The 72,089-nt window shown below is 44.0% G+C and overlaps 1 protein-coding gene and 4 long non-coding RNA genes across 7 annotated transcripts; 3 read left to right on the forward strand and 2 right to left on the reverse strand.

Annotated features, from left to right (window-relative positions):
- Positions 1–3,519: 3,519 nt before the first annotated feature.
- LOC133712778 (uncharacterized) lies at positions 3,520–5,835 on the reverse strand. The gene is made up of 4 exons (XR_009847606.1): positions 5,545–5,835; positions 5,406–5,457; positions 4,879–4,939; positions 3,520–3,777 (listed from the first exon to the last, which is right to left on the reverse strand). It is a non-coding gene; the product is annotated as an uncharacterized LOC133712778 (long non-coding RNA).
- Positions 5,836–8,503: 2,668 nt separating this feature from the next.
- Positions 8,504–10,257, forward strand: LOC133711287 (cytochrome P450 736A117-like). Its single transcript, XM_062137433.1, has 2 exons — positions 8,504–9,436; positions 9,631–10,257. The coding sequence occupies exons 1-2, from the start codon at positions 8,504–8,506 to the stop codon at positions 10,255–10,257; spliced, it is 1,560 nt and encodes a 519-aa protein (XP_061993417.1).
- An 11,094-nt stretch (positions 10,258–21,351) lies between these two features.
- On the reverse strand, positions 21,352–48,164 carry LOC133708035 (uncharacterized). The gene is made up of 3 exons (XR_009845527.1): positions 47,777–48,164; positions 22,875–22,973; positions 21,352–21,735 (listed from the first exon to the last, which is right to left on the reverse strand). It is a non-coding gene; the product is annotated as an uncharacterized LOC133708035 (long non-coding RNA).
- Positions 48,165–50,466: 2,302 nt separating this feature from the next.
- LOC133710878 (uncharacterized) lies at positions 50,467–53,185 on the forward strand. Of its 3 annotated transcripts, none has more exons than XR_009846945.1 (8): positions 50,467–50,584; positions 51,040–51,156; positions 51,450–51,515; positions 51,906–51,954; positions 52,087–52,189; positions 52,343–52,464; positions 52,554–52,622; positions 52,919–53,185. It is a non-coding gene; the product is annotated as an uncharacterized LOC133710878 (long non-coding RNA). The 3 variants fall into 3 exon arrangements; XR_009846943.1 differs by having other exon boundaries at positions 50,493–50,847; XR_009846944.1 differs by having other exon boundaries at positions 50,494–50,847; positions 52,343–52,387.
- Positions 53,186–57,424: 4,239 nt separating this feature from the next.
- On the forward strand, positions 57,425–59,508 carry LOC133710769 (uncharacterized). The gene is made up of 2 exons (XR_009846854.1): positions 57,425–57,763; positions 59,273–59,508. It is a non-coding gene; the product is annotated as an uncharacterized LOC133710769 (long non-coding RNA).
- Positions 59,509–72,089: the final 12,581 nt, after the last annotated feature.

Here is a 72,089-nt window from a genome sequence, read left to right on the forward strand (position 1 = left end):
GAGATATTTAAAATTATATGCCTCTTGAGAATGTGTTAAAAAACACTCATAGAATAAGACAACCTACCTCATAGCCATGAACATCACTAAATATCATACCCTTGGAATAGGTAACCAATTTAACTCATAGCATAATAAAATAAAATAACCGGTAGACATTAAATTTATAGAACGTGAAAGTCACGCATACTACCTTATAGTCATGACATTAAATAACATACCTCTAGAATAGGTGATCAATAAATCACATAGAAATGTGGTATCTAAAACTAAATACCTATTGACAATGTATAGGAAAAAACTCATAGCTTAAAAGAACTAACTCATAACCATGAGCATCATTGAATATCATACCTTTGGAATAGGTAACCAATGAAACTCATAGCATAAAAAAATAAATAAAAGGATTATATACTTGTTACTCCCTGTACTTTGCCCCATAAAACAGTTCAGTCCAAAATTTTAAAATTAAACAGGTTAGTCCTTATTCTATCTAATTCTCACACAATAGGTCTAAAATGACAGTTTTCCCCTCAATCCTCTTTTTTTTTTTTTTTTTTTTTTTTTTTAATTTTTCTCTTTTTTTTTTTTTTTCCTGCCTCTCTCTCTCTCTCTCTCTAAGATCGATTCTTGTTCTCTGCTCTTGCTAATCTTCAGAAGATCCATTTGTATGAGAAGCTTGCTAGGGAGGAGAAAAAAGGTCTCTGATCGATTCAAGCTTTTTTTCCAGATCGCCACAAAGCTCAATTAGAATTTCAATCTCTGCCTGCTTTTCAATGGTGGCCTCGTTGGACTTCGTCGTCGCCGCATTTGGCTGGGCTAGGTTTTCGCTCACTGATGCCGATGCTTCCTCCGCATGGCTGGTATTCGAAACAATCAAAAACCCTTTTTTCTTCTCCCCAACAGGCTTTCCCAGAGCGGAGCCTGGGCTAGTGCCTCTCGGCGGTGGGGTGAAGTCGCATAAGGAGGAGGAACCGACGACTGCGCCGAAGACGAAGACGACGTCATTGAAGGGGTAGAAGCTGATGTTATGGCTAGGTCCGATCAACGATCTACGTTGACCAAAAAATAGGTCACCGTCTGTGCTGTGGATAAACTCGAGGTCGGACACGAACTTGGGGGGGGGGGAGGGAGGGAGGGAGGGAGAGAGAGAGAGAGAGAGAGAGAGAGGTATGTTTAATTTTGGAGAGAAAAAAGAGAAAAAAAAAGTAAAAAAAATAAAAATAAAGTGAAGGGTAAAATAGTCACTTTGGACCTATTGTGTGAGAATTTAAAAGAATAAGGGCTAAATTGTTTAATTTAAAAGGCAAGAGACTGAATTGTTTTATGGGGCAAAGTACAGGGAGTAACAAGTATTTAATCCTAAATAAAATAAAAAGCCAGTAGGCTTTAAATTTTTAGAACTTCAAAGTCACACCTACTACCTTACAACCAACATTAAACATACATTATAGCCATGATATTAAATAACAAACCTCTAGAATAGGTTAAACTCTCTATTTTGGAGAGCATGCATGTTTATCTTTATTTACATATTAGCTGACTCTTAAGTGACTCTCTATTTTAAATTGTAGCTATCTCGCTTCTAAATATAGAGTGAGATAGGTGAAGCCTAAGACTTAGGAAAATAAAGCTACGATCAAAAGCCAAAGCCAGCCGCTCGTGCAAGCCTTGAAAGAACCCTAACCCTATCACGCTCTTTGTGCGTGCTTTTCTGATGAGTTCCAACGATGACGTCGTGGCCATTTCGTTACCTCCTTGGCGCTGGATGATAGGGCTGGACATTTTAGCCCGAAAGCCTGATCCGGCCCGTACGGTCCGGGCCCGGGCCGAGATATATAAAAAACGGTTCGGGCCCGGGCCTAGTAATTTCAGAAAAGAAAAGCCCGTCAGGCCCGAATATATCACAAATGACATGTGTCTCCATTTAGTTGGTTTAAAAATCAAGTCCAATATTATTTTGTGCACTCCACTCCACTCCATCTAATAATCCCTTCCACAGCACCCAAGACTTCTACTCCTCAGATTTCTATTCTTCTTCTAAAAAGAAAACTTCTATTCTTCTTCTATTTCTCTAGAACTAGTTCAGACGGACCCAGACCCATTTTTTTTTTTCCCTTTCTTTCTTCCTCTTCCTCCTCCCTTTCTTCTGCAACCTATTTGTTTCTCTTCTTTTTCTCCTTATCCTGTCTTCAGACCCAATTTTGTTTTCCCTTTTCTTTTTCCTTTTCCTTCCTTTCTTTTGCAAACCTCATTCTCACCCAAACCTAGAAGAAAGCCCATCCTTCGAATCCGCCTCTTACTGATCGTCTAGAACTGCAAAGACTTCGACCTCTCCATCTCCTCCGATCCCAATTTCCCGCTAGCCCAGTTCGTAAGCCTTTCGCGGCGAAGATGACATCTTTTCTCTGACCTGAGATTTATGTTGATTCAAAGACAAGGGCTTCTTTCTAACCTTGAGAAATCTAGCCCCATATCATAGATCTGTGGATTTAACTTTTGGAGTATGCTTTTGTTGACAGAGGGTTGTTCTCTTTGGGGAAAGGTATGAACAAGTTCAGGCGGCTGTGATTTCTCAGCGGTGGTTTTTTTTGTTTTTGTTTTCTAAGTCTGTTTGGGCCCGAAAGCCCGGAAACCCAGCCTGAAAAATTTCGGTCCGGGCCCAGTTCGGTCCCAGCCTAAGAATAACACGTTTTGGGCCCGACCTAGCAAATTGATATACGGGCTAGGCCCGTGCCCAACCCTACTGGATGATGGTGCTGGCTTGATTGACATTAGCCATCTGGCAAGAGGCGCGGCCAAGCACTCTTCGCTTGCTTATCTGCTTAGGAAGGTGCTCACGCATAAGGAGGTGGATCTCAGGGACTTGCGCAACCATCTCTGGCGTATCTGGGTACTGGAGAAGAATTTCCTGGTGCAGAAGAAGCCTTATAACACTGTTCTTATCATTTGATGATTGCACGCAAGGTACTCTGTGGTGGTCCTTGGAATTATTTTCAGAGTTCCAATGATTTTGTTAGATTATGATGGTGCAGCTCTTATCAATAAGATCTCTTTTAACTCTCTGAATTATTAGGTTTGGATTAGTAATATTTCTCCACTCTATTTGAAAAAAGCAGCAATCAATCTATCTGAATTTGAAACAAGAGTATTTAGCAGTATTAATAACAACATTGATGCTCGAGATTACAAAACCTGCGGTTAAAAAAGTAATGCAAAGTGCTATAATTATGGGATTACATAATGCTACTTTTTTGTCAAGATCGAGGTAGATTGGCGTGGGTTGATAATTTTTCTCTAGTGGCAATTTTTGTAATTTTGAGAGAAAATTATTATCTTACATGTCAAGTTTTTTTCTTAGAAAGAAATGTGGATTTCATTAAAACGCATGCCAAGATGGCCATTACATGACAGGACCCACCCCGGATTTCACCCTGAAATCCGAAGTGGCCCTGCGGGGCCCACCTTAGAAGAAATTCGACCAAAAATTTGGCGGAACTTCCCCTAAAATGGGCTACCCAAAACCTGTAGGAAAACATTTACACTTCTAAATCATCCATCCTTAATCTTCTGGAGCCATCTGCTCCCCAAATCACAACTCCAATTTCACAAATATCAGTCTCAACCCAAAAACAATATTAATCCCATAGGTTATCAGAGCAATACTAATCCACTAGGTAACAAAGAAAACAGAAATAGAATGAGTACGCGGAAGCAATGCTGTTGGGTATGCCTCGACTCCATGTACGCCCGACCTCAACTAATTTCGCCTGCAAACTGGGCATTTGAAACCGAAGGGCCCAGGGGAAAAGTATTGAAAAACACGTTAGCGTGAGTGGACAAAAATAAACAAATTAAAACCAAATGTATTTCATACTTTCCCACATTTATTTCTTTAAAAAATCCCGATGCATGCAACAATTTAAAGAAACACAACTTTAGTTCAGCTCAAGAAAACCGACTAGCCCCGCTAGCCACAACCAAGCAAAGAGGAAAGAACTCTGATACTCAAGAAAATAAGACCAGCCCCGCTGGTTAAGGGAATCGGACTAGACCCCGCTAGCCCAGCAATAATATAATGAGTAGGGGAAGATGATAGCCATACGAATAAGCCACTCAGGCTTGGGTGATAGCCTCCCAGGCTAAAGAACTCCCATAACTCCCGTAATATACCCTTACGCCACTAAGTGTAGCGATAGGATACTGGGCTACAGAATTACTGTCACAGAGACAGTAACCTGCGCCACAAAGGCGGAAGGGCTACGGTGATCCCATCACCGCGCCACAAAGGCGGAAAATCAATGCTAGCATGATAAAATCACCCCTCAGTATGGCACAGGGAAACATAACCGAAAACCAAGTAAATCCATAAATACATAAGGCTTCCCCAACTCTCGCAAATGAATTTCCAACGACGTGTCCCACACGCCAAGAGTATCATCATGATTCGAAACAAAACCAATTCCAAAATCATCATCGAGGCATTCCCAATGCCAAAACCGAAAGTCGATAAACAACCAATAAATAATTCCATCGAAATCTCATTTCGAAAATCTTTCAGAGATCTCAAATCGGTGAATGAAAAATAAATATGAAATTCCGGAAATCACCTCGGAAAAGAATTCATTGAAAATCACAATATCAGAATTTCAAATAATAATTATAATCAATTTCTGAAAATCAATTCATATTCTCAAAAACAACTCATAAATCCAAATCCAAGCATAATAAGTTCATATCCGAAACTCATGAAAAATCAATGTCAAATTATAATCCAAGACAAAATATCATGCTCGATAAATAAAACGATAATTAAATAAACCAATAATTTCAAAATAAATGCATGCATCATTTACTTAAAAACAAAAGTCCACTCACAGTACTATTGGGCGACCACGCAAACGAGTTCCTTCATTTAACCATAGCTCGCGGCATTGCCCTGTACACAATTATATTTCCGTAAACGACAATCCGATAAAATAATTACGAACCTAAACGAAACCCGAAAATCCCTATCTCCATTACTTCTCAAATTCAACCCAAATCTCTTCCACAACACCAATTCCTCAATTTATATATCCCACAACGAAAACGAAGGAAATCCGACGGCCGGATTTCCCACAATTCAATCACAAAACTTCAAACTTCGGAAATTCACAAATAATTTCAAACCCCTCCAAAATTCACCAAACTTCACATACAAGCTCTACAACAATTCTACAATTTAATGGGCTAAAAACTGAAATTAAAACACTTCCCTACACGCCTCCACGCGCCACCAACAGTGGAAGCGCGTGGGCCCCACGCGCCGGCGGCAACCACCTCCGATGGCCACCAAAATTTGGCAGCACCATCTACTCAACAAACCCAACCTCTTTCTCAACTACAACAAGTTCCAATTTTACCTGGAAGAGCTCCAATTTGGCCGGTGAAAATTTTCCAGAAATTCCAAGAACCCTAGAAATTGAAATTGTTAATTCGACCTCTACACTACAAATTGAAATGAAAGATGTTAGGGGAAATGATCTATGTCAAAAACCGAACCTTCGACGCCAATTTGGTGGCCGGAGACTGCCGGAATCGGAAAATATCGGCGTTGACTCAAAACTGCTACAGTGACCGTCCTCTTCTTCTCGTTGCTGCACCTTCCACAGTTCATATTAAGCTACGAAACGAACCCAGAAATGAAGAGAAGGAAGAGAGCTTTCCAACGACATCTTACACGTCAAAATCCGTCGCCGGATGGAGGAGTTATGGCCGGAAGAAGGTGAAGAGGTCGGAGAGGAAGAGAGAATCGGGGAGAGGCTCGGTAAGTTTCCGAAAATGGAAACTTACCACAGTAACTCGGCTATTTATAGAAACTTACTATGAACAGTAACTTTAGTATTTTGGCCATAACTTTCGTATACGAACTCCGATTTTTACATACCACATATGCACGCGCTCGGTTTAACGTCCTCTACAACTTCCATGAAGAACATTTTCTCAAATTTTGACCCGAACAAAAAGTCATATTTTATGGCCCCCTAAAAGTACTGAAACGACAGTAAAAGTGATAGTAAATGTCGTTTACCGTCCTAATGATTAGTAAACCGGTAAATTAAGATACGGGATGTTACATTACATATCCTTCTGCTGCCTTCGACTAGACATATCAAGAAGTTGTAATAGATGAACTACTGTGATACATAGAAGATAGACCATTTATATTCAAACTAATCGCTCACTTATTGAGGTGAGCCTATAAACTATGGAGAATTGTAAGACATAGTATATAGGTCCCTACCACACCTAGCTACCTATATTTTTTCCTTGCCCTTCAAGCTAGGGCTAGGAGGTTTACCTGAGTACAGCACGCTCAAGACTTCATCAGCAGATACTTTCTTCGATGGATTAAATACTGTTTACTCCCTATACTTATAGGGTTTCATCGTTTCAGTCCCTGACCTTCGAATTTCACCTAAGAAGTCCCTGAACTCTCAATTTCCTCCCAATTGATCCCTGCCGTCAAAATTTTCTGTTAAAGTTGCCGAAAATGTCTATTATGCCTCACTTACTTTATTTTTTTTAATTTATTTTTTCTCTCTCTTTTATTTCTTTTTTTCATTTCACCTCTTGAAGGTCTGTGGATTGGAACCATTCAACCATCTTGATGAAGAGATATATGAACAGAAGGAGGCGAGAGAGCCGGAAGAAGAAGAAGAGGTAAAAACAAAAAAAAATAAAAAAATAAAAAAAGAGATGAAGAGAAATATATATAAATATATATTTTAAGTAAATGAGGGTATAATAGACTTTTTAGGGGAAGATAACAGAGTTTTTGACAGATTCTTGACGGCAGGGACCAATTGGGAGGAAATTGGGAGTTCAGGGACTTTTTAGGTGAAATTCGAAGGTCAGAGACTGAAACGATGAAACCCTATAAGTATAGGGAGTAAGCAGTATTTAACCCTTCTTGGATTTAGGTTTTTGGTTTTTGGACCCCAAAGGCCGGCCTCTTTTCTTCTTTGCAACTAGCAGCTCAACCTGTACAGGCTTTGGCATCATCACCTCTAAAGGCACCAACATGCCTCCTGGTGTTTCCACGAGTCTGAGAGATTTGGCACTGAATTTAATGGGGAATTCCGGCAGTTTTACATTTTTTATGGGAGCAACTGGACTTGTTCTTCCTTCCGACAAGTCTGACATAAGACATTTCAGTTTCTTTGGGGAGGTAAAGGGTCGTTCCCGCTTTGATTGATTCTCAGTCTCTGCAGGTACTACAGCAAGCGACTCATCATCACTAGCTGGTCTTGTATCTGCACTGCGAATGACCACAACTCTACAGGTCTTGCTTGAGTCAACTCCACCAAATAAGGATCTGCCCACTGGCTGCAGAAAAGGAGTAGTGATACAGTGGAACCAAAAAGTTCCATCCTTGAACGGATTTCCTTATAAACCCAGCAAAGGGCCAGTAAGTTCCAATCTTAGAGCCACAGACTTTTCTGCCGCGATCTCTGCTGGTGTTACAGGAGCAAGGTTGTAGGCACCTGTATCATGGTATACCCGATTGCATGTTTTGCATTTGCCAACCAAGTTTTCAAAGAAGAAGTGGACTTCCTGCTCAACTCCTTTAGCAAACTTTATGGTTTTTTTTCTTCATAAAAAATGGTTTTGAAATGGAATGGGTAACCCTAACCCTAATTTCTTCAGTTGCATAAAAAAGCTAATGATCAAGATCAAGATACCTTCTTGCTACAAAAGCAACATCAGCAATGGTTTTCTTTTGCTCATACGTTGGCGGCATATTGGCCGGTGATGCAGACCCAAAAGAACAAGTCCTGCATCTCCACAGATTGCAGAGGGGAAACTCCATTGTATGGTTGTAGCACCACCAAGGCTCGATTGAAGCTCCATGGACCACCCATTGAGACCTTGTTGCTGTCTCCTTGGAAAACAGAAAGCGATCTGGAGTACGCTGTTGAACATTGAAGCCCTTGTTCAAAAACTAAATTCGACGAAAATGCCGCTTCAGGTCCGTTGCTGTTGTTGGCTTTGATGTCAGAGGCCATGCTAGGAGATAAGATGAGAGTTGCGCTACGCTCCCCCTTCTGACATGTATGAGATGTCCACAACCTTGCTGCTAGCAATAACGAGTGAGGTAGCAAAACTTTTGGTGATTGAATCGATATTTGACATGCTAGAAGGTTGGAGAGAAGATCTATGAATAGACAGATCGAAATGGATGCAGCGGATGACACCAGAGGTGGGGTTTGGTGCGGCTAGAGATTAAGACATATTTTTGCCTTTTGAAGCTTTGTATTACATGACAATTCATTGGTGTAAGTTGAAAAAAAAAATAGTTAATGACTTTTACCCAATATGTTTCATTTAAAAGTTAGACCTATATTTAATTGCCTCTTGATCACAGCATATACAACGACCACTATATAAACAACAACATGCATAATTTCTCAATAAACTTTCCCTTATATATCACAATCCTTTAGGAGAAGGAGAAATAATGGCGGAACTGATCACCAATGTAACCTTTTCACTTGTGCTCGTTGCCGTTTTCCTCATTCTCTTATATAAATGGTCTTTTACTACTTCCAGTAGTACAAAAAACTCACCACCTTCTCCACCTAAACTTCCCATCATCGGAAACCTTCACCAACTAGGCTCTCCATGGACTCCACCACATCGCTCACTTCAAGCCTTATCTCAGATCTATGGTCCTCTAATGCTCCTTCGCTTCGGAAACGTCCCCGTCCTTGTTGTCTCGTCGGCCGAGGCTGCCCGAGAGATCATGAAAACCCATGACCTCGCATTCGCCAGCAGACCTAAGTCCATCGTCTTAGAGAAGCTTGCCTACAACTACAAAGACGTGGCCACGGCGCCTTACGGTGAATACTGGAGGCAGATGAAGAGCATTTGTGTGCTGAACCTGTTAAGTAACAAGAAGGTTCGATCCTTTCATGGTGTGAGAGAAGAAGAGACCAGATCTATGATCAACAAGATAAAGGAAATTTCTCAACGGGGAGGTGTTCTGAACGTGAGGAAGATGCTTATGACGCTTACGAACGACGTCATCTCGATTACGGCTCTAGGGAGGAAGTACTACGATAATGAGGATTTTAAGGAGCTTTTAGTGGAGTTTACGGAATTGGCGGGAAGTCTTCATGTTGGGGACTATATTCCATGGCTTGGTTGGTTGAGTCGTCTTGGTGGTTTGGATGCTAAATTAGAAAGCCTCTTTAAACGATACGATGAATTTATAGATACAGTAGTTCAAGAGCATATCGATAAAAGTCCAAACACTAGTAACAGAAATTATCATGGCCTTCAGGATCAGAACAAGGACCGCAAGGATTTTGTGGATGTTTTACTTGAAATTCAGCGAGAAAGCTTGCTCCATTCTCCTCTTGATAGAGTTAGCATAAAGGCTCTCATCTTGGTAACTCTCTCTCTCTCTCTCTCTCTCTCTCTCTCTCTCTCTCTCTCTCTCTCTCTCTCTCTCTCTCTCTCTCCCCACCATTTGCCAAAGAAAATGTTATCAATGTCAAACAAGTGCCAAAAGTCATATTTATGCAATAATAAGTCATGCACTAACAAGCTATATATAGCTCTGATAATAATGACAATATGTAGGATATGTTCCTTGCTGGGACTGATACCACATCTACACTTTTAGAGTGGGCAATGGCAGAGATTTTGAAGCACCCAAGGGTTATGATCAAATTGCAGAAAGAAGTGAGGGGTGTAAAAAAGGGAGAAGAAGAAATATTAACAGAGGATGATTTGGTTGATATGCACTACTTGAAGGCAGTGATTAAGGAGACTCTTCGCTTACATCCTCCATTAACCCTACTAGTTCCAAAGATGTCGACCCAAGATGTGAAAATAAATGGTTATGACATTAAGGCCAACACACAGGTCTTAGTGAATGCTTGGCAGATCGGGAGAGATCCTAAATCATTCAATTACAAACCAGAAGAGTTTGAGCCTGAGAGGTTTTTAGAGGTTAATAGTGGTTTGAGTTATAAAGGGACTGACTTCCAGCTTATTCCATTCGGAGCTGGCAGGAGGGTCTGTCCTGGGATTCAGTTTGCTACGTCTGTCAATGAGATTGCTCTAGCAAATTTGCTGCAAAAGTTTGATTGGACATTGCCCAATGGAGTAAGAAATGATGATTTAGACATGATGGAATCATTTGGTTTAACAATTCATAAGAAATACCCTCTTAAAGCCATGGCTATTCCATACTCATCAGCTTAACCAGTGGTTACAATAACAAGAATAGCTAGCTATTTATAGCTTGTTTAGCTTGTTCTTTCCATATTTTTCAGAGTGTGAGTATTGAATTGCATTAGTTATGCTGTTTTGTTTTGGAATTGGATTCCTGAAGTTTGTATTTATTGATGCATGGAATAAGAAGTTGTTGAATTCACCCTAAGGTTGTTGTGAAATTTTAATTAAAACTCGCAAGCGCACGAATCATCGTTAGTATAGTGTGCAAGTACGAGGTCGTTCTAACTGAGGATTGATAATCAATTTAAATCCTAACCTAATTAATCCAAACGCAAAAACACATAAACAATCAAACTAAAGAAGATATGGTTTTAAGGTTTTCGACTAAACAAATAATGTCAAAATTAAAGAAAGAAAGAAACAAACAAACAAATAATGATAAAACCTAGGGTTTCGGAATCAACCACTAACAATCCTATTTATGTTTCAATGCAATTAATAGATTCTTTTGTTTCTTTTGATGATAATTCCCTTATCTAAGTCCTTCTCAGGTACTCTAGACCATAGTTTTCCTTAAGTGCATGATGCTCTCCCTCTCGGGTAAAGATCGTATATCCTAACTATGCAGTTTATCCTTCTCAGGTATAAATTTAACATGCAAGACTCATTACGCTTTAGAAAACAAGGGAATCAAGCAAACCATTAGTCTTTCTCAAGTAATAATGTAATTTACCACACTTAATCACAAGAAGCTAATCAAATTATATTGCATCTCTGCTTCAAATTTGTCTTCCAATTACTATATGCAAAGCCCTAAGGTGATCAATCAAAGAACTTAAACATAAAGCATCAATTCAAATAGTGATTAAGCATTCATCATAAAGAAACTACAAATCCATCAATAAATCATCAAAGTACATAAACAATCATGATAAGGCATCATCCTAACCCTAGAAAAGGTTTAACAAAAGATAACTAAATAAAACATAGGAAAAACATGAAAAGAATGGAAAGGGAAAAGAAGGTGAAGATGGGTGAGTCGTCTCCGCTCCTTAGGCGTATTCAATGTGCTCCGAGACTCTCTCTCATGTAAATTCGTGCTCCCTTAAATAGGGAAGATTTCTGCTCATCTTTGGCTTCATGTTTCCTTGTAAAACTTGGATTTAGATTCTGTTAATGCTTTGATCCGTTGGGGATCTAATTAACGATAAGTAAAGAGAGAGAGAGAGAGATTGACACAAGATGTATAGTGGTTCGCCTCCGCCTGAGCGGGAGACTACGTCCACTTGAAAGCTACACTAGTGTGTCGAGCCTTGCGGCCTAACAAGATTACAAAGTATGTAATGGGATGTCTTGAGTTGTGGGAGGGGGCATTCCTCTTATAGATGAAGGAATGCCCTTCCTATACTTATTCTTCGATGTGGGATAAGTTTTCACATAATTCTAGTATAGAAAGCCTAGAAGCATGTAGAAAGCTATTTTGTGGTGACATCTTGGCAAGGGCGGGAAGGTGGCTTCCCGGTGGCGGATTTGTGACTTCCGGATACCGCCGCGTAGCCTGAACATAGGGCTACATGATGCATGTCTCGGTTGGGCCTTGCCATGCCTTGTGGATGTCCCAAAGTGGTGTTACTTATGCTTGGTGATGTAGTAAATACTCCATATTGTTGGAGGTATGTACAAGTCCCCGAAGTCCCCAAGTAAGAGGAGCTTCTTGGTTGGGGAGTTCAAATCATGAAGTCATCAAGCATAAGTAACCGGGCGGTACGGAGCCCCTACAAGTCCCCGAACTCCGTAAGCAAGAAGGGAGTCGTTAACCTGTACAATCAAAGACAAGAAGACAGGCATACGTAGAATGCGCGTTGCATGGAGCAACAAATGTGAATTGTATGGATATGCGTTGGCATATATAAACGTATGAGGTGCGTGATACATGTTGATGTATACACGCGAATGGCGTCGAGGACGATCGATTATGACGTACAAGCCCGAGAGCGCGTATGGTCGTGTGAGCATATGGATTGCATATGATAAATGCACGTTGTATGAGCGCTGCGAAGGTAAGCGTTTGTTTGGTTGTCGCTTTGTATTAATGGAACGCGAAAAGAATTCAATTTGTCGGGAGCGACAAATGGTAGAAGAATTCCATGTTCCATTAATGTGTGGTGTGTCGAGGAGACATGAATGTGAAGATTAGGAATGTCGGGAAGGCGTGAGCGGGAAGCTCGAGGATTGAGAGGATTGCCGGGAAGGCATGAGCGGGAAGCTCGAGGGGGATGAGCGGAAGCTCAATGGGTTGCCGGGAAGGCATGAGCAGGAAGCTCGTGAGCGGAAGCTCAATGGGGCGCCGGGAAGGCATGAGCGGGAAGCTCGTGAGCGGAAGCTCAATGGGGCGCCGGGAAGGCATGAGCGGGAAGCTCGTGAGCGGAAGCTCAATGGGGCGCCGGGAAGGCATGAGCGGGAAGCTCGTGAGCGGAAGCTCAATGGGGCGCCGGGAAGGCATGAGCGGAAAGCTCGTGAGCGGAAGCTCAATGGGGCGCCGGGAAGGCATGAGCGGGAAGCTCGTGAGCGGAAGCTCAATGGGGCGGGCCCCTGCTAGGCCCCGCTAGAGAGTCCCCGACTCCCCAGCCATGTTTGTTGAGGGGGAGCTGCACGGAGCAGAGGGTGTTGGGAAGCGATCCCAATCTTTGGTACCCAAGCGTCGGGGTTAACTGCCGGATCAATGGCTGCTGTAGGCTGTGTTAACTAGTCCCTTGCTTGCCGGATCAATGGCTATTATGAGGCGTTGCCTGACCGCTTGGCGGTTTTGGTCGTAGACCGTGGATGTGTACAGTATGTATTTGCATGAAAAAAAATGACAAACACATAGAGCAAGTATGGACAAGTAGTAAAGTGGCCAAGAACATGTCGTAGACATGCGTAAGGGTCATGGAGGCATGTATAGACACGGCATCGGCGGTAGCTCAAATTGCAAGAGCGTAAGAGATAAGAGGAATGCACTTATCTTATGCCGATTTGGAGGTTAGCGGAGTTGGCCGAGCACAGCGGTCTATTGCTTGTGGCGGAAAAAAGTACTCCGATAATGCACGTCAACTCGTAGTAGAGGTTGAATGCCCCATAGAAATAGAAATTTTCCTCGAAAGAAGACAGGTGATTAGTACATGAGTATGTAAAAGCACTAGTAATAGTTTGCATATGTGCTGTGACAAACTTGTGAGCAAAGTGTATAAGCAATCGAAGATGAGTTGCTATTTGGCCATGAATTTTGTTGATATATACATGTGTATACATGTATCATGTGTATGATTGGAATTTCATATGTTTGAATAGACCAAGTGCATATACTAAGTGTACGTCAAGTATGCTATGTACCATGCAGCATGTGCGCATAAATTGTTACGTGCAGAACAGAGGAAGCATGCAGCACAAATAAAGAGTGTGTTGACTTCATTTAGAGATAAATGAGAGCAAGGTCACAATTAAATGTATGTGTAATTGCATGGCAAGTGTATAATTGCATGTAATTGCATCAGAGGCATTATGAGGCGTTGATATGTGGCAGTAAAATAGCCATGCTGTCTCACAAATAAGCACGTGGTCTGCTTGTGAGTAAGGATCAGGCGATTAGAATAGCAGAGAAGTATGAGTTGTTAAGCAGTGGACTTATCTTGGGTGGTCTTTGGCTCGAGCAAAGTGAGTGATTCGATGAAGGCATGAGCGATGGAGCTTAGCGGAAAAACCACCGCTGATGGATATTAGGGGAGCGGAGGCCGGCCAGCAGAGATGGGCAGCGGTGGTGCCTGGCGGTCTGTGCGGCTCGAAGGCAGTGGGTGTGCAGCCGAGCATTGCCGTCCGAGATGTCTAGCGGAGAGGAGCCGTTGGCTAAGTTCGGCGGAGGTGTGCCGCTGATGATTCCCAGCGGGGGAGTTGCCGCTGGTAGCTGTGGCCGGTGAGTTGGGCGGATGACTGCCGGCGGTGGAACTCGTTGGTGAAGACCAGCGGAGGAGGTCTGGCGGAACGGAGGGTCCGAGCCGACGACCGGACTTAAGGTGATGTCAGCGGAGGTAGCTGCAGTGCAGTCCCCGACTTGGCAGGTGGGCGGAGGAATCTGGCGGAGGATCCGAGTTCGGCGGTGCTCAGTGGTGCACTGAGGAACTGGCGGAACTGGGGTGCAGCCCGGCGGCTCGTGTTGGCAGCAGAGCTTGCTAGCGAGCGATGGCCTGATGCAACGAAGGAGGGTGGGCTCGGCCTGGCGGTGCAACATCAGCAGAGGTGCTGACGGAGTTCGGCGGAAGAACTGTGGTGCTGCTGCCGACATAGCTGGGCGGAGGAAGGTTAGGCCAGCGGTGAAGCTATCCGGCAAAGCTGTGGCGGACCTGGCGCTGGGCAGAGCCTTGGCAGTTGGCTCGCTGGGTAGTTCGGCGGGGGATGGAAGTTGGGCGGGAGAAGCTAGCGCTGAAGACTTTGAAAATGGTTCTGGGTGCCCAGAGAGATTTTCTGGGTGTCCAGAGAAGTTTGCCGCCCAACAATTTTTTTTTTTTTTTTGAAGGTTCAGCGTTGACTTTTCATGGGTTGGGCGTTGACCAACCTTGACTGGTGCTGACCGAAAGTGTGACCAAGCCTGATGGGCGTTGACCAACCCCGCCGGGCGTTGACCAAGCTTTGACCGGGTGTTTCTGCAAGTTTTGACCACTCTATGGGCGTTGACTAACTCCGCCGGGCGTTGACCACGTGTTGACCAAGCTTCAAGTGCAAATTTCTGCACATTCTGCTCTAGTGGCCGCCAAGAAACATTAATTCAAACATAAACTCAAAGAAGGAAGAAATTTCTTCAAGCTCCGCCAAGCAGACTTAGCTCATGGAAGGTGACGAAGCCAATTGTTGGCTTCCCACAGACGGCGCCAATGTTAATGCTTTGATCCGTTGGGGATCTAATTAACGATAAGTAAAGAAAGAGAGAGAGAGATTGACACAAGATGTATAGTGGTTCGCCTCCGCCTGAGCGGGAGACTACGTCCACTTGAAAGCTACACTAGTGTGTCGAGCCTTGCGGCCTAACAAGATTACAAAGTATGTAATGGGATGTCTTGAGTTGTGGGAGGGGGCATTCCTCTTATAGATGAAGGAATTCCCTTCCTATACTTATTCTTCGATGTGGGATAAGTTTTCACATAATTCTAGTATAGAAAGCCTAGAAGCATGTAGAAAGCTATTTTGTGGTGACATCTTGGCAAGGGCGGGAAGGTGGCTTCCCGGTGGCGGATTTGTGACTTCCGGATACCGCCGCGTAGCCTGAACATAGGGCTACATGATGCATGTCTCGGTTGGGCCTTGCCATGCCTTGTGGATGTCCCAAAGTGGGTGTTACTTATGCTTGGTGATGTAGTAAATACTCCATATTGTTGGAGGTATGTACAGATTCCTTTCTTCATTTGGAATGGGAAAACCTTGAAATATCTCTTGTAGAAGTAGGAATAAGTTCATCATTGAATCCTCATCTGAATTAACTTCCTTGAAACATTAGGATTGATGATCTTGTGCTGCAAAACTTGAGTTCTCCACGAATGGTTGTAAATTCCCGAGCAGATTTCCTGTCCGACCTATCTTCACTCAAATAATCATAACTTGCTCTAGAAGAATCGAAATCGAGATCCGTAAAATTCTACAGAAATTTGACATCCGTAGCTTTCCAATGATATAAGGCTCATTGTCTGATTCGATCTGAGTAACTCCCAGTAATTCGAGGAAGTTGGATGTTCTGCACAGACAGATTCTGGGACCTGGGCGTCTTTTAATCCTAGTTAGCTCATTTTAACTTCTTTTCTTCTCTTTATGAGACAAACCTACAAAAACACTATAACAACATAAATGACTCGAAATAAGGAGGACTAAGCATAAATACTAAGATTAAGAGGCAAAGAAATATAGGAAAATATGAGCACATCAAATACCCCCACACTTAGACTTTGCTTGTCCTCGAGCAAAACAACAAAAACTAAGAACACACAAACACAAAACAAAACAAACAAAAACACACTAAGCCTTTCAACGTTAGTCTAAAAAAATCTCATACTTTCATGGCATCAAGATTAACACAACAACTAAGAATCAATCCAACATTTATTCGAGAGTCAACAAAAACATATAACTTAACATATAAACATGTAAGACATGGGAGCAATATTGGTGATATTAATCTCAGCATGCTTCAAACAAGTTATGACTCAAATCCTCACCGGTTTACTCTCTTTCTTCTCTCAGATTCATTGGCTCATGCATAAGCATATATTCACTCAAGTTATATGTGAGAGAGACAATATATAAGACAAACAAATAGCTCACATATAATAGAAAGAAAAAGCTTTTTCTGAAAATATTTTTTTCATGTATGATCTCATGAAGGATACCAACTACTTGCACAAATGGACCCAAGCCATAGGTTCAACTCTTATAACTCATCTCCACAGATCAAATGCTGCTCTTTTCAAGGATCAAAGAGGTCTTATAATTAAGGTTGTAATGGGGCCAAAGCTTAGGGTTTATAGAAATAAAGGGATAGGAAAATCACAAAGTATGCTAAAAACCTAGTAGAGCTCTTGTTGATGTAGAGAGACAATCTTGAAATTCCACCAAATAGAAACGTCATAGACTCTTTCAAAGTCTTTATAAAGGGCCAAATGTCATCATTGTTGTGCTTCATTCTAAACATCCTTTGAACACTTTGTGAATTGGACAAAGACCAAACTTTTCTTGAATAGGCCTTCACTTCAAAGCAAACTCCAAATCCACAATGAGGGGACTAAACTCCATAAACAATTATCATATTTTTTCTTTTGCCGTCACATATAATTTTTTTCACTTTTTTTTTTTTCTTTTTCACGGCACATACATATATTTTTTCTATGGACAAGTCTTACCCCCACACTTGAACTTTCTTCTCTTCTCCATATTCTTTCTTGACGCCAAAAACCTCTTGTATGTCTCAAAATTAGCTCTACTAAGTCTTTAGAACATGGGTAAGGATAAAACTATACTAAGGTTTATGGTTTAAGGATTATAAGGGTGATGAAAGAAAAGACTTAATGTAGGCTCAAAGGGGTTTATCTAGGGAGGTTGCACATCTTGTGCACACAAATAGGGACACATGGCAATTTGGCAATGGTGGTAATTTCCTAGGGTGCCTTTATCCTTTCCAAGGTCCAAGCATATATTGATAAAAGTTTCAACAAGTATAAGAGTGAATTCTAGCATTCTATAGTCCATTAAACTTAATCTATGGCAAGTAATCAATCAAGATGAAAGAATAATGAGATCAACAAAATCATCGCCAAGAAAATAAGATGACATATATTTTTTTTTCATTCAACGCTCAACAAAGAAAAGGCATATGGGCTCAAATATCTCACATAGGTTATGTATGAATCAAAAACTTATCCTAACATGCTCTTTTCTGTACCATATGTAAGCAAAACCACATCCACTACACATACATATGACAATCATACATCCTTGTTAACCAAAAAAATAAAGTCAAACATCATCTCAATTTTATGATCCTCTTAAGCCATGATTTCTGAAATATATACTCATCATAGTTGTTGAAAGGCCTAAGACTCAAGAAAACAAAAACAAAAAAACAAAGACGCAAAAAGAATAAAGAAAACAAATTTATTTTTTTTTTCATTTTTTTTTTTATAAACCCACAAAACTAACAACCTAATAGAAACAAAAATCAAAATCCCTTCCCCCACATTTAAATGTAACATTGTCCTCAATGTTGAAAGAATTAAAGCATGCAATGCACATAAAAGTATGGAGAAGACATAAGTGAAAAAAATAAGAAAGTAAAGAGAAGAGTTTAGAGCTCCCTGGGATTTATTGAAGAATAGCACAAAGCCGATGTTGAAGTCAAAAAGATAGCAGAAGTCATCAGGAAAAAATTTCCGCGCAGATTGAGCACTGTTCGGTATTTCTCAAATATCTCTTAGCTCACAGCTCCGAATGATGATCTGCTTGGTGCGTTGGAAACTAGACTCGTGTAGCTTTCTGGTGATATGCAATAAGCCTATTAAAACTTCCAATAAGATGTCCAGAATCTACATCACAAAGAAAGTACAGAACCTGAAACACAAAAAGATAAATATTAGCAAACTTAAAACTAAAAATTATAGAAACTAAATTTAAAAAAATATAAAATCAAGATTGGTAATCAAGTTAGAATCAAAATCAATCAACGAGTCCCCGGCAACGGCGCCAAAAACTTGTTGTGAAATTTTAATTAAAACTCGCAAGCGCACGAATCATCGTTAGTATAGTGTGCAAGTACGAGGTCGTTCCAACTGAGGATTGATAATCAATTTAAATCCTAGCCTAATTAATCCAAACGCAAAAACACATAAACAATCAAACTAAAGAAGATATGGTTTTAAGGTTTTCGACTAAACAAATAATGTCAAAATTAAAGAAAGAAAGAAACAAACAAACAAATAATGATAAAACCTAGGGTTTCGGAATCAACCACTAACAATCCTATTTATGTTTCAATGCAATTAATAGATTCTTTTGTTTCTTTTGATGATAATTCCCGTATCCAAGTCCTTCTCAGGTACTCTAGACCATAGTTTTCCTTAAGTGCATGATGCTCTCCCTCTCGGGTAAAGATCGTATATCCTAACTATGCAGTTTATCCTTCTCAGGTATAAATTTAACATGCAAGACTCATTACGCTTTAGAAAACAAGGGAATCAAGCAAACCATTAGTCTTTCTCAAGTAATAATGTAATTTACCACACTTAATCACAAGAAGCTAATCAAATTATATTGCATCTCTGCTTCAAATTTGTCTTCCAATTACTATATGCAAAGCCCTAAGGTGATCAATCAAAGAACTTAAACATAAAGCATCAATTCAAATAGTGATTAAGCATTCATCATAAAGAAACTACAAATCCATCAATAAATCATCAAAGTACATAAACAATCATGATAAGGCATCATCCTAACCCTAGAAAAGGTTTAACAAAAGATAACTAAATAAAACATAGGAAAAACATGAAAAGAATGGAAAGGGAAAAGAAGGTGAAGATGGGTGAGTCGTCTCATCTCCTTAGGCGTATTCAATGTGCTCCGAGACTCTCTCTCATGTAAATTCGTGCTCCCTTAAATAGGGAAGATTTCTGCTCATCTTTGGCTTCATGTTTCCTTGTAAAACTTGGATTTAGATTCCTTTCTTCATTTGGAATGGGAAAACCTTGAAATATCTCTTGTAGAAGTAGGAATAAGTTCATCATTGAATCCTCATCTGAATTAACTTCCTTGAAACATTAGGATTGATGATCTTGTGCTGCAAAACTTGAGTTCTCCACGAATGGTTGTAAATTCCCGAGCAGATTTCCTGTCCGACCTATCTTCACTCAAATAATCATAACTTGCTCTAGAAGAATCGAAATCGAGATCCGTAAAATTCTACAGAAATTTGACATCCGTAGCTTTCCAATGATATAAGGCTCATTGTCTGATTCGATCTGAGTAACTCCCAGTAATTCGAGGAAGTTGGATGTTCTGCACAGACAGATTCTGGGACCTGGGCGTCTTTTAATCCTAGTTAGCTCATTTTAACTTCTTTTCTTCTCTTTATGAGACAAACCTACAAAAACACTATAACAACATAAATGACTCGAAATAAGGAGGACTAAGCATAAATACTAAGATTAAGAGGCAAAGAAATATAGGAAAATATGAGCACATCAAAGGTCACATTTTCTGGTTGAAATGTGAATGATAAGTGGAAATGTCCTAATGATAAGGGATAGATTACAAGCACAACAAATTAAGTTAATATTTCTCACTGTGAAATTTTGGTAAGTATTACCTATAATGGCTCTTGGTTAATTAAACTCTCATAGGTTATTTTAGGAATTTAGTCATTCGTGTGGGCCGAGTCACTAAAGACATACCAACCTATTAAAGCAATGTTATCAATTGATGGCCAATTTGGATGGAGCAGGGTTAATCGGACACTATTCATTAAAATTAAGAGTGTAGGGGTGTACTAATGAAATTAAAACATTAAAGACTAACATGATTTTCGACCTAAAGTTGGAGTAGCTAAATTGGATTTAGTTCAAACATTAAAAATGGCTCAGATTCAATAGAAAAATACTTTTTGCATTCAAAACTGTTGTATTTACATAAGCATTTGCTCAAGCATAATTAGCTACAATGGACCATGTCTATGCTGCCGCAAGAGGCACCAGCACCATCAAGGGTGTTACCCCCGGGAACACCATCAGAAGGGCTGTCACCTGAGCTCAGCAAAACACAGGGATATTATTCAGCAGAAAAATGATTTTCAGCACTATAATGGCTTTTAGCGAAATGTTGGGCCTTTATAGCATGGTAAATTTTCACAACAATCTCAAGGTTTATCTCAACTTCTTATCTGTCTATAGATGGCTACGGAAGGATATGTAATGGTCATTCTGGCTTGAGTATCAATGACAAGTCGTTTTAGACTTTATTCAAAAAAAAAGAAAAAAATTCCATTAGTTAAGAGTAACTTAATTAATAGAATATCCTAAGTTTTCTCTATGCAAGAAATCCAAGTGCCTCTGCACAAATCTTAAGCGCATCCTAAATTTAATTAAGGACTAAATTCAGTTTGCCCCTCCAACTTTAGGGCAAACATCAGTTTGGTCCCTGATCTTTTTTTTTTAATCATGATGATCCTTACTGTTTCAGTGGTAGAAACGGGGTTGTGGTGAAAGCTTCCACTTCCGAGATCCGTACTTGCCAACCATGAACAGAGGTTAGAGGGAAGATCGGGCTAGCCGGCCTTCGACCCTCCGATGCCTAAGTCAGATACATGTAAGAATGTAGACTAGGTAGGAGTAAATGGAGAGTGGTGGCTTACCTTGAATGAGTGGAGAGACATGTATTTATAGTGTGGGGATGGGCTTGTCTCCCCTTTGTTTCCAATGCGGGACTACCTATAGCCTACCCGATACCACAAGTGTGTGGTATCGGCATCGTCTTTGGGTGTTATCGACATCGCTTTAAGTGGCTAATGAGCCTTGTGCTTCCAATACTTGTGCATGAGAGGTATCTATACCAACACTTACACTTCCATTTTCCATCACACGTGTCCAAAATTCAAATTTGGCTCGAAACGTAACGTCAGATGCTGACTTGGCACCGACAAAAGGGCCCACTTTTTAGATTTTGACCCTCAATTTGGATGAAATGTCCAAACTGCCCCCTTAAATATTCTTCTTCTTCCGCTGCACAATTCTTCATATTCTTCCTCTTGTTCATCCTTTCAGCAACAAAAACAGCAAAAAAAAATCACAGTTCATTCATCAAATTTTGATAGACAAATCATCTTCTTCATCATCGTTTTCTTTTCTGACCCATCCATCTTCATCTTCTCTCTTACCTCTTCTATTCGCATCAAGAGCTTCTCTCACTCCCACTCTCGATCCGAACCACCGCTATTACCACCACCCACTGCATAAAAACAAAAATCAAGCTAAATTATGCTATGTAGTTCTAATTAAAACCGTCCTTCAGAAGACCAAAAATTTGGATAATGGTATAACAACCATCAGGGACATGTGATAGTTACAGAACACCTTCAAATATATAGCACAATTCCAGATTTACAGAAAGGCAAAAAAGAAAGAAACGAAAGATCCTCGGCAAATGACACTTAATAGTAAGGTAGCAGTAATTCATATATAACTCAAATATATACTGTACATACTGATAGATATTTCATCACCACAAGGTTTTGGCACTATCAGGTGGGGCCCATAGGAGCACCCAAGTGTCATACCATGGGTCGGGTTCACAACCCACCATGATGGTGCTCATCAGGGGTGACACCTCGGGCACCAAGGGCCTCGGACCTGGCTAACACAGCCCATCTAATTACACACCAGAAGCTGATATAACTATAAAGGGACAAGCTGCGTCCCACATCGAAGAAATGGGAAACTCCTTTCCCATGCTCAAGTATAAAAGATCAACACAACCACCGACAAGGGGGTAATAACTTCTTTCCTTTACTATTATTCTGTCAAAATATATAGAACCTTACTTAGGCATCGGAGAGGCCTAAACCTTCCGGTATGGTTTATTCCTCTAACGTTGTGTATTCTATCCATACAGGGACTCGGAGGTTATATTGATACCCAGCCGTGGTATAGCATTCTGCGTGATGTACCCGGAGAAATCCACCAGAAACATATACCACCAAATATGTTGAAGAATGAACAGTATGAAAGGAACTTACTATGACTTCATCAAGCAACTCATAGACAAGCACAAAATTCTTCCTGATAGAATCCTCATTGAGAACTCTAACGTAATCTTTAATGACAGGGGCAATTCTTTGTAGAAGTTCCAAGACAATTGATGGCAACAAACAAGAGTCCATCGACCTTCACATGAAAGTAGTTGATGCCATCTACGTTCTATTGATTGAGAAACGAAAAATTTCGAAGACACGAGTCAGCATAACAAACCAGATTGGCATACACAATCACATAACATAAATCACACACACAGCACACAAATTTCTAAAGTTTTTTTACTCAAAAAAAACGTAGAGACAGTGCAAATTACATTCTTCAGTTAGATAATACCTACAAAGACAGGTGGTGCTTCCTCTTGGCCATCTTCTTTCCAGAACTTCACTTTCCTGAAAAATATCTATGCACTGCCTTTCGGCACTTAGTGGCGATCTGCAGTACCAAAGTCATGCATCAACAAACATCCTCCATTCCGAAACAAAATCAGAGCATAAGAACAACAAGAATGTGCGTCCAAGCCGATCAAACAACACTATTAGATTTCCAGTGTTTATGTTTCTCTATTTCTCACTGTACTTACATAGGCATTTGCAAGCATAATTAGCTATAATGAGCCACGCTCATGCTACCGCCAACGGTACCAACTCTCGCCAAAGGAGTAACCTACAGGAACACAGCCAGGCAAGCTACCGCCTAAGCCCCGGCTTACCCCCAGATCACCGCTGACGCGTCGCCACGCGCCGCCCCAAGACAGCATCAGAAGCTCCAGAAGCTGGGGACTGAAGCACATCAGTCCCACATCGAAAACATGAAGAAGATCAGCTCATTCATCACCTATAAAAGGTTCTCTCTTCTCTCCTCATTAATTACGCATTTTATTACTTCCCTACTGTTACTTTGTCAACATAAATATATTGAGTAACTTAGGCATCAAAGAAGAGAAGACCGCCCAACGCGGTCTCCCTCTGACGCCCTCTGTATTTTACTTGACAGGTAGTGGAGGCTCCAGTAATATCACAAGTAGCGATCCGCCCATCGGATCAGCGTTAACCAAAGCTCAACTACCGCTGAACTTTAGACATTAACATTGGCGCCGTCTGTGGGAATCCTTGAACAAAAGGTCATCCCACCACATCTACCATGACTAACGGTAGCGGGGGAAACGCTGAAGAGCAGGCCGATCAATCCGCCAACCCACATCCCAACAACCCAACGACCGACGTTAATCCAGCGGTTAACGTTAACCGTGCACTATTCAACACGTCGGTCAACCCCAGCGGGGAACCCCAGGCTACTCCCCAGGTCCCGCTAACCCAGGAAACAGCGGAGGCTCTGCCGAGTGGCAGCCGCCCGCCGGTGCAGGACCTTGCGGCTATGTATGAGCTGGCACTGGCAGACCTTCACAAAGCAAATAGAGAGCGTGAGCAAGAGCGCCGAGAGAAGGCGGAAGCCCAAAAGCAGGTCGCCACGCTAATGTCAAAATTTGACGAACTGAAGAAGGCGCTGGAAGCAAACGCTAACCCAGCGCAGAGCGAGCAATTGCGGAGCACCAGGCGCAGTCGGCACAATACCGGCGGATTGGTACCCGTACCAATCATACAAATGCAAGTACCGCTGAACCCACCAGAGCTATTGGAGATGGGCCCACCTCCCCTGCCCAGACTAATGTTAGAGCAGGAGGCGGAGTCACAACCACACACCAACCGTTCGGCGATCAGGGCTAGAACTAAAGGAAATCCACCTGCCCCCAGGTGGGAACTAGCCCAGAGGGACCTCCAGGCGGGGCCCGCTGGTGACACAACCGCCCTAATCCTGGAAAGGATGCAACAACTGGAGCAAAGGCTAGTCCGAGCGGAGGCAGGCTCCCCAGCGCCAGTGCCAAATCCACTCTTTGCGTCCAAGCCAGGACCATTCACTGCCAGGATCCTGCATACCATCCGTCCGGTGCACGCAAAGACGCCAAAGATGTCACATTACGGCGGCATGACTGACCCCTTCGTCCATATGGACACCTTCAAAAAAGTCACCAATAACAAGGGGTTCGATGACGCCACCCTCTGCCACTTGTTCAGCGAAACGCTGGATAGTGAGGCGATGAGTTGGTTCTTTGAGTGCCCGCCGGGGTCCATTGACTCATTCCATGCACTGTCAAATGCTTTCCTCTCTCGGTTCATCCTATTGGCTGCCGGACACCACAACACAACGCAGCTATTCACCCTCAGGCAGGGGGCGGAGGAAACATTGAAGGCATTCGTCACCAGGTGGCGAGCGGCAACGTCCCAGTGCCGCGATCTTGATAAGACAATGGCGCTGGCAGCTTTCAAGCAAGGACTCCTCAAGGGGCCATTTCTCTATCATCTCAATTACAACCATCCAAACGCCGCGTATGATCATGCCATGAGCGAGGTTGTGATCCATGCACAGGCAGAGTTCATCACATACGGAGAAACCCCACCACCTCTGCCGACACCGACAAAGTCCACTCAGCCTTCATCCAGTCATTAGGAAACCGCTAACAAAGCCCCTGCTACACCGCCAACTGATAAAAAGAGAGAGTGGCAACAGGGCAACTACCTGAGCAAGCGACAGAGGGACCAACATTACAATAAGGCCAACCGCTCATCTCATGTGGATAACTGTAATAAACAGACGGAGTCCTCCCAGCGGTACGCAGTGTTTACAGTCCCCACGGCCTCGTATGAGGAAATATACGACCAGTGCAAGGACCAGATTCCGCCACCACCCCCAAGAAAGTACCCAAGGGTGGGTAAACCCAGAAACACGGGCAAGTGGTGTAAATACCACGAGGACAGCGGGCACAATACCAATAACTGCAATGCTCTCAAAACAGCTATTGAGACTTTGTACCGAGATGGTAAAATGGAACAGTTCAAGGTGCGCCAACCACCACTCGTGATCGCTAACATTGAGCCCCTGGGCCGCATCAACACCATTAACGGTGGTTCTCTAATCACCAACATGTCTCACAGGGCAAAAAAGCGCTATGCACGTGCTAACCACCCCAAAGAAGTTTGCAATATCCGTTATGAGAGGTCCGCTAAACTCCCAAAATCTGGTTGGGAGCCATTACCTTATCAGAGGAGGAGGAGCACGGAGTACATCTGCCCCACAACGATCCATTCTTGATCGACACCATACTCGATAAATGGTCAGTGGGAAGGGTCCTTGTTGACAGCGGGTCTGCTGTAAATGTCATCTTCAATGGTTGCTACAACAAACTCCAGCAGAATAGAAAATTACTACAGGATCATGAGTCATTGCTTAGCTTCTCCGGTGACCTCACGCAGCCATTGGGTTTTGATTACATGCGACTAGCTATCGGCGCTAGTCCATGTACGGCGGAAATCCATACAGAGTTCATCATTGTGGACTGCTTCAGTTCATATAATGCCATCATTGGTCGACCCGCACTGAACAAGCTCAAGTGCATCATAGTCGGATACATGCTCCTCATGAAGTTCCCTACTCCCAACGGGACAGGCTGCGTGAAGGGAAGTCAACAGCTTGCACGTGAATGTTATTCAACGACTGTGTCGCGGTCGATGCGCCGCCATGAGATCCTTACGGTAGGAAACCATGCACGGGCACCAGATATCTTTGAGGACCCTAGGGATGACGAGAAGAAATATGTCAAAAAGGAGCCTGTCAACCCAGAAACATCCTTAAGGGTTATCAGCATCTCCGATGAGCACCCTGAGCGGACAGTCCGCATCGGCGCTCAGCTAGACCCAGAGGTAGCGGTTGAACTCACCCAGTTTCTACGTGACAACGCCGCGGTCTTTGCATGGTCCTACTCTGACATGCCGGGCATCTCCCCCGAGATCATCACACACAAATTGAGTATAAAACCATCCGCCTACCCTGTCAAGCAGCTGCGAAGGGCCTTTGATGAGGAAAGATACCGTGCAATAAGGGAAGAGGTAGCCAAGCTTCAGAACATTGGATTCATCCGGCAAATCAATTACCCTCAGTGGATTTCCAACTTGGTCATGGTCAAAAAGCCCAGCGGAAAGTGGCGAATGTGTGTCGACTTCAAGGGCCTCAACAAAGCATGCCCCAAGGATAGCTTCCCGCTACTTCGCATAGACCAACTGGTCGATGCAACCGCTGGGCACGAGTTGCTCAGCATGATGGATGCCTTCTCCGGCTACAATCAGATCAAGATGCACCCTGGTGACCAAGAGTGCACCTCCTTCACCACCGACAAAGGCCTATACTGCTACAATGTCATGCCTTTCGGTTTGAAGAACGTCGGTGCAACTTACCAGCGGCTGATGAATGCCATGTTCGCGGAGCATCTGGGCAAAATCATTGAGGTCTACGTAGACGACATGTTAGTAAAAAGCATCAAGGCCAGCGGACACGTGGCAAACCTCAGAATAATATTCGCCATTCTCTTGGCTTATGGTATGCGCCTCAACCCAGAAAAGTGTTTCTTTGGCGTCACCGCCAACAAATTTCTAGGTTACATAGTCAGTGAACGGGGCATCGAGGCCAATCCTGACAAGGTGCAAGCCATCCTCAACATGAACGCTCCAGAATGGAAGAAACAAGTGCAGAGCCTTCAGGGCAAGCTAACCGCTCTCTCTCGGTTCATTTCCAGACTCACCGACAGGTGCCTCCCATTTTTCAAAGTTCTGAAGACAACCCACAAGAAGGTAATCGACTAGAACCCAAACTGTGAGGCGGCGTTCCAGAACTTGAAGGAATACCTAGCAGCAGTCCCACTCCTTTCCATTCCTGTGCAAGGAGAGACACTGTACATATACCTAGCGGTATTACAGTCGGCGGTAAGCTGCGCCATTATGCGGCGAGACGGCCAGGATGAGCTCCCTATATTCTACGCCGGCAGAGGCATGAACGGGGCAGAAACAAGATATCCCCCCCTGGAGCAACTCGCTCTCGCACTCATCGTCGCCGCTAGGCGCCTCCGCCAGTATTTTTAGGCCCATACAATACACGTCTTAACAAATCAGCCGCTGAGACAGGTAATGCAGAACCCTGAACACTCGGGTCGCCTCAGCAAGTGGGCCATCGAGCTCAGTGAGTTCGACATTGACTACAAACCAAGAACAGCCATGAAGGGCCAGGCGGTGGCAGACTTCATCGCAGAGCTCACTGAGCGTCAGGATGAACCCAACACAGAGGCAGAGCACAACACGGAAATGATAGCCACTGAGGAATCAGCCCCCCAGCAGTCAGACTAGAACCTACACGTAGACGGCTCCGCTTGCGCCAAGACCAGCGGCACCGGAGTCATCTTAACAGGGCCGGGGGGAGTAAACGTGGAATACGCGTTAAAATTCAATTTCAAAGCCTCAAACAACATGGCGGAATATGAAGCGCTCATTGCCGGTGTACATACATATACATTGACAAGCATAATTAGCTATAATGGGCTACGCTCATTGTACCGCCAGAGGTACTTATTCCCGCCAAAGGAATAGCCTACAGATACACTACCAGGCGAGCTACCGCCTGAGCCTCGGATCACCCCCATATCACTGTCGACGCGCCGCCACGCGCCGTGTCAAGATAGCATCAGAAGCTCCTGAAGCTGAGAACTGAAGCACATCAGTCCCACATCGAAAACAAGAAGAAGATCAGCCTTCTCCTCACCTATAAAAGGTTCTCTCCTCTCTCCTCATTAATTACGCATTCAATACTTACCTACTGTTACTTTGTCAACATAAATACATTGACTAACTTAGGCATCGGAGAGTTGAAGACCGCCCAGCGTGGTCTCCCTCTGACGCCCTTTGTATTTTACTTGACAGGTAGCGGAAGCTTTGAGAACACCACAAGTATCGGTCCGCCCATCGGACCAGCGTTAGCAAAGGTTTAGCTACCGCTGAACTTTTGAGCATTAACATTGGTGCCGTCTGTGGGAACCCTTGAACAAAAGGTCATCCCACCACTACCATGACTAGCGGTAGCGGGGGAAACGCTGAAGAGCAGGCGGACCAATCCGCCATTCCCCAACCCTCCAATCCAGCGGTAGGTGTTAACTGCGCACTATTCAACACCCCAGCCAACCCCGGAGGTGAGAAAATCTAAGCAGCAGCCGCCCACCAGGCCAGGACCTCGCCACCATGTACGAGCTGGCATTGGCAGACCTTCACAAGGCAAACAGAGAGCGTGAAGAGGAGCGCAGAGAGAAGGCTGAGGCCCAAAAGCAGTTGGCTACGCTGATGTCACGTTTTGATGAACTAAAAAAGACGCTGGAAAGAACCGCCAATCCAACGCAGAGCGAGCAATCGCGCAGCACCAGGCGTAGTCGGCCCAACACCGGCACATTGGCACCGGGACCAGTCATACAGATGCAGGTACCGCTGGACCCACCTGAACTATTGGGGATGGGACCATCGCCCATCCCCCAGCTAATGTTAGAGCAGGAGGCGAAATCAATGCCGCGCACCAACCGCTCGGAAGCTAGGGCGAGGACCAAGGGCAATCCGCCTGCGCCAAGGCACAGACAGGTCCAGCGGAACATCCAGGCAAGATCCGCCGACAATACAACAGCCCAAATACTGGAAAGGATGCAACAGTTGGAGCAGAGGTTAGTCCGGGCGGAGTCGGGCGCCCCAGCGCCAACTCAAAGTCCGCTTTTCGCGTCCAGACCGGGGCCCTTCACCGCTGCAATTCTGCAAGCTATCAGACCGGCGTACGCAAAAACTCCAAAGATGTCTCACTATAGCGGCATGTCCGACCCCTTCGTCCACATGGACACCTTCAAGAAGGTCACCAACAACAAGGGATTTGACGACCCCACCCTGTGCCACCTATTCAGCGAAACGTTGGACGGTGAGGCAATGAATTGGTTCTTTGAGTGTCCGCCGGGATCCATTGACTCATTCCATGCACTATCACACGCCTTCCTCTCTCAGTTCATCTTACTGTCCGCCGGACATCACAACACAAGTCAGCTATTCAGCGTCAAGCAAGGGGCAGACGAGTCACTGAAGGCATTCGTCACAAGGTGGCGGGCGGCAGCATCTCAGTGCCGCGATCTAGAAAAACCAATGGCATCGGCGGCCTTCAAGCAGGGACTCCTCAAGGGACCGTTCCTCTATCACCTCAACTATAATCACCCTAATGCGGCATATCACCACGTCATGAGTGAGGCGGTCATTCACGCCCAGGCGGAATTCATCACATATGGAGAAACCCCGCCGCCACCAGCAACACCAACAAAGACAACACAACCCTCCTCCAGTCATCAGGAGACCGCTGACAAGACCCCTGCTGCGCCGCCAACTGACAAGAAGAGAGAGTGGCAACAGGGCCACCACCAGAACAAGCGGCAGAAAGACCAACACTACAACAAGGGCAACCGCCCATCCCATGGGGATAACCGCAACAAACAAACGGAGTCTTCTCAGCGGTATGCAGTGTTCACAGTCCTCACAGCCTCGTATGAGGAAATATACAATCAGTGCAAGGATCAGATCCCACCGCTACCACCAGGAAAGTACCCAAAAACGGGAAAACCTAGAAACACCGGCAGGTGGTGCAAGTACCACGAGGACAGCGGTCACAATACTAACAGCTGCAACGCTCTAAAAATGGCCATTGAGACCTTATACCGTGACGGCAAGATGGAGCAATTCAAGGTGCGCCAACCGCCACCTGTGATCGCCAACATTGAGACCTTGGGCCGCATCAACACCATCGACGGCGGTGCTCCAATCACTAGCATGTCTCACAGGGCAAGGAAGCGCTATGCACGCGCTAATCACCCAAAAGAAGTCTGCAACATCCGCTACTAGAGGTCCGCCAAACTCCCACGGTCAGGTTGGGAACCTATTACCTTCTCAGAGGAGGAGGAACGTGGAGTACATCTACCCCATGACGACCCATTCTTGGTCGACGCTATTCTTGGCAGATTTTCAGTGGGGAGAATCCTGGTGGATAGCGGGTCCGCTGTCAACGTCATCTTCAGCGGTTGCTACAACCACCTCAAGCGGAACAACAAATTACTCCAGGATCATGAGCCACTACTCAGTTTCTTCGGCGACGTCACACAACCGCTGGGGTCTGACTACATGCGGTTGACTATTGGCACTAGTCCATGCATGGCGGAGATTCATACAGAGTTCATTGTCGTCGATTGTTTTAGCTCGTACAACGCCATCATAGGACGGCCGGCACTCAACAAACTCAAATGTATCATCGCTGGATACATGCTTCTCATGAAGTTCCCCACACCCAATGGCACGGGCTGTGTCAGGGGAAGCCAGCAGTTGGCACGAGAATGCTATTCAACGACTATAGCGCGGTCAACACGCCGCCATGAAATCCTGACGGTGGGAAACCAGGCACCGCCACCAAATATCTTCGAGGACCCTAGGGATAAGGAGAAGAAATATGTAAAGAAGGAGACAGTCAACGCAGAAACGTCGTTGAAGGTTGTCTGCATCTCGGACGAGCACCCTGAGCGGACAGTCCGCATAGGCTCCCAATTGGACCCAGCGGTAGAGGCAGAACTCACTCAATTCCTACGTGACAATGCTGCCGTCTTTGCATGGTCATACGCGGACATGCCAGGTATCTCCCCTGAAATCATCACACACAAGCTGACCATCAAACCATCTTACTATCCCATCAAACAGAAGCGGAGGGCCTTTGATGAGGAGAAGTACAGGGCAATTGGAGAGGAGGTTGCCAAGCTTCAGGGCATTGGTTTCATCCGCCAGGTCATCTATCCCCAGTGGATTTCCAACTTGGTTATGGTCAAGAAGCCCAGGGAAAGTGGCGGATGTGTGTTGACTTAAAGAATCTTAACAAGGCGTGCCCAAAGGATAGTTTCCCGCTACCCCGCATTGATCAACTGGTTGACGCAACCGCTGGACATGAGCTCCTTAGCATGATGGACGCTTTCTCCGGCTATAATCAGATCAAGATGCATCCAGACGACCAGGAGTGCACCACTTTCACCACCGACAAGGGCCTATACTGCTACAATGTCATGCCTTTCGGCCTGAAGAACGCCGGCGCAACTTATCAACGATTGATGAACGCCATGTTCGCGGAGCATCTCGGAAAGATAGTCGAGGTTTACGTGGACGACATGCTGGTCAAGAGCATAAAAGCAGGCGGGCATGTGGCAAACCTCAAAATCATAGTAACCATTCTCCTGGCCTATGGTATGCGCCTCAACCCAGAAAAATGCTTCTTTGGCGTCACCGCCAGCAAATTTCTGGGTTATATCGTCAGCGAACGAGGCATCGAGGCTAACCCGGACAAGGTACAAGCCATCCTTGATCTGGCGGACCCTGAGTATAAAGTACACGTCCAGTGCCTCCAAGGCAAGTTAACCGCCCTTTCTCGATTCATCTCCAGACTCACTGATATGTGTGCCCCATTTTTTAAAGTCCTCAAAACCACTCACAAGAAAGTCATCAACTGGAACCCAGAATGTCAGGCGGCATTCCAGGGTTTGAAAGAATACCTGGCGGCAGTCCCACTTCTTTCCATTCTTGTGCAAGGGGAAACACTATACATATACCTAGCGGTATCGGTATCAGCGGTAAGCTGCGCCATTGTCCAGCGTGAGGGCCAGGAGGAGCTCCCAGTGTTCTACGCCGGCAGAGGCATGAACGAAGCTGAAACAAGATACCCTCCCTTAGACGCCTCCGCCAGTATTTTCAGGCTCACACAATCCATGTATTAACCAATCAACCGCTGAAGCAGGTACTGCAGAACCCTGAACACTCAGGGCGCCTCAGCAAGTGGGCCATTGAGCTCAGTGAGTTCGACATTGAGTACAAGCCAAGAACCGCCATGAAGGGCCAGGCTGTGGCGGACTTTATTGCTGAACTCACCAAGTGCCAACTCGAACCAGGCAAGGAGGCAGGGCCCGGAACAGAGATGGTAGCCGCTGAAGAGCCAGCTCCTCAGCAGTCAGACTGGAACCTGCATGTAGACGGCTCCGCCAGTGCCAAGGCCAGCGGCGCCGGAGTCATCTCAACAGGACCAGGGGGGCTGAACGCGGAGTACGCGTTGAAATTCAACTTCAAGGCTTCAAACAACATGGCGGAATATGAGGCACTCATTGCCGGCCTACTCCTCACCATTGACTCAGGTGCTGACAGCGTCAACATCTTCAGCGACTCTCAATTAGTCGTTAACCAGGTCAACGACAGCTTCCAAGCCAAGGACCAACAGTTAGCGGCATATTTGGGGTACGTCAAAACACTGCTCAAAAAATTCAAATTTCACACCATCACACAAATCCCCAGGGAAAAGAACGCCAAGGCTGATTCACTGGCGAGACTGGCTACCGCCCAACCACATCAGAGTCCAGCGGACACAAGAGTTGAATGTCTTGATAAACCAAGTATCACAAAAACCCTGGCGGAGATTTTCAGCATTGAGGTCAATCCCAGCTAGATGAACGAGATTATCGAGTACAAGCGCAACGGGACATTGCCAGAGGACAAGGTCAAGGCACGACAGCTTCAGCGGAGAGCAACCCGCTACAACATTCAGAATGGCAAGCTTTACCGCCAGGGGTTCACTCACCCCAACCTCCGCTGCTTAACCCTAGATGAGGGAAAGGTCGTCCTGGCAAGAATTCACGGCGGAGAATGCGGAAACCACTCGGGCGCCAGGTCCTTGGCCAATCGCACAATGCGACAAGGCTACTTTTGGCCTACACTCGGTGATGACGCCCGGCAGATATCGAGATCTTGCCACAAGTGCCAACAGTATGCTGATCTCCCACATGCACCAGCAGAACCACTGTCAATCATCGTCGGCCCATGGGTCCACTCTACGTGGGCCTCGACTTGATGGGAAAATTTCAAACCGCCAAGGGCCAGTTCAAGTACATCATTGTTGCTATCGACTACAACAGCAAGTGGATAGAGGCAGAGCCACTGACGGCAATAACTACCGCCAAGGTAATTCACTTCCTCTGGAAGAACATCTATTGCCGCTATGGTGTCCCACATACAATCATTACGGACAACGGCACACAGTTCAACAACAAGGAACTCATCTCTTTCACCGCCAATCTTGGCACCAAGATGAGTTTTGCATCTGTTGCTCACCCCCAAACCAACGGCCAGGTCGAAACAGCAAACAAGATAATCAAGAAGCTGCTAAAAAAGAAACTCGACACTGCCAAGGGTTTGTGGGCGGAGAAGCTTCCAGAGGTGCTATGGGCCATCAGGACAACTCCAACTTCCGCCACTGGTGCAACGCCCTTTTGTATGATGTTCGGAACCGACGCTGTCCTGCCTATTGAGGTAACTCAACCTACCGCTAGGGTCGAAGGCTACTGCCCCGAGACCAACAGCGACGGCGTCAACCTCGACAAGGACCTCCTAGAGGAAAGACGACACAAGGCCCATTTGCACAATCTGCAAAACAAACAGCGCATATCACGCTTCTACAACACCAGGGTCAAAGCCCGGAACCTCCAACTGGGGGACTGGGTAATGAAGGAAGTAATTCCACCGCCAACAAAACTCCGCCCAACTTGGGAAGGTCCATACAAAATTGTGGAAGTCGTCAGCCCTGGCACCTTCTACTTAATGGACAAGGATGGCGTCACAACGACCCACCCTTGGAATACCGAACACCTTCGATATTACTACAAATAGTCATGCCGCTACCCGCGAGCATCTTGACTTAGCTAAATTTTTGTCCAATGTTTAGCTAAGCGAAGCTACCCAATGGGTACTACCCCTCTTTTGTAAACGCTGATCAGTCAGCTATCAATGAAACGAGGAATTATTCAAACCATTGTTACCAAGTCTAGCACAAGGGCAACTGGCAACGCCAGCAATCGTCAGCGGACCACGTCCGCTACACTGTGCAGTTGGACCAATCTTAATTCCTTTAATGTTTCATTGATTAGCAAAAGAAAACTCTAAGTCAAAACTCTAGCGGCACAAGCATATCATGACAAACACAAAATTTCAAAGTTTCATTCCATATAAGGGGTTGGGACTACCCACCCAAAAATATTCATTACAAAACTTTGGGCCTCAGCGGCTACAAAAAGGAGATCCACATCTCATGGGTTGGCTTCAGCTTCTTCACCTTCGGCGTGCGGCGGCAGATGTGCGCGGCTCGTTTGGTCAGACCCTCTGGCAGTTGGACTTGGAGTCTCTATTGTGTCGTCCGCCCTAGTGTGAGCCGCCAGGAAACCAGCACGGGACACCTCCTACTAGGTAGGAGGAGTCCACTGGGAGTCACCCGCTGGTCGAGAGCCACTCTCTCCGCTGCCCGAGCGGGCACCTTCGGCTTGGGCAGAGACCACACTCTTCGTCGGCGGGACATTCTTCGCTGGCGGGGTTTTCTGAGCCGACGGCACCTCGGGCTGGGCCGCCTTCACCCAGTCAATAGCGCCCTTCTTTTTCAGCATCTCTACATTGGCTAGGGCCCCAGCCTTCGCCGCCTCATTCATCGCATGCTTGTAATCCGCCGACTGTTTGAATGCTTCAACAGCGGCGGTTGCGGCGCGGTCCCCTTCAGCTCTCAGGCGGGCAACCTCACCCTCCAGCTTCTTCACCTCGGCTTGTCTGGCGGCGGACTCCCGCTGCATGATATCCACCTTCTTATCCTTAGCGGCCACCCGTTGCTGCAGCAGGGACATGTCATGCTCCATCTTGGAGACTTGATCATTCCGCTCCAGGTCCCGCTGGACAGCCACCTCCAGCTTACCGCGGGCATCCGCAGCATAACAGTCCGCCTTTGTCAGGCGTCGTTCCACCTCCACCAGCCTCGCCCTCGCCTCCGCCAACTCTCTCTCAAGACCCTGGATATCCTCCCTGAGTTCCCGCTCAACCCGGGGCTGCTTCGACGCCGCCAGGAACATTTCGTTCAACCCAACTGACAAGTGACCGAACGCCGAGCTGAAGGGCGACTGCTCAATAGCCGTTGGGCGTGAAATCCCCGCTAGGCCGCCAAACCCTAACCGCTCGCAGAGATGGTAGAGGAATTCCCGCTCACTGTCGGTCATGAACTCTGCGTACGCGGGGAACGAATCCAAGTCGCTCACGGGAGCCTCTCTCTCCTCGACCACGGGAGCCTTGGGCGGACGTTGTCGCGCCTTCTTCTGTTGGCGGGCCCCGATGATCCCCACATCATCCTCCTCTTCCTCATCGGCGGAGTCGTTTTGGCGACGCCTTCGCTGAAGCACCCGTGTGCTTCCAGCAGTACCAGGCCTCGACTCCCTTGCCGGCTGCTCCATCCCAGCGGCGGTGCCGGTCCCCACTCGCTGCACCACTCTCTCCCTCTGAGGCCCACGACGGTTGGCGGGCTCCCTCTCTTTCTGTGGCGCGGCGGTGGTAAACCCCTTTTTCCCGCCGGCCACGTGGCCCCCAGATTGGGCGACGGGCAGGCCGTCATCACCAAGGTGGGAGTGATGCGGCATAGGTAGCGCCACCGGAACCTCGGACTGGCTCAACTCCAGTGTTTCCGGATTCACCACCGTCTGCTGAGCCGCCAGCCCGGATGCATACATCGTCTCCAAGAAGTTATCAATCTCCGCACGGTCCATAGCTTTGGCAAAGGCGTCACGGCTTCGCGTGTTACCCGGCGGATTTTCTAAAAAAAAAAAACAACCGGTTAGCCTGGGACAGTCTGATTGAGGATACAGTGTGGCGGAGATTTCTTACCAACGGCACGTGTCAGGCGTTGGTCGACCAACAACTCCCAACCGATAAGAAGGCGAAAGTCCAGCAGGTTGCGATTCCGCCAACAACCTCTTATACGAGCCACGCGACACTCTTCTTCACGCGTCAGGTTATAGCGCAAGCCCGCTGCATAAACAAAAATTGTAATCGTTAGAAGAGTACAAGAATATGGGCAAGAGAAACCGCCAGTTATGTTCGACGGAGACCGGCAAACAACCTCGAATAGGCTGAAACTCCGACTTAATCCTAAACGTCGGCTCCCCCTCGTTGGACCCGGCTTGGTATTCCCACCCTGCCGTGGCAACACAGAAGGTCCCCCGCCAGTAGGACATGGAGTCCCTCAGATTCTCGATCAGCTTCGGCACCCCCGAGCGGCGACTCAAATTCACCTGCCCCCTGCAGCCTTGGCGCTTCACATACACCAGCTCGTAGAAGTGCAGCACTTCCGCCACGGTTGGTCCCTCACAACCAGACAGCCGCCATAGTGAGTTCAGCGCTAGCATTAACCGCCACATGTTAGGGCAAATTTGCCCAAAAGCAAGGCCAAACTCGCACACCAAAATTTGAAGGTTTGGCATCAGCGGGAGTGTCACTTCTTGGCGGAATATCGCCTCATGCACGGCGGCAAACCCCTCTGGAAGCATCGATGCCTTCTCGTCCACCATCGGCGGACGCAGCTTTACCACGCCCGGCAACCGATACATTCCTTTCAACCGATTGACGGCGACGGCGTTCATCCGCCCACCTGCCTCGTCAACATAGGTACCGTCGGAAATGACCCACGCTAACTCGGCATTCTCTCCCGCCACATCTCCCCCGTCAGCGGAACCACTGGCGGCACTGTTACTCGCTAGCCGCTCGTCACGCCTATTTTTGGCAGCAGCGGCTTCCCCTGCCCTAGAACTCTCAGGACGCAAGACACGACCCATGGCTACTTCGAAAGGTATTGTTTGTAGCGGCTCAACCTCTAGCGGTTCTGACAGTGAGGTTCCTGCATGGGCAGACGGACGCAACGAGTCAATAAATATTCTATCCGCCACGCCGAGCGACACGTCAGACCCGGAATCCTCACTGCTCGAAATCTCTATGAAGTTAGCCATCCCAAACCCTAAAACCCAAACCAGTTAGCTCAAACAAGATCTAGCCTACGCCTACATCAGTTATAACCAAGAACATCAAGAACAATTACCCAGAAAAAGCCAAAACAAGAACAACCACACTCAACCCAGATTCAACCATCTAGCAAATCCCTAAACACAAACCCTCTGCCAAACACGATAACCCACACCCAAATCTCACTTTACACCCTCAAAGCACACCAGACAAGAACAAATAACGCCCCAAACACAGAATCAACAAAACCCAGAAATCACCAGAACCAATGGAACAGGAAAGAGGATCAAGATACCAACCTCAAAGGCGAAAACTTCGGTACGATGGCAAGCAGTAATCTTCGATAAGGGAAATCTTCGTCTACCTCGGTACGATAAATCCAATCCCAGCAGCCTTCTTCTTCAGTCTCGGACGAACAAGGGTTGAAGACGACAGTAAGGTTTGAAGCTTTGGCAAAGTGTCAAATCTCGCTGAGTTCCCCCCCTTTTATGTCAACATCAAAGAATCCTATGCCGTCCACTGAAAAACGACATCGCGCCCCGGCCGTACACGTGTCCCACGTATCCACTTACTCTCCGGATTAACCGAGGCGTCGCCTCGGTTACAAAATCCATAATTACTCGCATTAATGGCGAGAAGACTACCAGACTTAGGCGACACGCCTCCAGACGCTAACCCTCTAGGAGATGGCCACGTGTCCACCACTAGCAGATGAAGCGTCTAATGGAAGTAACCACCTGAAGAAACCTTCCTAGTGACGAAGTCTCCGCTAAGCGAAACTCCGCTAGCGGAACTTCCCACTTGTCACCTTCCAAGTGACGAAGTCTCCGCTAAGCGAAACTCCGCTAGCGGAACTTCCCACTTGTCACCTTCCAAGTGACGAAGTCTCCGCTAAGCGAAACTCCGCGAGCGAAACTTCCCACTTGTCACCTTACAAGTGACGAAGTCTCCGCTAAGCGAAACTCCGCTAGCGGAACTTCCCACTTGCCACCTTCCAAGTGACGAAGTCTCCGCTAAGCGGAACTCCACCAGCGGAACTTCCCACTTGTCACCTTACAAGTGACGAAGTCTCCGCTAAGCGAAACTCAGCCAGCAGAACTTCCCACTTGTCACCTTCCAAGTGACGAAGTCTCCGCTAAGCGAAACTCCGCTAGTGGAACTTCCCAATTGTCACCTTCCAAGTGACGAAGTCTCCGCTAAGCGAAACTCCGCTAGCGGAACTTCCCACTTGTCACCTTCCATGTAACGAAGTCTCCGCTAAGCGAAACTCCGCTAGCGGAACTTCCAACTTGTCACCTTCCAAGTGACGAAGTCTCCGCTAAGCGAAACTCCGCTAGCGGAACTTCCCACTTGTCACCTTCCAAGTGACGAAGTCTCCGCTAAGCGAAACTCCGCTAGCGGAACTTCCCACTTGTCACCTTCCAAGTGACGAAGTCTCCGCCAGCGAAGCTTCTCACTTTACCCTGCAAATGGAGCATCTTCCGCTACAGATATCTCTAGCGGAACTCCCTTCCATTTGGCAGGATACGAACTTTGCGGAGCACAAGCACCGCTCAATAAGGTACCACCAGGCACGTCTCCGCGACGATGCTTCCTGCTGCAATCAGTGGGGGCACTTCCGCCAGCGGCGGATCCCGAGGCTACGCCTCACTCTAACAACGACCGCAACGCGGCGTTACGGTCAGACCGTCCCTACGGGACACGGGGACTTGTCAACAGTCTACGACGACCCTGATCAGGTACGTTGACCCCCGTCACTGGGTACTAAGATTGGGCTCGCTACCCAACACCCTCTGCTCCGTGCAGCTCCCCCTCAACAACCAATTTACCGACCATCCGGAGGTCTATCTTAGCCGGGGAGTGGGGGACTCCCTGGGGGGCCTAGCAGGGGCCCACACGAAAGGGTATAAAGCGTTTGCTCAGTAAATCCATGGTTGACAACGCACTGACGCTAATTATGCTGTTGCAAGACTGGCGGAAGTAACGCTTCGAACCGCTAGGCAACTCCCCAACCAAGATTGCCCTCCTTGACTGGGGACTTGGGGGACTTGTACATACATATACATTGACAAGCATAATTAGCTATAATGGGCTACGCTCATTGTACCGCCAGAGGTACTTATTCCCGCCAAAGGAATAGCCTACAGATACACTGCCAGGCGAGCTACCGCCTGAGCCTCGGATCACCCCCAGATCACTGCCGATGCGCCGCCACGCGCCGTGTCAAGATAGCATCAGAAGCTCCTGAAGCTGAGAACTGAAGCACATCAGTCCCACATCGAAAACAAGAAGAAGATCAGCCTTCTCCTCACCTATAAAAGGTTCTCTCCTCTCTCCTCATTAATTACGCATTCAATACTTACCTACTGTTACTTTGTCAACATAAATACATTGACTAACTTAGGCATCGGAGAGTTGAAGACCGCCCAGCGCGGTCTCCCTCTGACGCCCTTTGTATTTTACTTGACAGGTAGCGGAAGCTTTGAGAACACCACAAGTATCGGTCCGCCCATCGGACCAGCGTTAGCAAAGGTTTAGCTACCGCTGAACTTTTGAGCATTAACAGCCGGCTTACTCCTCGCCATCAACAAGGGCGCTGACAGTGTCAACATATTCAGTGACTCCCAGTTAGTCGTTAACCAGGTCAATGACAGTTTTCAGGCCAAGGACCAACAGTTAGCGGCATACTTGGGGTACGTCAGGACGCTCCTCAAAAAATTCAAATTTCACACCATCACGCATATCCCCAGGGAAAAGAACGCCAAGGCTGATTCCCTGGCAAGACTTGCAACCGCTCAACCACACCAAAGTCCAACGGACACAAGGGTGGAGTGTCTTGACAAGCCTAGCATCACAAAAACCCTAGCGAAGATTTTCAACATTGAGGTCAATCCCAATTGGATGGATGAAATCATCGAATACAAGCGCAATGGGACACTGCCAGCGGATAAGGTCGAAGCACAACAGCTAGAGCGGAGAGCAACCCGCTACAACATCCAGAATGGCAAGCTTTACCGACATGGGTTCACCCATCCCAACCTCCGGTGTCTAACCCTAGAGGAGGGAAAGGTCGTTCTTACAATGATACACGCCAGGGAGTGTGGAAACCACTCGGGCGCCAGATCCTTGGCCAATCGCACAATGCGACAAGGCTACTTTTGGCCTATGCTCGGCGACAATGCCAGAAGGGTATCAAGGTCTTGCCACAAATGTCAACAATACGCAGATCTCCCCCATGCCCCGGCAGAACCCCTGTCAATCATCATTGGTCCATGGATTCACTCAACGTGGGGCCTGGACTTGATGGGAAAATTCCCAACAGCCAAGGGCCAGTTCAAGTACATCATTGTTGCCATCGACTACAACAGCAAGTGGATAGAGGCGGAGCCACTGACGGTAATAACTACCGCCAAGGTAACTCATTTCCTCTGGAAGAACATCTACTGCCGCTATGGCATCCCCCACACAATCATCACAGACAACGGCACACAGTTCAACAACAAGGAACTCATATCTTTCACTGCTAACCTGGGCACCAAGATGAGTTTCGCATCTGTCACTCACCCCCAAACCAATGGCCAAGTCGAAGCAGCAAACAAGATAATCAAGAAGCTGCTAAAAAAGAAACTCGACGACGCCAAGGGATTATGGGCGGAGAAGCTTTCGGAAGTTCTGTGGGCCATCAGGACTACCCCAACTTCCACCACTGGTGAAACACCATTCTATATGATGTTCAGAACCGAAGTCGTCTTACCTGTTGAGGTAACTCAACCTACCGCTAGGGTCGAAGGCTACGGCTCTGAGACCAACGGCGAAGGCGTCAACCTCGACATGGACCTCCTAGAGGAGAAATGACACAAGGCCCATTTGCACAATCTGCAAAATAAGCAACGGGTATCGCGTTTCTACAACGCCAGGGTCAAAGCCCGGAACCTCCAACTGGGGGACTGGGTAATGAAGGAAGTCATTCCACCGCCAACGGCACTCCGCCCAACTTGGGAAGGTCCATACAAAATTGTGGAAGTCGCTAGCCCCGGCACCTTCTACTTATTGGACAAGGATGGCTTCACAACGACCCACCCTTGGAATACCGAACACCTTCGGTATTACTACAAATAGTCATACCGCTACCCAAGAGCATCTTGACTTAGCTAAATTTTTGTTCAATATTTAGCTAAGGGAAGCTACCCAACGGGTACAACCCCGCTTTTGTAAAACATTGATCTGTCAGCTATCAATGAAACGAGGAATTATTCAAACCATTGTCACCCAGTGCAAGCACAAGAATTAACTGGCAACGCCAACAATATTCGGCGGACCACGTCCGCTACATCGTGCACTTGGAACAATTTTAATTCCTTTAATGTTTCGTTGATTAACAGAAGCACAAGTCAAAACTCTGGCGGTATAGCAACGTGCAAACAACGCAAGGAATCCAACACTTAGAAAATTCAAACGCAAAAAACAAACTGCATATATTGAGGGTCGGGACTCCCCGCCCAAAAATATTGTCAAAAGTACAAGAAGCCTTAACGGCACAAACAAAAAAGGGGGAAAGGTAAGCAAGGCCTCAGCGGCACTACAAAAGCTATCAAGCAGTCTCAGCTCTCAGGAGCAGCGGCGACGTGATCCCCAACCGACGGTGGTTGTTGCCCAGCTAGACTGCTCGTCTAATCAGATCCATGGGCGGTAGGGCTTGGAGTCAATATGGTGCCATCCGCCCGGGTATGGGCGGCCATGAAACCAGCGCGAGAGACTTCGGATTGGGTAGGAGGTGGAGTCCGCTGAGAATCGTCCGCTTGACGCTCGCCACTTTCTCCACTACCTGAGCGGACACCCTCAACTCTAGCAGGGACCACATTGCTCGCGGATTCTCGCTGACCCGACTGGCTCGGCGGATTGGGAAGCCTTCACCCAGTCAATGGCACCCTTCTGCTTCAGAAGGTCCAGGTTGGCGACGGCCCCGGCCTTCGCAGCCTCCGTCATTGCCTTCTTGTACTCCGCCGACTGCTTGAACGCCTCCACGGCGGCGGCCTCCATTCAGCTCCTCTTCGTTGCCCGCTGGGCAACCTCACCCTCCAGCCGCTTCACTTCCGCGGACTTGGCGGCAGAGTCCCGCTGAAGGATCTTGATCTTCTTGACCTTCGCCGCCAGCTGATCCTGCAGCAGAGCATCCTACCACACGGTTGTTCCGCTCAATATCCCGCGCAACAGCGACATTCAGCTTGCCGCGAGCATCCGCCGCGTCACCCTCGGCCTTGGCCAACCGCTGTTGCACCTCCGCCAGCTTGTTGCTAGCCTCCCCCAGCTCCCTCTGGAGATCATTCATCTCTCCCCTTAGCTGCCGCTCAACGCAGGGCTGACTCGACGCTGCCAGGAACATCTCATGCAAGCCAACAGACAGATGCCCGAAGGCTGAACTATAGGGCGACTGGTCAATAGCAGTCGAGCGCACAATCCCCTCTAGTCGGCCGAACCCGAGCCGCTCGCACAGATGGAAGAGAAACTCCCCCTCAGAGTCGGTCAGGAACTCAGCATACGCGGCAAACGAGTCTAGATCGCTCGTTTGCACCTCCCCACTAGCAGCCACGGTCACCCTGGGCGGAGCCTGCTTAGTTTTCTTCTGTTGGCTGGCCCCGAGGGTCTCCGCGTCGATGGCATCATCATCCTCATCAGTATCATTTTGCAGCCGTTTCCTTTGCAGTACCACCCGGGTGGCAACAGCGGCAACAGGGAGCGATCTCGTCTGCAGCTACAGCCCCGCGATAGTCACCGCCTCTTTTGAGGGCACCACCCTCTCCCTCTGGGACCCACGTCTGTTGGCGGGTACTCTCTCTTTCGGCTGCACGGGCGCAGCAAGGGCTTTGCTTCGGCCAACTGCCCCCTGAGCGGCGCCAGTTCCCGGCTGAACCACGGGCGAACCGTCGGCGCCAAGATGAGAGTGGTGCGGCATCGGCAGCACCACTGGCACATCGGATGGGCTCACCGCTAGTGTACCGGAATCAACGGTAGTTTGCTGGGCCTCCAGCCCAGCGGCGTACATAGTCTCCAGGAAATTGTTGATCTCTGCACGATCCATGGCCTTCTCAAACGCCTCGCGACTGGCCTTGTTTCCCGGCGGTGATTCTGCAACCATCGCACAAGTCAAAAAAAAAAAAAAAAGGATTGACAAGGAACAAGTCGGCGGGAACTGCTTACCAACGGCGCGTGTCAGTTTCAGATCAACCAACAATTCCCACCCGGTGAGCAGGCGGAGGTCGAGCAGGTTACGATTCTGCCAACAGCCTCTTATCCTCGCCAGGCGACACTGCTCCTCCCGCGTCAAATTGTAGCGAAGACCCGCTACACAAGAAACGAAGCAAGGGTTAGAAAAAAAAAAATACAAAATATACAGGCACATCGTACGGACGGTATCCGCCAAACTTCAGTCAGCAATGACTATCAACAACCTCGGATTGGCTGGAACTCTGACTTGATCCTATACGTCGGTGCCCCCTCATTCGTACCGGCGTCATACTCCCACCCCGACACCGCCACGCAATAGGTCGCCCGCCAGGGAGACATCGAATCTTTCAGATTCTCTATCAACTTGGGTGCCCCCTGGCGGCGGGAGAGGTTCACCTGCCTGCTACACCCTTGCCACCGCACATAGGTAAGCTCGTAGAAGTGAAGTACCTCCGCCACGGTCAGCCCTTCACACCCCGATAAGCTCCACAACGAGTTCAACGCCAATAGCAACCGCCACATGTTGGGGCAGATCTGCCCAAAGGCGAGATCAAACTCGCATACCAAGATCTGAAGATTGGGAAGTAATGGGAAGGTCACACCCTGGCGGAAGATGGCCTCGTGAACGGCGGCATGCCCCGCTGGCAGAATGAAGGCCCTATCATCGGCGTTCGGCGACCGCAATTTCACCACGCCGGGGAGGCGAAAGACCCGCTTCACGCGGTTGACGACAGCCGCCAGCATCGGCCCTCCCGCCTCATCAACTGCGGTGCCGTCGGACAGAACCCAAGCTGATTCAACCTCCTCCCCACCAGTCTCTCTCACCACGCCAGCGGAACCGCTAGCGGCGCTATTGCTCGCTAGCCGCTCCTCTCGCCTTTTGCGAGCGGCTACTTCCTCTCTTGCCCTAAAACTCTCAGGACGACCGGCACGACCCATGGCGACCTCCCAGGGTATGGTCTTTAGCGGTGCGGACAGTGAGGTTCCTGCAGGGGCAGACAGACGCAACGAGTCAATAAATATCCTATCCGCCACGTTGAGCGACACGTCAGACCCGGAATTCTCACTGCTCGAGATCTCTACGACGCTAACCATCACAAACCCTAAAACCCAAACCAGTCAGTTCCAGCAAGATCAAAACTCACCCTTATCTCTGTTCTCACCCAAGAACATCAAGAACACCCATACCCATAAAGTGCCAAAACACGAGCAAAACACACTCAAACCCAGATTCGACCATCTAGCAAGGCAAGAATCCTCAACCTCCTATCAAACACCTACAACCCACCCCCAAACACAACTATACACCCTTAGAGACACCGGAGAGTGCTAGAAACCACTTCGAAACCAAAAAACCAGAAATCGACATAAACAAATAGGGCTGCCACTCTGTTTGGTAATTACCAAACCGACCGAATACCAACCGATACTTTAGGTTTGGTAAACCGACTTTTTGATAACCGAGACCGATAAAACCGAAATCGAAAATTACCGAAAAAGTTGGTTTGGTTTTGGTAAATACCGAATCTACCGATTATCTAAATATTAACTTTATATACTATGATTTTCAATACACATACATGTATATTAAAAAATAAACATAAAAGTTTTCATAATAGTATGAACATTACTCAATATACTACATAATTAATAGTACATGTATTTTGAGTAACCTAGTCCAAGATGGTTAAATAACCTAGTTTTATTGAAAATAGATAAAATTTGATGTCATATATACAAAAGAAAGCTATGATTAGTAGATGAATACAAAGTTTACGGTTATAAAATTGAAAAACCTAATTTTGTTCATTCTAATTTATATTACAAAGAATTAGTTGTTCTAAAGTTGGTAATACCGAAAACCGAAATACCGAATTTGGTAGATATGATTAAAAACCGAAAATTTTGGTTGGTAATTGGTAGCTCAATTTTGAAACCGAAAGCTTTGGTTTTGAAGTTGGTAATACCTATAACCGATTCGAACCGACCGAGTGACAGCCCTAAAACAAACAAAAACCCAATACAACAGGGAGGGGATTTGGGCTACCAACCTCAGGGATGGAAACTCGGATATGCTCGAGGGTTCTCGTCTTTGCTGAACGACATCTCCGTCCTCCAAAGATCGAAAGCTTCACGGAGATGGCAGTGTCTTTTTCTCGGATCTCAGGGCAAAGCTTGAAGGTAAAAGTGTTAAACCTCCAAGTTTCCCTCTCTTTTATGTCAACATCAAACTAGTCTAGGCCGTCCGTTGAAAAACGACATCGCACCACAACCGTACACGTGCCCCACAAATGCACTTACTCTCTGGATTAACCGAGGCGACGCCTCGGTTACAAAATCAATAATTACTCGCATTAATGGCGAAGAGACGGGCGTGCTGAAGAGACGTTATCACACACGCTAACCCAATCTGTGACGGCCACGTGTCGGGCATTGTCAAACGAAGCGTCTACCCGAAGTAACCACTGAGGAGGAAGACTACGAATCGACGGAGTCTCCGCTAAACGCAACTCCGCTAGCGGAACTTCTCCCTTTTCTTCTTGCAAGCGAGTCTCCGCTAAGCGAAACACCGCTAGCGGAACTTCTCCCTTTTCTTCTTGCAAGCGAGTCTTCGCTAGCGGAACTTCTCCCTTTTCTTCTTGCAAGCGAGTCTCCGCTAAGCGCAACTTCGCTAGCAGAACTTCTCCCTTTTCTTCTTGCAAGCGAGTCTCCGCTAAGCGCAACTCCGCTAGCGGAACTTCTCCCTTTTCTTCTTGCAAGCAAGTCTCCGCTAAGCGCAACTCCGCTAACGGAACTTCTCCCTTTTCTTCTTGCAAGCGATATAGTCTCCGCTAAGCGCAACTCCGCTAGCGGAAATTCTCCCTTTTCTTCTTGCAAGCAAGTCTCCGCTATGCGCAACACCGCTAGAGGAACTTCTCCTTTTTCTTCTTGCAAGTGAGTCTCCACTAAGCGCAACTCCGCTAGCGGAACTTCTCCCTTTTCTTCTTGCAAGCGAGTCTCCGCTAAGCGCAACACCGCTAGCGGAACTTCTCCCTTTTCTTCTTGCAAGCGAGATAGTCTCCGCTAAGCGCAACTCCGCTAACGGAACTTTTCCCTTTTCTTCTTGCAAGCGAGTCTCCGCTAAGCGCAACTCCGCTAGCGGAACCCCTCCCTCCTGCAAGCAAGACAGTCTGCTGAACGGCAACCAGCCAGGTCCCCGCGACACTTCCTGCCACTTACTATCAGCAGAGGAAATTCCGCCAACGGCAATTCCCGAGGTAACGCCTCATTCTGACGACGACCGCCACGTGGCGTTACAGTCAAACCTACGACGACCGCCACGCGGTGTGCAGAAACCACGTCTCTACGGGACAGGGGGACTTGTCAACAGTCTACGACGGCCCTGATCAGGCATGTTGACCCTCGCCACTCGAGTATCAAAGATTGGGCTCGCTACCCAACACCCTCTGCTCCGCGCAGCTCCCCTCAACAAACAATACACCGACCAAACGGAGGTCTATCTTAGCCGGGGAGTTGGGGACTCCCTGGGGGGCCTAGCAGGGGCCCACCCGAAAGGGTATAAAGCGTTTGTTTAGTAAGTCCATGGTTGACAATGCACTGACGCTAATTATGCTTTGGCAAGACTGGCGGAAGTAACGCTTCGAACCGCTAGGCAACTCCCCAACCAAGATTGCCCTCCTTGACTGGGGACTTGGGGGACTTGTACTTACATAGGCATTTACAAGCATAATTAGCTATAATGAGCCACACTCATGCTACCGTCAGCGGTACCAACTCCCGCCAAAGGAGTAACCTACGGGAACACAGCTAGGCAAGCTACCGCCTGAGCCCCGGCTTACCCCCAGATCACCGCTGACGCGCCGCCACGCGCCGCGCCAAGACAGCATCAAAAGCTCTAGAAGCTGGAGACTGAAGTACATCACTCCCACATCGAAAACATGAAGAAGTTCAACTCCTTCCTCACCTATAAAAGGTTTTCTCTTCTCTCCTCATTAATTACGCATTTTATTACTTCCCTACTGTTACTTTGTCAACATAAATACATTGACTAACTTAGGCATCGGAGAAGAGAAGACCGCCCAACGCGGTCTCCCTCTGACGCCCTCTGTATTTTACTTGATAGGTAGTGGAGGCTCCAGTAATATCACAAGTAGCGATCCGCCCATCGGATCAGCGTTAACCAAAGCTCAGCTACCGCTGAACTTTAGACATTAACACTCACCATACCCAATCAAGAACAAATCAAGCTTCCGGATGTCGATGGTCTCCGAATTTTTGGACTTGAGAATGGCGGTGCTCGATTTCTTCTGTGACAGCAGTCGTCGGATCGCCTCTCACATTAGCTCTTCCTCATCCTCCGCCACCGACTCGGCGTTCGACAGCTGAACGATTTGTCGTTTGTCCCCATGATTCTCATCGCCACCTTCTGGATCCTCAGCCCGCCCATCTGGATCCTCTCCCCGCCATCTCACTCTTTCACACCTCACAAGCTCTCACCACCCACCACACTGAAATTTTTCAACCAAACTCCATACCACCCAACAAAATCCAATCCTAAACCGTTTTTCTAATTCTAATCGCTCCGAGTCATCGTCATCGTCAAAGCCTCCTTCAAGCTCATTCCCTCGCTCTGCCTCAGTTTTTTTGGTGTGAATTTTTGGGCACATCTGGGTTTTATCACAGTGTACGGACCATGAGAGGGAGAGAGTTTGGCTGAGGAGAAAATAGGGTCGGTGCTCTTGTGAGCCAAAACAAAGAGATAGAGGCTAGGTTTCATACGAGAGAGAGAGAGAGAGAGAGAGAGAGAGAGAAAAGAGAGAAATTAGTAAGAACATGACATGCTTGATGCAGAGTGTTGAATTGTTCTACCTCTCAAAGGCTTCAATGTCGATTCTTGTTTGGACCCAGAAAGAAAGAGAATAGCTTTTGAAATTGGGTTTGTGGTTTCAGAGTTTGCGCGCTGATCGATTACAGAGGAATAATACAGAGAAAAAATGAAGAAAATTAGAAATTAGATTAAATTGGAATTGTCTATTTTGCTCTTCTTAGGGATTTAAAGTTTGAAAAGTGGGCTCTTATGTCGGGGTCAAATCAGTATCTAAAGTCACGTTTCGAGTCAAATTTGAATTTTGGACGCGCGTGATAGAAAATGGAAGTGCAAGGACCATCATGATTAAAAAAAAAAAATCAGGAACCAAGATGATGTTTGCCCCAAAGTTGGAGGGGGCAAACTAAATTTAGTCATTTCAGAGCCGGTCCTGAGATTCCAATGGCCTAAGGCAAATAATTAAAATGTGGCCTCCTAAATATATATATATATATATATATATATATATATATATATATATATATATATATATATATATTTTACGCCACATAACAATACAAAATCATGTGTTTTGAATAAATGTAAATATTTTTTTCAAAAAGCTAGAGAGAATAAAAGTAAATGTAAAATTAATAACCAAAGAAAAGTATATAAATTTTTATTCCTACATAAATTTCTAAAATACCAAAAAAAAAAAAGAAGCCTGAAATGGGGAAGCAAGGTTCGAACTGGGCCAATGAACGGACTTAATTAATTGAAAATAAACAAAAAGAAGTGAAATTTCTGAAATACCAAAAAAAAAAGAAGCCTGAAATGGGTATGCAATGTCCGAATTGGGCTCAAGGAATTGACTTAATAATTGAAAGAAACAAACAAAAAGAAGAGAACAGGCTTAGGGTTCGAACCTTGGTGGTGAGGACGCAAAATAACATCACTGCCGCTGGAGCAACACATCATTTTATGCCAATGGAAGGAAAAAATATATATATACTATATTACATATATGCATAATTAAATCCTCTGAGGCCCCCGGGAGTCGGTGGCCTGAGACGGCTGCCTCAGGAGGCAGCCCTCAGGGCCGGCCCTGAGTCCTTTAATTAAAAAACATACATCTAGAATAGGTAACCAATAAATCACATAGCAATGAAGTATTTGGAACTATATGCCTCTTGACAAGGTATCGGAAAAAACTCATGGAATAAAACAACCTACCTCATAGTCATGAACTGACTAAATATCATACCCTTGGAATAGGTAACCAATGAAACTCATAGCATAAAAAAAAAAGAGAAAAAAAAAACCATAGACATTAAAATTTTCAAAAAGCAAAAGTAACACATACTAACCAATGGAACTCATAACATAAAAAAAATAAAAAATAAATAAATAACCGGTAGACATTAAATTTAGGGTGCAGCTATTGCCACCCTACCATTTTCTTTGTACACCTACTTGCTCATTACACCCTACATTTTAATTTCAATTATTAAATTTATTTATCTAACCCACTTTTCTTTCCATGACATATCCAAAAGAAATTTTTTCTTTAACAAAATTTTTTATTTAATTTATACCAATAAAAAAACTAAAATATATTAAAGTTTCCTAATAAAATCATAATCTAATTTACCTCTATTTGTTTAATTTTTTCTTTTTAGTTTCAATGTTCATCTATTCCAATCCATGTCAAAAGATTAGTAAGTATGAGCAATGAAGATGAGATTGATTTTTTTATTTCATGTTTTAAATTTTTACTTTCGGTGTTCACAAAGCGTATTTCAAAGATTTTGATGAAGTTGATGAATTAATTTTTACTTTTGATTCCACTAATAGTTTTGTGAATTGAATAACACTACTAGAAATTTCCCCAATAGGGACTAACTACTAGGCACCAAAAATTATCAGTATGATATGAAAATAGTAAGCCACCGTTGTGAATACTCGGTGGGATTTAGGAATCATCACACTGTACAACAGTGGCCAAGTGAGAAAAGCCCAATATTTATGATTAACTTATAACCCAGCCCACTGATATTGGTGTCAAACACGGTAGTGGAGCTGACACACATCCTTTGTCAAAACCGATAATCTTTTATAGCCGTCAGATTGGTTATGAAGAGCTGATCGTACGATGAGAGAAAACTTCCTTCAAAGATACCCCATTCACTCCTTCAGAGTTCTAACCTAACTTAGATCGAGATCTGGAGGTTTCTCCCCTCATCTCTCTCTCTCTCCACACCCAAAAGCTCGGTTCTCATACTCATTTACTCAGTTTTGAGTTTAGAAAATTGAAACCAAAAGCTTATCGATCTCTTTCTCTTCCTTGTTCCACCAACCACTCATATCGGTTCTCTCACCTCCTCTTCCTCCCAAAATCACTAAAATTTGTTTCTCTGGAGCGATCCATCCTTCCCCAATAGCAGATTATGTGGTCCAAATTAATTAGAGTATTTGAATCTAGGGTTAGACGGTAAAAGTTATTTGTCGATCATTTGACTCAGTTTTTTTATTTGTATTTGGGGATCTTAGGAGTAGGATAAACTGATTTTAGGGTTCAATTGGGTTTAGGATTTTTCTTTTCTGATCTGATCTTTTGATTTTAGGGTTAACGGTTACTCTTTCTACTCAATCTCATTACACACCCTTTCTCTTTACATTTCAGTAAGGGGATGTTTATTTTGGAGACAAAGGTGGGCTGATCTATGTGCGTTTGGCAACTCTGGTAGAGATCCATGTTGGTCAGATTGCAAACGGAATCTTCTTTTGAATTGTTTCATGGGTATGGCTCTGTTTTCTTCTATTTAGATTTGTTTTCGTTCAATGGGTTCTGCCTTAATTACCGTATTTATCTTTTACCTCCCTTGTATCTTCTAGGTATTATTGTCTTTTAATTTGGTTAGATTAACAATTCTTTTCATACCCTAATTCAAATAATTATTTTGGGGTTAAACATTTTCTTCGGCTTATGAAAAATATAAAACAGTATTTTTTATCCCCATAAAATTACGATTTGTATATGAATTTAGGGGTTCTTTTTTAAAAATTCTGTCTAAATAGTTTTACGAATGGCAGGCGAAGAAGTTCTTGTGCTGGCCACACCTACCTATGATTTTGGCAGGAGTTTAGCTTGCATGGAAGGTATTTTCCTGTTAAATTAATATGCTTGTATTATGTGATCGTTTAATTAGAAACATGAATGCTCATTGGAGTCTGTAATAGAGTGAAATGTAATGTGTTTTGGAGGATTCATGTACAAAAGGTAAGGAAAGGAAAGGAAAGATCTATTGCATTTAGTGCTTCATAAGTAGTGTGTGTGTGTGTGTGTGTGTGTGTATATATATATATATATATATATAGAGAGAGAGAGAGAGAGAGATGCATAATTATTAGTTAATCACTATGTTTCTAAACATTCTCAGATTATGGTAATGGGTAACTTTGGTTGATTTTGAATTCGGATCTCAGTTGACAGCTACCATATCTCATCTGCTTTGGTGTCATTCTAATTGTTTTGTTATGGTTTTGCAGCCTCGGATGGCCGTCTCTCTGATCATTTTCTCACCTATTCCACCTTTGAGTAAGAAGCTAGCTTTAGTTTGTTAGCAGCTTGAGTCATGCATATTGTAGACTTGTTGGACGCTATTTTGTCTTTTAAAGGATTTAGATTCTATTTGAGTTGATCAATAAAAGTTGTATTGTGTCAATGCAGATATGAAGGGAAACTGTGTTCAACAAATGAAATTTAGTTTCAATGTAGAGAGTTGAGCAATGCCATATATCTTGAGAAGGCCAAGTATTGGGACACTTCAAAGGTCAATGTTTTATCTTCATTAGTATGCTTTATCTCTGAAACCTTGCGCACCATGTAGCACAACTACTTTACTTTTTTTTTTTTTTTTTCTTAGCAAGTAGCACTACTTCTTATTGAGCTCAGCGATCTCTAACTCTTTCTCATATATATCCAGCTTCAAGTCATATCCTTCTTCCTGAAGGCTTTATTCAAAGAAGAGGTGCGTGCAGATTCTTTATAACAAGAATGATTCAGAGAAATTGGCAATGTTAGTTTTGATAGATAATGCATGGGAATGTAAGTTTTGATACATATTGCATGGGAATGTTACATTTTTTTTGTTGGGTTTATTTTTCTCTAAGTTTATCTGTCTTTTAAATATACAGGCACTCCTTGTATCAGACTGTAATGGCAGAGCTTGAGAAGTTGGGTTAGAAATATCGTGTGGCTCTGAGGTATTTTCCTATGTTTTCTACAAATTGTTTTTATGACCAGAAGGGTTCGAAATTGGAAGTGTGTATGCAGATATGCACTGCTATCCCTCATCAGTTTTTTATACCTCTTTTTTCTGTAGTTATGTTTATTCGAATACTAAATTTCTGTAATATATAAGTGATATATTATATCCTTGTATGCTAGATGTTCAGAACCAAAGAGACACCTCTAGCTTCACTGTAATGTCTTTTATATGTTGAGATGTTGGTCTGTGTAATTGTCAAAATAAGAACTAACTGCCTGATATAATGTGCAGGTTGTCCGTATCAAAGGAGTTGCAGCTGTAGGATGAATAGTCTTGATGTTTGTATGTTGATGGGTGCAACTGTAAATTCTTAGTTAGTATATTTATTGTATGATACATTTTAAAATATAGTACAGGGTACAATACAAGAATGTAGAGGTGCCAATTGGCACCTTATTTTTTTAATCCAACCTTATAAATTTGCCACTGATAACAGTGGCATTCCAAAGCCACTAATATCAGTGTGGATTTAGATTCTGACTTTGCATTGGATGAAGTTATTCCACTGTTGTTTTATCAGTGTGTATTGTCCCAATAGCACCTGCAATAGAGGGGACTGATTCTTCATTAGTGGCTGCATAGTGGCTAATGAGATTACCCACTCTTATCAGTGTGTATTGGGACAATGGGGACTAATTCAGATCAGTGTGGAATGGGGAAATTTCTAGTAGTGTAACGAATTTACGATGAGGAATCAATAAAAAGACAAAAAAAATAGTAAATTCAAATTTGGGTGGAGAAGATGAAGATTGATTAAGTAAGCTTTGTATTTAATTAATTTGTTATGTATTTAGTTTTCCTTATAGATTTGAATTTTAGAAAATTAGTGTATTTATTAGTCATTTTGCACGTAGGTAATATAGTCTTTCAATAATTCAAATGTTTGTAGGGTGAACTAAGAAAATAGTAGGGTGGCAATAGACGCACCATAAATTTATAGAACTTGAAACTTACGCCCACTACCTTATAGCCATGACATTAAATAACTTACCTCTATAATAGGTAACCGATCAATCACATTTTTTTTTTTTGAACAAACCCAAATAGGGCGACTATCATTCATCGAAAGCCAGAAATGGCCATTACATATCCTCCCTCTACCATCAAGGGGTAGATAAAGAGTTTGTGGTAGAAGCACAGTGATACATAGATTAGGTCCAATCATTTGATGGTTCCATGCTCCGAAAGGAAGCCTATAAACTATTAACTACTACATAGTATATAGACCGAGTAAACTAGACTCAATGACGCTCACTAAATAAACTAGAAGCATAGGTCCCTAACAAAGTAGGGAATTATTTTAATCAAAAAGACTAAATTAAAAGAAGGCCTAGACCAAAATCCAGCTCAACAGCCAAAAACTTAAAGCCCAACTAGGGCATCCACCAAAGGAAGTCCACACAGGCCCATCAGCAAGGTCAAGGTCCAGTCCACCTGCTTGTCCCCTCCCCGTCGTAAGAAACCGCCAGGCAGAGCTCCGTCCACTGCATGCCACCACGATCCGCGCCGCCTTGATCCCTGCCACCACAACCACGGCCCAAACCTTCGCGAAACCAAACCGCCACGGCCCACGCCAGCACGGAAAACCAATCCCCAATCCAGGTCTTTGACCCGTACACGGCCACCTAGTCGGATCTGCAGCGTCGCCAACCAAAAACCTTCATCAAGGATTGATCGCCTGCCCTGTTTGCACAACCCTCCGCCTTGCACAGCCCAGCCAAAACCAGCCAACAAGCCCCCAGCAGCACCTCCTTCGGCTGAACCCCACAAGCAATAGCAGTCAAAACTCGTCCGGCAGCAGACCTCAGGACGTCAACGCAGCCGGAGGCCATCCCAGACACCAGGGCGCCGCCGGACGAGCTCGAAATCGCACCGGGAAAAAAACCAGCTTTTAGGGTTTAGAGAGAGAAAAAAACCTATTCCCCGTAAAAAAAAAAATAACCGATAAATCACATAGTAATGCGGTATCTAAAACTATATACCTCTTGACAATTTATCCAAAAAAAAAAAAAAAAACTCATAACATAAAACAACCTACCTCATAGCCATAAACATCACTAAATATATCATACATCTGGAATAGGTAACCAGTGAACTCAAAGCATAAAAAATAATAATAATAAATAAAAAATGCTAGTAAAGGCCTGCTCACCTAAGGGACAGTTTTTAAGGGACTGTGAGGGACAAGTGAATCTGACGGCTGAAAATAAATGCACAGTTTTAAATTGTTATAACTTCTGCTTTTATATTTAATACATGTGGTTAAGATGCATTTGTAGAATTTGGGAGGTAGTAGGCCTTAAATTTATAGAATTTGAGAGTCACTTCTACTACCTTACAACATTAAACATAGCTTATTGCCATGACATTAAATAACATACCTCTAGAATAGGTAACTAATAAATCATATAGCAATGAGGTATTTAAAATTATATGCCTCTTGAGAAGGTGTCAAAAAACACTCATAGAATAAAACAACCTACCTCACAACCATGGATATCACTAAATATCATACCCTTGGAATAGGTAACCAATTTAACTCATAACATAAAAAAAAAAATCGGTAGACATTAAGTTTTATAGAACTTGAAAGTCACACGTACTACCTTATAGTCATGACATTAAGTAACATACCTCTAGAATAGGTCATAAATAAATCACATAGAAATGTGGTATCTAAAATTAAATACCTATTGACAATGGATGGGATAAAACTCGTAGCTTAAAAGAACTAACTCATAACTATGAGCATCACTAAATATCATACCTGTGGAATAGGTAACCAATGAAACTCATAACATAAAAAAATAAATTAAATAAAAAGCCAGTAGGCTTTAAGTTTTTAGAACTTCAAAGTCACGCCTACTACCTTGTAACCAACATTAAACATACATTATTGCCGTGATATTTAATAACAAACCTCTAGAATAGGTTAAACTCTCTATTTTGGAGAGCATGCATGTTTAGCTTTATTTACATATTAGCAGACTCTTAAGTGGCTCTCTATTTTAAATTGTAGCTATCTGGCTCCTAAATATAGAGTGAGATAGGTGAAACCTAAGACTTAGGGAAATGAAGCTACAATCAAAAGTCAAACCCAGCCGCATGTGCAAGCCTTGAAAAAACCCTAACCCTATCTCGCTCTTTGTGAGTGCTTTTTTGATGAGTTCCAACGATGACATCGCAGCCATTTCACTACCTCCTTGGCGCTGGCTGATGGTGCTGGCTAGATTGACATTAGCCGTTTGGCAGAAGGAGCGACCAAGCGCTCTTCACTTGCTTATTTGCTTGGCAAGGTACTCACGCATATGGAGGTGGATTTCGGGGACCTGTGTGACCATCTTTGGCGTATCTAGGTACTGGAGAAGAATTTCCAGGTGCAAGAAGAAGCCTCATAACACTCTGTTCTTGTTATTTGATGATTGCGCGCAAGGTTCTCCTTGGAATTATTTTCAGAGTTCTTGTGATTATGTTAGATTATGATGGTGCAACTTTAATCAATAAGATCACTTTTAACTCTCTAAATTATTAGGTTTGGATTCGTAATATTCCTCAACTCTATTTGAAAAAACAGCAATCAAACTATTTGAATTTGAAGCAAGACTAATATTGCATGATTCTAGCAGTATTAATGACAATATTGAAGGTAGAGATTACGAAACCTACCGTTACAATTTTAAGGCTAAGTGCTATAATTATGGGATTACATAATTTTACTTTTTTGTCAAGAGGTAGATTGGTGTCCGTTAACAATTTTCTCTAGTTGCAATTTTTGTAACTTTGAGAGAAAATTATTATCTTACATGACAATTTATTGATGTAAGTTAAAAAGAAAAGAAAAATAGTGAATATGATATTATTGTAGGTTTTTCTCTCTACCTACTTCTAAAGGCCGGTTTTTGGTTTCTGGAGATCATCCTCGTCCGGCGGCGCCTGGACACACCGGCTAGCCTCTGGCCTCGCCGTCGTCTTGAGGTTGGCTGCCGGACAGGTATTGGATGGGCTATTGCTCAAGGGATGCATCTGATGGGGTTTGCTCGAGGGTTGTGATGGTCTGGATGGGATGGTGATCAGAGGTGGTAGTCGTGCTAGCAGTTCCGGCAATCGAACCTTGATGACGGCGCCACCGATCTGGCTGTGTGGTGGTGGGCTCGGGGTTGGTTTCTCTCCGTGGCGGTGTGGGTCGAGGCGGAGTGGCTTGTGCGGTTTGGGTTGTCGACGGTATGCTCGTGGCGGCGCGGATCGAGGGTGGGATGCATGGGCTGAGGCGACGTGTCCGGCGCAGTTTTGGGTCGCAGGCGGTGGATCGTGGGGCGTGGATCGAGACGGGGTTGGTCTTGGCGGCGTGGCGGCGGACGAAGTTTTGGCTAGCTGGTATGTGCGACGGGGACAGAGCTTGGCTGGCAGGTGGACTGGACCGGACCAAGCTATTGGGCCTTGGGTGGACTTCTGCTTGATGGATATCCCATTTGGGCTTGAGTTTATGGGCTAGGGTTTACCCTAGTCCAGTAGCTGCTATGTTGGGCTAGGGTTTAGGCCCTTAGCCCAACCCTATGTTTTTAGTTGAGAACTGAAATCTACACTCCCAAAATTAAAATCCACACTCCCTTTCAATTTTTTAATATTATCTCCCATCCACTATCTTTTTATTTCCTGAAATATCCCTATGTCAGAAAATTGTTTTATTTTCCCCTTTTTTCTTTTCTTTTTCTTTTTCTCTCTCTTCCTTATCCCTTATCTAAAACCACGACAATAATTGCTCTCTCTCTCTCTATTCTCGTTCTCTCTTCTCCAGCAAAACCTTTTGTTCCCGAAGAGTATTGCTGGTAGAAGACGTTGAGGCCAACACAATCCAATCAAGAGTGCTATTGATAGAAGAGTTGAGGCAAACCCAAAGGAATTGATGCAAGGATTTGGCTGAATTGACCTGATCCTATATCAAATTCTACACCGATTTTTCATTCTTTTCCTTGCCGTTTCAAGTTTTGAGTGTTGAACTTCGAGACCATGGGTCGACATGGCCGAATTCGCAGAAGGAAGACTTAAACCTTCATCTCCAACAAACGCAAGCATAAGGTACTTATCTTACCTTGATTTAATCTAAAGGTTTAATTTTGAGTAATTTTGATAAACTAAATTCAATTTTCTATCAAAATTTATGGTTTATGTATCTTGGATTGCTATGGGCTTTGTTAAATTAGAGGTGGTTGTTATTATGACTCACATATTTGGGAGTGAATTTTGCAAAAAGTAAATTCATTGATTTCATCACTTGAACATAATTTCCAGCAATAGAAGAGATAGCAGAAACCTTCGTATGTTGAGATAGTAGAGAAGACTCCTCGAAAATGTAGTGGTTGTGGTAATACTGGTCACTATCGTAACAAATGTCCATCAATTAACAAGCTAGTAGATGTAAGTATCTATTCTAATTTTGTACTATGATATCTTTATTGTTCTAGTTTTGTGTACTCTGATCTCTGATCTGTTTTGTATCCAATCTTGGGTTAAACTTGAATTTAGTTTGTATTTGTCAAAGACTCTATATTTTTTTGTTTCTTGGCATTGCATGAGTGCATTAGTGTCAAAGACTCTAGTTTTGTTCCTCTATTCCTTTGATTTTTCTTTTTTCTGACCCAACCCACCAGATAGTACTTACCACTAACCAGTAATGCGTCCAAAATGTAAAATGTCTTCATTTAGCAACTAATTACAGAGATGGCTGCTCTTTTCATGCATTTTTAGGACTTTTATTTCAATAAGTAAGCTGCGTTTCCTGATTAGTTACCAGTCAGTTCTACGTTCTTTATATGTTGCGTAATCCTTGGACTGTGAGTAGCATCTGCTTTCATTTAAGTTGGTGAACTTTGAAAGATAGAATTAGCTAGTTGTAATGGTTAATAAATTTTATTCTGCAGGTCGGTGTAGGATTTCTTGCTCAGTACATAATCAAACCCTTACTAGGCTTTGTCACTGCACTAGTAAAGATTTATGGCTTTTGTGTAATTTACTCTTGAAATGTATGCTTTTCCTATGGAGTTTCTCCTTTATACCATTTGAGATCATATAACATGTATTAGTATCAGCATGTTCTGCAATTATATGTAAAATTTTTGCTAGTACAGACCTTAGCACAACAGCTCGTTAATCTTCCCCTACAAAAAGGGGGAAGCTAGCTGGTTCTTCATATAAACATATTTTGGATGGTACAATGATGAGCAAGACCTTCCAGTGTAGTCAAGTCTTTTTTCTCCCTTTTCAGACACTAATGCACTCATGCAATGTATTGAGAGTATCATATATTGATGAACATTAGTGGCCTGGGGGATATATATATTTTTTCTCTGATCTAGAAATTCATTAAAGAAAGGCAAAAGCCACGAAGGGTTTAGGGCCTGGAGGATATATATGTTGTTTGGTTTTAGTTTCTTTTTACTGTAATTTCTTCTTGTTCTTGCTTTGTGGCCTGGCGGATTTAAGAAGAAACACTCAGCTTAGTAACATCTTCTTTTTTCATTTGGAGTGATTGTTTGATGTAAGGGTTTTTCATTTTGATGATTAGTTTTGTTTTTCTCTTTACTACAGGTTTTTGGATGGAAGACTGGACTTTTATCAAAAAGATGAAGTATTGGTGTGAATGCGATATGAATATGAAGATAGAACTATGTTATTGAATTTTGATAATGAGCATCAAAGTAGGCTCGAAATCAGTTATCTTCTTTTTTTATCTCTCGCGGCATATAAGAGTTTTGTATATGACATATAATTATGTAAAGGTACATTAATGCTATATGTCTTCTATCTTGTTCTTTGGTGTGAAAGTGTTTGTTTAAGAGTTGCAGGGAAAAAAATCTAATGGATTCTTATTTGCAACGAAGTTGGAAGATTCTAAGATATATGTGTAGATGTTTGAAGGGAACTAATGATTTCTAATGGAAGATTCTAAGTAAATATATAGATGTTTGATAGAGAGAGAAAAGAAAAAGAAAACAATATTTCAACACAGGGGCATTTCAGGAAGTAAAAAGATAGTGGATGGGAGATAATATTAAAAAATTGAAAGGGAGTGTGGATTTTAATTTTGGGAGTGTAGATTTCAGTTCCCTTTTAGTTTTGTCTAAATTCCATAAATTCATTGTATTAGGAACCTAGATTTCTAGCGCCTCTAGCGTAGTACCAAAGGAGGATCTCCGCTATCTCTACGATCTGAAATGTATAATGAGTGTGTCTATTTCTACGTACCACTGTGGGTACTACCACACCTTCTTGATCTGTCTAGTTGAAGGCAGCAGAAGGGTATGTAATGGCCATTATGGCATGTGATGAATGCAACTAGCACCCGATTTGGGTTTGATTCAAAAAAAAAAAAAAAATAGTGAATGACTTTTACCTAATATGTTTCATTTTTTTTTTTTTTTTGAATAAAGGAATTATCTTCATATAATAGAACTCAATAGAGTATGATTACAATCATAATGCAACACATCCAAAAATATTCTTGGAGTGTTATCAAAACCATAGAGAAAATATGCTAGCTTTAAGCTAGAATGGCCATTACGTACCCTTTCGCTGCCATCTACAGACAGAACAAGAAGATGTGGTAGTACCCACAATGGTACGTAGAGGTAGTTCCATTCATTGAACATCCAATACTCCGTTATTACAGAATAGCTTGAATCTTTTTTAGTACTACTCTGAAAGATTCGCTAGTACCGCGCATGATCAACAACACCCTATTTAAATGAAACAATCCTCCAGGGTCCCAAATCTGGAACCCTAAAGCTCCCGGGCTCATTAGTTTAGGCCATAAAAGGGCCCCAATCCAGATAGCATTCCCACCTGTGTTGGACACCCCAAACACATCAGAAGGACTCCATCCCCTATTTGTTCTGGACACCTAAGACCCAGATGACTTCTGCATATACAACGACCACCGTATAAAACGACAACATGCACAATTTCTCAATAAACTTTCCCTTGTATATCACAATCCTATAAGGAATGACATTTTGGATTCAGTAATCTCATATCTATAGGGGTACAACCAATAATTAAACCACTATAGATATCTACTATTTGTTGTCGTAGAAAGTCTTGGGTGAAACTTTGTGCTATTTTTGGTCCATGTTCAACTCACCAGTTACACTAAAAAATTAAAACTCAAGACTTAGAAAGTTTTAACTTTTTTGTTTCTCATGCTAGATATCAAATTTACTCTCTCGATCTCTAAATTATTTATGTGGTATTAATTACGCACGCAATCAAACACATATATATCAGTCAATCCATCCAATTTATTGTTTACAGTATTACCTATTAGAAAAACTGATCTTGAATGTTGTCGAAAAAGACAAAGGCTTAGTTTGAGAATGCTTTTAAAACTGCTTTTGAGCCCAAAAGTACTTCTGAAATTTTTTGAGCTGTTTGGTAAACCATCCAAAGTCTGCTTTTGGTCGGAAGCGTCAAAACAGTGGAAACAGAGATGCTACTTTGAGAAGCTTTGGAATTCTATTTCTGCCGGAATCAACCCAAGAACGCGGACACTTAATGAAATTTAATGAACTCCCAAAATTTTCCTTGTGCTTTTATGAGTTTTACACCAACATTCCTTTTGTTCTGTCGAACTCAATGCACTCTTCCTTCGCCAACATCCTTTCCTTCTCTCTATGATTGTCTCACCGATTCTTCTCTCTCCTTAGCAATGGATGACACCTTGGGGATTTTGATCGATCTAGATTCCTGTGATTCAGCTTAATCTGATTCCAAAAATTCGATCTTGATTGTAATTATCGGCGGGGTCACCATGTGGTCATAATCTAGGGATACAACTAAGGTCATAATCCTACTGTACATGATTTCCTAAAGATACAAGAAATCTATTCTTAATTACATAATATTCTCAACACACGCCTTTCATATTCTTCCATTATTTGGTTGGGTATTCTCTCTTTAAGGGTTATTTTTATCTAAATATTATTCTTAATCAGTTTTGGTTTCTGTTTATTGCTTCTGATGCAGCTCTCGAGTCTTGATTGATAAATAACCAGTAAGCATGGGAAATTGGCAATGCAATTACCTCTTTACCTTAATCAAAATTTTATATGATCATTTGGGAAACTGTATATAGGTAATCACCTATGTCACGCCCCGAATTTTGAATAACCAATTCAAATCCGAAACATGAATAAACAATTAATACAAATAACGTTCTGAATTTTTTTCTCAGAAACAAACACACCACTCGCCACTCAACACAAAACTCGAAAACCTCGAGTTAATTATTACAATTCACTCTTACAAAGTAAAATTGTAAAGCTCTAAATGAGCATAACAAACCTCACAATATAATGCTGTAATTCACATAACACTACTCTAAGCTGCCCGATCACCGTCCTGGTTCTCCTGACCTGCAGGGTTATCCGCTACACCGTTTGAATAGTGTACCGGGATTGCAACAACACAAAACCCGGTAAGCTTTTGACAGCCCGTATGAGTAAAAAGAAAGAACTGTTGATTTATTAAATTTCAGTTCAAGTAAAATTCAACAGTATTACGTCTGCAAAGAGACATCAAACCACTCATGTAAAACCACAAGGAATACATTTTCACAATCCTCGAATCACAATACACCACACTGGTCCTGCAAAAACCCAACCCACATAACACCACTTTGGTCCATCCCAACAGCACGTTAGAGCTCTAACCACATCGCTACCAGTCACCTTGGCCTAGGTGCAAGTAATGCGACATACTTCGGTTAATAATAAACCGTCGCGCTTTGGACATCCCCGTCCTCAGCACCATATACTTCGGTTAATAATAAACCGTCGCGCTTTGGACATCCCCGTCCTCAGCACACAACTTCGGTTAATAATAAACCGTCGCACCTTGGACATCCCCGTCTTCAGCACACAAACACTCCGGTTATCCTTAACCGTCGAACTTCGGACACCTCATCCTCAGAACCCTACATTCTCTAACTCTATACATCCTCCAATGTAAATCATGAATATTAACAAGAACTCATCAATCATGTTCATCACATATAATTATGGTAAGTCACATGTCAATTCATAATAATTTAATCATCCCAATTCCACACTCTTCAATGTCACACCATTCTCATATAATCACGTAAGTATATATATACGTAATTATCCGCTCAGGGATAATCACTAATACCAACTATAGTTCACATGCAATAAAACCGAGAAATTCATTTGTATAGTAAAAATCATTTTACTTACCCATGGACCGTAGTTGATCAAGTCCATATGATTTTAAAACAAATATTTATTCCATAAATATTTTCACGCAATTACGACAAAATAAGGTAATTAAATTTATTCGGTTCGTAATATGAACCACGTGAGGTTTACTCACCTCTAAATTCCCGCTGCGTCTTCTTAACAGCTCAAAAACAACGATCTGAAATCGTTCACCAATCAATCCATCAACCACCTAGTCAAACACGATCTTAACTTAGAAATCATTCATAGACCACACATATACAGAAATCCAACGGTCGGATTCTAATTTAATGATGATCCAACGGTCAGATCAAATTTATATGATGATCCAACGGTCGGATCCTCACGGATCGCCCTTAGGATCATCCTCCAAAATTATCACGAAGATCCAACGGTCAGATCTTCCTGAATCGCCCTTACTAACATCTCCACAAAATTATATGAAAATCCGACGGTCGGATTCTCACGAATCGCCTTCCGAATCACTATTTCTCAAATATACGAAGATCCAACGGTCGGATCTTCGCCCGTGACCTCACAAAGTCACCGGGACAGTCATACGATCAACATATTAAAATTTGAAGTAAAACCGATGGTCTGATCTTCGTAGATCGTAAACCGAAGATAAAACGTAAAAACCGTAAATAGTAACGTAAAAACGTAAATCCACTATTTACCAACTTTTTCTAACATAACCTTGTAATATATCAAAACGCTCGTATGGATGCATAGATCATCGCCCAGATAATATAAACTCAAAATATGGTCCGACGCACCGCCACATGCGGAGGACAGACGGCGGTCAACGCCGGCTAACCACTTCAGATGCTAAAGTTGTCAACTACAAACTTCTTCAAAATACAGAATTGAACCACTTTAATACCTGACTTTTTCTGAGACAAGGTCTAGATCGTCCTAGATCAAGCGTTGAAGTTGGATTAATCTCGGTCGCACGATCAGATCCTAGATTGAATCAGAGGCGTCCAAAAAGTCAAACCTTGATCTAGCGGTCTACACTCAAAATCGTGATGAAAGACTTACATAGGGATGATCAGGGGGAGGAGGAGATCACGAAACTGGGGACGATCGGCCCATGCAACGCCGGAAAAGTGGTTTTTCGGCCGGGTCAGAATCATGCGTCTGGGTGGCTTCGATCCATCTTTTGGAGCAGCGGCGGAGCAAGGCGAGGCTGGGGAGCTGCTCAGCGTGCGGCGGCGACCTCGAAAAGCTCCGGGTCCGAGGCCGGAGGAAGTCGGAGGGCCGTCGTTTGGCCGGGTCGGGTCGGTCGGGACCCGAGGGTTCTGAAGAGAGACAGAGAGAAAACGCGGGGACTGTTCCGCAAATTCAACATGTTTTCGTCCTTAATGAAAAAGTCAACATTTTTTTTTATATTTATAGAAAATTCCCAATTTTCAAATATTCATAACTTATTCATACAAACTCCGAATATTGCGTTCCACATATGCACGAGATCGTATCGACAAGCTCTACAACTTCCATGAAGGAAGTTTTCCCAAATTTTGAACGTATAAAAAGACAGCTTTCGCGAGCCCCTAAATAACGTTCGTTTTCGAAATAAAATCGTTCGAACTAATTCCACAACTTTTCCAAGCTTTGTACTCGCTCCTATTATCGTGAAATCATTTCTAAAAATCCACGGAATTTAATTTGGATTTTTCGGGGTATTACAACCTACTTACTATCTAGTTTCTTAATTTGGTTATATGCTTCTGTCACGCCCCGAATTTTGAATAATAAATTCAAATCCGAAACCTGAATAATTACAATTACAAAAAACCAAATCTCGAAACTTCGAGTTCATTATTACAATTCACTCTCACAATATATTATAAAGCTCAAATGAGCATAACACACCTCACAACTTACAATTGTTGTAAAACTCTAACAATTGCTCTAACCGCACGATCACCGTCCTGGTTCTCCTGTCCTGTAGGATTACCCGCTACACAATTTGAATAGTGTACCGGGAGTTGCAACAACACAAAACCCGGTAAGCTTTTTACAGCCAGTATGAGTAAACAAGAAGAACTGTTGATTTATTAGATTTCAAGACTACCACAAACCCACGTTACTTTCTCACTCTCATATATATATATAGACACTTATGAGTTACTCTCAATTTAGCTCATAAGATCACTCACTCTCATATATGTATGTAGACACTTATGAGTTACTCTCAATTTAGCTCATAAGATCCCTCACTCTCATATATATATATAGACACTTATGAGTTACTCTCAAATTCGCTCATAAGATTTCCCAACATTTGGTAGACAGACTCATATATATATATAGACCCTTATGAGTTACTCTCAATTTCCCTCATAAGGTTACCATATATATATTGACACTTATGAGTTACTCTCAATTTCACTCATAAGGTCACTCCACATTTGGCAGACAGACTAGAGCTCTAACTGAACGTAACCACTCGTCCGGCCACAGACGTGATTACGATTTAATACTATTAATAACCACCAGCCCGGTACGAGAGCGTGATTCACTAATAGATGCCATGGTCACCTCGTGACCTAGTGATCTCCACAGATCACAACAATTTATTGTTCCTCAACAATAAAACTCAACACCTCTCACAATATATTGTTTCTCAACAATAACTCAACACAACTCCAACAATACATATTATTTCACGTAATAATATATATACAGACATTCACACAGGAATGTCTAATACACCAACAATAGTTCATATGATTGCAAAATAAAGCAATTAAATATATTGGGTTCGTAATATGAACCACGTGAGGTTTACTCACCTCGATAATCCCGCTGCGTCTTCAATTCAGCTCAAAATACGATCCACAATCGTCCACCAACTCAAACCGTCAATCACCTAGTCCAATAATGATCTTGACTTAGCCAACAACTCAAATATGTAATTAAACGACGATCCAACGCTCAGATTCAAATTAAACGATGATCCAACGGTCGGATCTGAATTTAATGATGATCCAACGGTCGGATCCTCACGGATCGCCTTTAGGATCATCCTCCAAAATTATCACGAAGATCCAACGGTCAGATCTTCCTGAATCGCCTTTACTAACATCTCCACAAAATTATATGAAAATCCGACGGTCAGATTCTCACGAATCGCCTTCCGAATCACTATTTCTCAATTATACGAAGATCCAACGGTCGGATCTTCGCCCGTGACCTCACAAGGTCACCGGGACAGTCATACGATCAACATATCCAAAATTGAAGCAAAACCGATGGTCAGATCTTCACAGATCGTAAACCGAAGATAAACGTAAAAACGTTAAATAGTAACGTCAAAACGTAAATCCACTATTTATCAACTTTTTCTAACATGACCATGTTATATATCAAAACGCTCGTATGGATGCATAGATCATCGCCTAGATAATGAAAACTCGAAATATGGTCTGATGCGCCGCCACAAGCGGTGGTCAGTGGGCGGTCAACGCGGCGGTCAACGCCGGTCAACCACCTCAGATGGCAAAGTGACCAACTACAAACTGGTTCAAAATGAAAGGGTGATCGACTTCCATACCTGGAGCTAAGTCTGGTTTGGCCTAGATCGTCCTAGATCAAGCGTTGAAGTTGGATTAATCCGGAACGTCTGATCAGATTCCAGATTAAATCAGGGACGTCGAAAAAGTCAAACCATGATCTAGCGTTCTATACAAAAAATCGTGATGAAAGGCTTACATGGGGATGATCAGCATGAGGAGGAGATCACGAAAATGGGGACGATCGGCCCATGCAACGCCGGAAAAATGGTTTTCCGGTCGGGTCGGGTTCACCTAGCTGGGGTGTCTTCGATCTCCATCTGGGGGCAGCGGCGGGGCAAGGCGGTGGCAGGGAGCGGCTGGGCGGCTCGAGGCGACCTCGGGGAGGGCCGGGTCGTGGCCGGAGGAAGAGCGACGGCGCCGCTGGCGTCGGGTCGGGTCGGCGGGTCGGCAAGGGTGGGGAGGGTTTTGCGCGAGAGAGAGAGAGAGAGAGGGGGGACTATTCCGCAAAAAAACAAATTTTTTGTCCTTAATGAAAAAAAATCAGATATTTTTCCTATTTATAGAAAATTCCCAATTTTCAAATATTCATAACTTAATCATACGAACTCCGAATATTGCGTTCCACATGTCCACGAACTCGTATCGACGAGCTCTACAACTTTCATGAAGGAAGTTTTCCCAAATTTTGAACGTATAAAAAGTCAACTTTGTTGACCCCCTAAAAACGTTCGTTTTCGAAAATAAAATCGTTCGAACTAATTCCACAACTTTTCCAAGCTTCGTACTCGCTCCTACTATCGTGAAATCATTTCTAAAAAAACCACGGAATTTAATTTGGATTTTCCGGGGTATTACAGTCTACCCTCCTTAAAGAAATTTCGTCCCGAAATTTGAGCGTAAGTCAATTCCTCTTGATTAAGGTTGACCTAACCATCAAATCTCCATCTTTCCCAAAGCTGTAGTAATCTACAAAGCCTCAACCCTTGTATAAAAATACATTCCTATGGCCACTAAATCCTTTCATCACAAACGTAAACTCACACAACAACTGCTCAACAACACTCCACATCACATACACAAAATCGTCACATGGATCATCTCATAGATCCTCACTCTGTATTGGCATACAAGCACAGTAAACACTCCCACAAAGTGTTTCGCTACTCAATTAGCATCACGGTAAATCTCCATAGTAAAACTTAAGCATGCACCACTCTTCACAACCATAGAGATGCATCACTCAAAACAAATCATCCCCAAAAGCACGCCAATTAATTATGTCACCCAATGATGATGACTTGGGCTTGCTCAATCCTTGGGCTAAGCACTAGGGCTGGCCAATTGGGCCGAAGAAACCGAACCATCCACATTTCGAACCGGCCCAAACCACTTTGGGTTTAACATTTGGGCCTACTATTCGGGCCGAACAATTGGGCTTACTATTTGGGCCTACCAATCGGCCCACCAACTTCCAGCTCGGCTACGGTATGAAATTGTACATACCGTATATAAGTATACATACCGTACAGATCGTGTATACGTATGCATACCGTACAACTGTATATACGTATGCATACTGTACAGACCGTATATACGTATGTATACCGTACATACCGTATATACGTCCGTATATCAAGCATATACGAGACCCAAAAATATTTGTAAGAGGTAGGGTTCGAACTCCCGACCTCAAACACGAAGGTTTTGCTCCCAACCACTGAAGCAAGAGCTGCCTTCATTAATATATGCTCACGTGTTATATTTATTATGTCATAAGTGACATAAATGAAATAACGGGGAAGGCAAGGTTCGAAACCTCAACCTGCCGCACGAAACCTTTGTCCCCCAACCACTGGAGCACAAGCTGTGCTTAATATAATGTGTACAAATTTTATACTTATTATGTCATAAACGAACATAATAAAAATAAACGAGAGGCGAGGTTCGAACCTCAGACCTCTTGTACACGAACTGTACACTCAACCACTCGAGCACGGCTGCTCACGTTATTATCCATACCAATCCTTTTATTTAAACCAACTGTTTCAACTGTTTCAACAATTCGGCCCAAAACATCCAAGACTGTTGCAGAAACCCAGCCCAACGTATCCAAAACTGTTTCAGAAACTCGGCCCATCATGTCCAAAACTGTTTCTGAAACTCGGCCCATCAGGCCTCCACCCACAGCTACAGTGATGCCTTGATCCGAGACAGGCCCAAGTACGGCCCACTTGTGTCACGGCTTATCCCTTCCGTGATTTACGGCAGTCAAATCTGCTTTCGGCTAAAGCTGTCTGCCACAGCATCTCGAGGTTCGGCCTGTCCCCTTACACGCTCTCCACGCGCCAACAACTTTTCCGGGTTTTCGGATGACTTTAATCCAACGCGTGGATTCAAATTCTGAGATCGTTCATCCAACGGTGGAGATCTGCTCACCTTGTTCTATAAATAGGTGCATTCTGGGGAAAAACTGTTCACTCCAAAAGAAAAGAAATTTTCTTCCGAGCTCAAGCCTTTCTCTCTCAACTCTTCAGCCTTTCTCTTCTCAAATCCTTTCTTCATCAATTTCAATCCTTCTCTTCTGATCTTCTCTCCCATCTAGTTGATTCAATCCCATCTTTCCTCTGAACTTTCAGATCTTCAATCTTTTCCTCCAAATCTTCAATCCTTCTTTCTCAGATCTTTTCTTCCATTTGAAGATTCGATCTCATCTTTCCTCTGAGAATCTCAGATCTCCAATCACCAGTTCAACAACTCCAATCCTTCTAACAAAATCTCCCTCAAACACTAAACCATGTATTCCTCGATTTCCACATCCTCTCACCCCATGACCCAAGAGCCACGAACTCTGCAACTAATGGAGCTCCAAACCCCGCAACAAATGGAACCACAACAACAGCAACCAACAGAGGAGGGAGGAAACACCCAAGCAGCTGGAAGTAGTGCCAACATGGATTTCTGGCGAAGCCGTACCAGGTGGATTCCTACTCCAGAACAAATAAGAATCCTCAAGGATCTTTACTATGTCAAGGGATTTAAGTGCCCAACTACAGAGCAGATTCACGAGATCTGTCTCCAGCTGAACCAGTATGGGTATGTTGAGGGTAAGAACATTTACTTTTGGTTCCAGAACGTCAGGGCTCGAGAGAAGCAGATGAATAGGTGTAATCAGGCTGCTCCAGTGCCCATGAGAACTAGTTCTCTTGGTACTGGTAGATCCATTGATCTCAATTTTGGGTCCACTGGTTCTACTGGTGCTGGTGGATCCATCGACATCAATTTTGGGCCAGCTGGTGGATCCATTGACATCAATTTTGGGTCCACTAGTTCTACTGATGATGGTAGATCCATTGATCTCAACTTTGGTTCCACCTATTCTACTGGTAATGAAGGATTTCTTGATTTAAATTCTGTTTCATATTCTTCCTCACACTTCAACACTAATACTAGTACAACTCTTTTGGCACAACAGGAGGACAAACATCCCTGCAACAACGAGGAGGAGATCACCAGGAGGTTCAAACTCTTCCTCTGTTCCCCGTGCACGGCGAGGACGTCTTTGGTAACCTGAAGGCTACTTCCGAGGAAGGTAGCGCTTTTGGTTACTATTCTGGTGGCTCAGGCGGTTACCACAGTGGCTCAAACGTTTCTCTTGAGCTCAGCCTCAACCCATCCGGAGCTGCTGACTAGGCTTAGTATAGCATAGTCCTCGCTTTTTTTTTTTTTTTTTTTTTTTTTTGTAATATAAACTCAATAAGATGGTGTGCATGTTTTCTTTCCTGTTTGTTTAACCAACAACAACACCAAGGATCGAACCTTGGTCACCCAATACTGTTTTCAAAACCATAAACAACTCTACTGCACACATCTTTCATAATGATGCAATAAAAACAATCACTCAAAAAGAATCCAACAATCAATTAAGTCGCATCGAGGTCTAGCTAGTATCCTCTGAGTCAAACCAAACACAACAATTTCATCGATAGGATTAGGGATTTATAAAGCTAAACACATCCTGAGTTAGCTAGGAAAAACCCACGTTTTTAGAGTTACTCTTACAACTCTTATAGAATCTCGATAATTCCATCTATCAATTGTTTCAACAAAAACTCACCACAATTCAATCCCTAACATTTAGCGATTCAGAAATCAAATCAAACTCCATATCACATAGTAATTCACTTGAACCACTATGGATACCTAACAAAATCACTAAAATCAATATCCGAAATTGCGTTTAACTATAACACCTAAAATCAATCACCAAAGGCACACACTCTCATCCAACATCATTCACAAGAACTGATTCTAACTCTCCCAATTAATTACACCAAAATCAACTCCATTGCAAAACTTTAAGTGTCCCGCCTACTTAAACTTAAAACACACAACAACTTCAAATTCACTGCAGCCCATCTCCATACTACGATCCAAAACTTAAGAAAACTAGTTCACCACACAAAGGCCACAAAATTCAATTTCATTCACTTGAACAAAACTATATTCACAAGTCACGGTCAGGTCATCAACCCATGGTGTTCAAATGAATAAATTTCAAATCCAGTTTTCCTTGTGAATCGTAACGTATCGTTCCAAAATGATGCAAGTAACATCAACCACGTATATAAGACACATCTCGCGAACTCAATTCAAATTCAGAATCACCAAAACTACTACTAATTCCAATTCTACCAACAATCCTGATTCTGAAGGAATTATAGTACTCAACGACAACCCAAAACAATGGTCTCTCCTCTCTAACCATCGAGCACAAAATAAAATTCTTGTCTCGCACCTTAAACCCTGCTTAACAACTTACAAGCACAAGGAAGAAGTAACCGCAATAATTCCTTCCCTAACCGCAACACTACTCACAACTCCACATGAGTCAAGAATCTATTCAAGAACATTAGTATATCCAACTTAAAAAGGCAAAATTACCATCGATTAATACTCGTATCCACATTACAGACGAGCATAGGTCCAGACCATGCCTTCAACCAAACACTTCAACAATCAAAAGAACCTCATTTCCATAAAACAATCCTCGTTGACTTAACAGAGTTGAATCAAGAGGTTCCTATTCCTCAAGGATTGTAACTCGCGGCCACTGAACTTATTCTCATACGAACCTACAAGACAACTGTAAGGTTCTAAGTACAACCCCTTCGAATATCCATCACCTAAGGAGTATAGTATGCTTGGCTAATACTTGTATAACACTTAAAACACAGTATAAGTCAAATACAAATTCATATTAACCAAGTCAATACTATAGGGAATGTATTCACGTTCCCTAAACGACCTAGCGGCCTAAACAACTCCCAACACTCACGCATACCCAATGACTTAGCCAATACCAAAGAGCACACGATGGGGATCCGCTGCAGACGGGCCATCACTCGGAAGGTATTGACACATCACCAAATATGCACCTTACGCTCTGATACCAAACTGTCACGCCCCGAATTTTGAATAATAAATTCAAATCCGAAACCTGAATAATTACAATTACAAAAAACCAAATCTCGAAACTTCGAGTTCATTATTACAATTCACTCTCACAATATATTATAAAGCTCAAATGAGCATAACACACCTCACAACTTACAATTGTTGTAAAACTCTAAC

This window comes from Rosa rugosa, chromosome 5 (genome assembly GCF_958449725.1).
Source record: "Rosa rugosa chromosome 5, drRosRugo1.1, whole genome shotgun sequence".
Taxonomy (NCBI): domain Eukaryota; kingdom Viridiplantae; phylum Streptophyta; class Magnoliopsida; order Rosales; family Rosaceae; genus Rosa; species Rosa rugosa.

Excerpts from the sequence above, each read along its gene's own strand:
- LOC133711287 (XM_062137433.1), top strand. The coding sequence starts at position 8,504 with ATGGCGGAACTGATCACCAATGTAACCTTTTCACTTGTGCTCGTTGCC. Across the intron at positions 9,437-9,630 it reads GCATAAAGGCTCTCATCTTG|GATATGTTCCTTGCTGGGAC; the intron begins GTAACTCTCTCT and ends GACAATATGTAG.